This window comes from Lynx canadensis, chromosome B1 (genome assembly GCF_007474595.2).
Source record: "Lynx canadensis isolate LIC74 chromosome B1, mLynCan4.pri.v2, whole genome shotgun sequence".
NCBI classification, from domain to species: domain Eukaryota; kingdom Metazoa; phylum Chordata; class Mammalia; order Carnivora; family Felidae; genus Lynx; species Lynx canadensis.
Window position 1 is genome coordinate 149,552,501 of NC_044306.2, and position 72,089 is coordinate 149,624,589.

A 72,089-nucleotide genomic window follows, 5' to 3' on the forward strand; every position below is an offset into this window, starting at 1 on the left:
AGGAAATTTTAATTATGTTGGATTTTAATCTGGGAGTGACAGGAAATCAATGGAAGAATGTATGGTAATAAAGTGAAATACTATGAATTGCATTTAAGAGCATCACCCTGACTTCTCATTTGAAAATAGCAGAAGGGAAGAAGCAGTGAGACCAGTTGGAAGGTTACTCCTATAAAGCAAGTTATAATGCTGGGTTGAACCATAGTGGTAACAATGAAGGTCATGAGAGTGTCAGATTCTGGATACCATTTGAAAATAGAGCCCAAGGGATCTGCTAATGGATCAAATGTAGGTGTGAAAAAAAAAGAGAGATGAGCAAAAGATGACTAGCAATTTTTGGACCGAGGAATGGCAGAGAAACATTTGGAATGGGAAGCTTTTAAGAGCAGAAAATTTTTTGGAAGGTCAATAACTCAGTTTTAGATATGTTGTTTAACATTTCCTATTAAGACATTCAGGGAGATGGGTGATTAATCCATTGCATATACAAGTATGAATTTAAGGGAGAGGTTGGGCTTGCAGCTAAATTTGGGAGCTTAATAAGCTTAATAATGGGAGCCTGGATAAGTTCAAAAGAGAAGTGAGTACAGACAATAGAGAAGTCCAAGAATTGATTCCTAGAGCCTTTGTCCATCATGTGTCCTGTAAATGAGAAGGAACCATCAGTAAATCTGAAAAAGGGTTGCCAAAAGTTAGAAGAATAAGAGTGTAGTGACCCAGGATCCAAATGAAGGAAGTGTCACAAATGTCAAATGCTGTTGATAGCACATGTAAGAGGAAGCCCTAGAAATGGCCATGGGGTTTAGAAAAACAAATGTCAATTCTGACCTCGCTAAGAGTCTTTGTGGACTGGTAGATGTGAAAGTCTGATTATAAGGAAACAAAAAAGATGAAGGAGAAGAGCAACTGGAGATACCAAGTACGGACAAATTAAAAAAAAAATTACACCCCGAACCCCTGAAAAGAAGCGGGAAAGAAACGGGTAGCGTTACCAAGGAATGGGGTCAAGAGAAGGAGTGTGTTCTTTTTTAAGATGAAAAAAATGGCAGAAGGTTGGCAAGGATGTATCAAAGAGTGGAGAATGGGAATGCAATGCTATTTCCTTGAGTTAGTAGGAGGGGTTGGTCTACTGAGCAAGTGTAGTGTTTGGCTTTGCTAAGAGCAAGAATAACTACTCAAGAGTAACAGACAAACAGGGGAGCCCCGGTAGCTCAGTAGGTTAAGCATCTGACTTGAATTTCGGCTCAGGTCATGCATGATATCATAGTTCCTGAGATCCAGCCCCAACGTCAGGCTCCAGCTGATAAGGCGGAGCCTGTTTAGGCTCCTCTCTCTCCCTTTCACTCCGCCCCTCCTCTCTCTCTCAAAAATAAATAAATAGGGGCGCCTGGGTGGCGCAGTCGGTTAAGCGTCCGACTTCAGCCAGGTCACGATCTCGCGCTCCGTGAGTTCGAGCCCCGCGTCAGGCTCTGGGCTGATGGCTCAGAGCCTGGAGCCTGTTTCCGATTCTGTGTCTCCCTCTCTCTCTGCCCCTCGCCCGTTCATGCTCTGTCTCTCTCTGTCCCAAAAATAAATAAACGTTGAAAAAAAAAATTAAAAATAAATAAATAAACTTAAGGAAAAAAAAAAAAAAGAGTTATTCTGCCCAGAATGTAAAGTTAAGAGTGATTAGAATTAAGAATATGTTTCGTAAAAAAAAAAAGATATGTTTTGTGAATCAGCACCTTGGGATTTATGCTTCCATGATGTCTGCCAGCTTAGAGAACATTGTTCTTATTTTATGATTCTTGAGTAACTTTTTAAAATACATTTTAATAACTATATTTCAATTAAATATGTTTTTTGTTATATTCGAATAATCTCATGGAGAGAATTAAAATACTCCATCTAAATAAATAATGCTAAGATATCTATTTTTACCTAATAAATTGTCAGGGTTAATCAATTATATGTTATATTGTGCATAAACCTGGATCATTATACAAATCTGCACTATTTATTTTATTTCCTTCCCCCATCCCCTGACCGTGTTTTGGAAGTTATTAAACAGTTTCTCAAATATTACTCAGGAAAAAGTTTTTTAGTACCAGCTCTATCTCTAAATAGCTGTAGTATCCTCAGCAAATAATGCAAATTCCCAGATCCTAAGTATCCTTGTTTGTAAAATATATTTAAAATATCATATGAATGATATCTAGAGTCTCTCCCAGTTCTTACTTTCTGAACATTTTTGGTCCCTTTACTGTACTCTTTATCCTCTTGTCATTGTTGTTGTTGTTGATCTGCTTTCTTTCTTGAGGATGTTATTTACATGGCTTCAGCTATCGACTTTTGTGCCTCACCCAGATCTCATGCTTGCATATTTCAGATTCATTGCCCAATATAGGAAAGAACTTTAGCTGAACAAATTCTGTTTATAACAAATAGTCCTAGAACATCTTGTTTTTATTATAGCTTGCTCTTCACTCACGGTTGCTACATAAGATTTCAGTGGATGAAATTCTCATTTTACTTTAAGTAACTGGCAATTGTTAAATTATGCATTGGGAAGGCTTGGATCGCCCACATGATACTTGGCTCCTTACTTGTCCTTGTGTTCTGATGCTTACTGGCTAGTGGCATCAGGTGTTATCTTAAATCTCTGGCTTTTCAATTTTCCCTTGGGCAAGCCTCTTTCTCTATTGTTAGTGATTTCCTTCATCACTTGCCTACTTTTCTGGTCCATCTGAGTCCATAACTATACTGACTAAAGTAATTCAAAATTGGTGAGGAAGAGTTATAAGAAAATGCTGTATTTATTGCATAATTCTTATATATAAGAAAATGCTGTATTATTGTACAGCATATTGCTGAGAAAATAAAAAGGAAATGTTTAGTGGGTATGGCATGCTTGCTTTTTTATTCCTTTTCTTAGAAATTACACATTTTTGCCTATGGCCTTGGCAACCAAGGACTAACACATAAGGGCACCCTGGGCAGCCAAGGCCTTTTTCACTTGGACCTATGACAGTGGGGACATTTCATTATTTCTTTCCACACCTTCATCCTGGTTCAATATGAACATAATCTTAGAATGAATATTAGCTAAATAATTCCAATACACAGTAGATGTTGACTTAAGTTTTCCAAGCAATATAAAACATATATGACAATCAGGAGTATTTCCCTCCCTCGTACATGTAGCATGATATGAATGCATGTAGAGTTATGCTTATATTCTACTTGTTCACTTTAAAAAGCATCTATCTGTGCTTAAGTCCTGATTATATCTATTGTTGGCAATGATAAGAAAACAACACTGTAAAAATAAGTAGCGTTAAATACAATTAGACAATTACATTATGAACATCAACCACTAAAGAGGCAAAGAAATCTGAAGACTGCTCTTGTAAGTAGGTACACATTAAATACTTTTGTGGTGTGCCTCAGACTATTGCAGTGCAAACCCTGCTCCTCTCTGTGCTTCACTTTCCTTTCTGCCTTCTATCTTCTGTTCTTCCACAAACATTAGCTGACAAACATTGGCCTACTGCCAAAAATATGAACCCAAAACCTGAGCAGTCCTATTTGAATAAATGTGTGCTGTTAGTGTTTGAACTCTGGGAGTAGTTACTCTCTAAATGTTACTCTCCACTCCCTTGTCTACAGAATAAAATTCATAATCCTTAGGAGCCCAGGATGTTTTGTCCTTCTTTATCTGACCTCTTCCTCTTTTTCTGTTTCATCTCCATTTATTGCCTTCCTTGGCAACACATGTACTTATGACTATACCTATGACTTCTCTGAGCATCATATTTAACTGACAATACCTTCTGGACACCTTCAAGCTTCATGTACAAGATTTAACCCTCTAATTTCAGCTTGGTTTCTTATCTTGGTTTACAACGGAGCTAACTTTTCAATCACCAGGCATATTCTATTCATTTCCCTGATTTCTCACATTTCTCATATTTTAACAACACTTTTGTCTTCTCATTGCCTAAGATACCCAGTACCATCTTTCTAGTTGACATCGTCATACTGTCTGTCTTAGACTACTGTAATAACATGTTACTGTAATAACCTCCTTTACTGGTTACTGGAGATATTGTTATAAAGTTATAAAATTCAAGAAATTTTACAATTCTTCCTTGTTTCAAATATCTAGTGTCTTCCCTCATTTCTAGTGAATTGTGTCACACTGCATGATTGAAATTCAAAGACATTGTGATCTGACTCCATCAAACCCCTTCAATGGTAACTTATATTCTATACCTTCTGTGTAACCTGAAGTACAGAACCTATCAAAATTGGTATTTTTCTCTTCAAACTCCTGTCTTTCCTTCAGCCAAAATACTTTATTCCCATTTAATCATTCTTAAAATTCTACTTATTCTTTTAAGGTCTAACTAAAATAGCAGCTCTTTAGTAACCAGATCCTCCTGTCCACACTCAGCTCCAGTGCCCCATTTCTCCAATTCAGGCATAAATAAATTCTACACATTTAACCACATATGCTACATTCATAGCTAAATTTTATTTATTTATTCAAATTTTTATGTTTATTTATTTTTGAGAGAGAGAGAGAGAGCACAAGCAGGGGAGGGGCAAAGAGAGAGGGAGACACAGAATCTGAAGCAGGCTCCAGGCTCTGAACCATCAGCACAGAGCCCTATGCTGGTCTCAAACCCACAAACCGCAAGATCATAATTGAGCCAAAGTCCGACTTTTAACAGACTGAGCCACCCAGGAACCCCGATAGCTAAATTTTATAACAGAATTTATAAAGGGGGTTAAAACATGGGCACTACATATGATCAAATAGAAATAAATATAGTCAGACAGATCTAGTAGTTTTAAATTATACCTTTGCCATTAACAAGCAATATTATTTTGAGAAAGTTACTCAATCTTTTGTTGTCTCCATTTCTTTAATCAAAATGTGAAGAGGAGAACTACCCCATGAAGCTTTTGTAGAGATTAAACAAGATAATGTCTGCAAAATGCACAGTGCCTGGACTAGGGGTGATACTAAGTATAAAAATAAAGGCTATTATTATGCCTGAAATAGAAAAAGGTAATCAATATTTATCAGGTAAATAAGTCTCCATGACATTTTGTAATATTTTTGTTAACAGATTTGCCAAGGATTTTGACTATACCAGCTGTTCAAATAGATTCTTTTTCTGAGATGTTTCATTACAGAGGAAATTTTATTCCTCTTGTGTATGGAATATTGGTTTGAAGTGAATGATTGTTTTTCCCAAATCAAGTAGTCCTGGAGTTTGCCTTACATGACCAAGCTATCATCACGGACTTGTATCTTGTCAGTTTCTCCACTGCAGCGTAAAACACTAATAACTGTTCAGGTTAGCATGAAATTATGGCCTTTGTGAAGACCCTGAATATCTCTGATGTTCATATAGAATTCCCCTACAATTGAGATCATGAGGACCCACCAAGGGCTAAGTAGATTTAATTGCATCCACAATGACTTGTGAATTGGGCCAGAAACTCACTGTCTTCCAGTTATTGTTTCAGTTATTAGACAATTACATTTCCTGGACAGATTTCCTTTATTGAATTGTGAATTGCTCCCTTGTTAAGATGATCCCCCAAATTTCTGGGTATAGATAATAGGCAGAAATCATTTTCCAATCATGTGGACTACTTGGAATTGAAGCTCACTATTGATTTTATCTCAAACCACAAAATTAGCATACCACTAAATACAGTATATAAGCCACCACAGAAGCAGACAGACCATCATCCACTGAGCTTCCCCTTCACTTCCTGTCCTCCACCTTGGAAAAAGGTAAGAATTTCAGATATAAATTTGATATATCCTCTTTTCACCTTTATTTCAAAGTAGGCTGAGATATATGAAGAAAATAATTGCTTAAAATTTAGTCTTTCAAATAAGCATATTTAAAGTAGTACTGGCACTATTTCCAACACTTAAGTTAAAAAGATAGAAATGTCTATAACGATTTGGTAAAAATTATGACTGCATAAGCTCTATGAGTCTAAAAAAATGTAGTAATGACGATTACTATTTTTTTGGTACAAAGTCAGTTCACAGGCTACATTAAAAAATCTATTTCTTGAATTAATAAATCTTCTAACCACAACAATAAAAGAAAATATATTTAAATTATTTTAGGGGGATCTGAATAATTAATGGGTAACCTTTATCCAACAGCAATTTTAGAGGTGGCACATTGAGTCAAGAAACTTCAGGAGTTGTTTCGGGATGTGCACTACTTGAGATGTTTATAAATCTTTTTAGGAAGTGGGTGTTCCTCAAACTTATGTAGAGTAGTCAACTTGCCCGTTGATCATTTAGTCTATAATAGTTCAAAATATTATTAAAATAGGCGTATGAAATACAGAATTAAGTAAAGAAAGAAAATGTTTTATTTTGTAAGAAAATTCTAAAAGGGGCAGAGATGACTTGGAAACAAAAACAAAGAGAAGATTTGAATAAGATTGGTCAAAATGAAGTTCTGGCTAAAAAACTGGTATATAAAATGTTAATTATAAATTACAGAAAATGAAATGAGATCCTTCCTATACATAATGATCTCTAATGGAGTACCATATTCTTTTTTTTTGAGTCCTGAAAATTAAAAAAAAAAATATTTGGAAACTTATGGTGCTCTTAGGCAAAGTAAAATTATGAAGATTTATATAGACCCATGAGCAATATCTAGAAAAAAATATTTTTCCTGAATAAAGAGAATAATTTTCAGCCTTCAAATGTTGGAAAGGATATTTTGCAGATAAATTAGGGAATTTTTTCGTGAAATGTTTTTAGTTCAGAAGTTTAGTTTAAATAACTGAGATTGAAGATTGTATGTCAAGCTATCTTAGTAGCACAAACATTGTTTTGTACAAGAAATTACAGAAATGCAACAAAATCAGGCATTTAGTACATTTTGGTTAAAAGTGTTAACATATATGTTGTACTATAAGAAGAGGTAGCCTGGAGTGGGGATTGGGCAAGAGGATCTGATACTTTGGTAAATCATCAAGAAATCAGGGAGAAAAAAAGCATAGTGTATTGTCTCTAAAGTTGTGTGTCACAAAGGAGAGGAGGCATTATTGGATATGTAGGGATGAAGACTGAGTAGTGGGTATAAATCGAGAAGAAACAAACCAATCAATGGAGCATCTGGATGAGTGGAGGAAATAAAGGAAATGCTCAAATGAAATCTCAGTCTTATTGGAAATGAGATATGATTAAAACAAATATTCATGGAAATGGTTTGGTTCACTAAAAAAAAGTAAAAACTAAAATACGATCTTTGCATATATTTTCTTTGATCAGTTTCCTCCCAATGGAACTGAGGATCTATCAGGGTTGAGATCTTAATATTTTGATCACTGATACAATCCCAGCACTTAGACAGTATCTGGCAATAAAAGGTGTTAAATAAATATCTTTGAACAAATGAATCAATTAATAAATGTTTCTGTAATTACTTATAACTTTTTTCTAGTACTTATAACTTTTTTCTGTCTTTCGAAAAAACACAAGAAAACCATAGTACTGTGAATGAGATGAAAATGAGTGAGGAAGGGTGGGGTGATACCTGAGAAAATCTGAACAGTTAGCCATGAAGTATAAAAATAATATGTAAGAGTAAGGAGCCATGGGAGATTTTGACCTTGATAAAGTTTTTATTAGTATTTTTCCCTAAAATGCAGATATTTTTATTACATATTATCTTTAGTTTCATTAACAGAAAAGTAACCCTAGCTAAATAAGAAAGTAGATTGACCAATCTATTACCATTCCTTCATTTCCCCATTGACAGGACTTGATAACCATGAAGGTCCTCATCCTCGCCTGCCTGGTGGCTCTTGCTCTTGCAAGAGAGGTAAGAAAGTGTCTAAATAATTAAGATTGCAATGGACTATCTGCCTATGTGTAGAGAATAACATCAACAACATTTTTAAAATACAAATAAAGCAGAATTCCAACAGATTTGTTTTGACATTCACCCAGTATTTCAGCAGTGTGCAGTAGGGGCACAATTCTGGGCCAAATGCTTTCTTTATCACTGTGCCACCGCTTCCTTAGGGAAAAGCAAGTGAACTTATTAGCAAAGAGACAAAATGAAAAGAACCAGATATAAAAATGACAATAATAATATTGCACAAATATGATGGCGTGCATGTACAACCTAGATAAATATATCTTATTCCAGTGATAAAATACGTGTAGCTCTTATCTTAGGGCACTGGGTCCACTTCTACCTGTATCTATCCAAAGACAATGATAGGATGGACTATCAGGCAATAATCATAATCGTAAATGTATTTGTAATTATAATAAAGTGTTTAAAACAAATGAAAATAACTTTTTTCTGTTGCCCATCAAAAACTGTTGATTCATGTAAAAAAAAATATGTTAACAAAGTTACTAAACATAAAAGACAAAAACAATGGCCTTCTAAGTCTCTCAATATAGCATTTTTTATTTCTCAAATTTGTGAAATAGCTGCATAAAGAAGATAAAAATTAGATAGGAAAAATGTTTAGCGATGAGTTACATATGGAAACCAAAGTAGTGTTTTATTTTTCCTTTACAGAAGGAAGAACTCACTGTATCCACTGAGGTAAGATATTTTTATTCAGAAAAAAATTTCCAACCATAAATTATTAACATTCTGCAATAGTTATTGATTGTTTTATTTTTTGCTTTTCCTTTACAGACTGTGGAAAGTCTTTCAAGCAGTGAGGTAAGACAATGTTTTCAGAGGCAATTTCCCAGTCTTGGAACAGTAAAATGCTGTGTTATCTTTCTATTTGGTACATTAGGACAGTTAGGTTAATAATGCAGCTATGTTCTGACATAAGTTTTGAAGTAAATTTCCATTGTAAATGTTTATGGACAGAATAAACATCTGGAAAATTCAGTATCCTACTAGCACTTTCTAAGTTGGCTGACTACTTGAAATTATGTCATTGTGACCCCCTCTTTTTTTTTCAATGAACTGTACAGGTTTTTTTTTCTGTCTTGAGCTCTTTTTACACTGACCTGATTCACTGTTCTGATATTTATTGAGCGCCTTATTCACTGTTCTGATATTTATTGATATTTGTTGACTAGGAGCTGTGGTCCAAATTGAAAACAGGGATGTCCATAAAAAAGAGCTTGCAACATAGTGTGTGAGCAGACATGCAAATGGACATATTTTGTAATGCAATAGTCACTATATTAAGTAAAAGGCAGTGACAGGTAGTGTAGTCCTAAATCTGCGTGGAGAGTCAGGTAGGTATTTACCCTGATGTGTCATTACCTATTAGTTAGATAGTATACGTGGTCTCTCTACAAGGTTAACGGACCCCTTAAGGGGGGATATTTATTTCTTATGATCAATTTGAAGTGTAAACATAATAAGTCAACTAAGAATGATTAAAACAATTAAAAGATAAAATTCATATTATCAATGAATCTGATTCTTTTAGACTCAGATAGAGTGACAGAGATCATTTGTTGTCCTAGGAAGGGAGTGTGGTGATAGAGAGAAATTAGCATCTATTAAATACCTCTTTTTGCACTATGTTCACTAATTTTCTTTTCTTATTTAACTGCATTCATACGTCTTTTATACAACAAGCTTATGCAGAACAGCAAAACATACAAGTTTCAGCAATTATCCTGAGTTTTTACTACTATCAAACAAGGTGTACATGTTAACCTATTACATGTTATCATTTTCTGATTTGTATTGACAAATAAGAAGCATTCATGAAACTAAACCTAATTTTATTTTTATCTTTCTGAAGGAATCTATTACACACATCAACAAGGTAACACCTTCATATTTAAGTGTACTTATTTTCAAAATTTCCTACATTTAATTTTTATAGGTGGTAACATTTCTTTATTTTTTTTTTTTTTAGTTTTAGTCTTTTTTTTTTATATGAAATTTATTGACAAATTGGTTTCCATACAACACCCAGTGCTCATCCCAATAGGTGGTAACATTTCTTTATATGTGATTTGGTTTCTAGCAGAAACTTGAGAATCTTAAACGTGAGGAGCAGCAGCAGAGACAGGTAATTTTTTTGTGATAAGTATATTTCTAAAGTTATTATGGAATCTAATACACACAAAATATGTATGTGTTCACTCTAAAGACTGATAATAAAATAAATGCCAATGAGGAAGTTAAATTCCGACAGTCAATATATTTTTAAGACATAAATGGCTTTTTTCAAACTCAGAGTTAATATGCAGAGTATAGAATCAAAACCTAAGGGTAATTATTGATTTACTCATATTTTCAAGTGGGGAACTAGGTTCCCCTTAGTCTCAAGATGGATATTCGGATGAAAGAGAACAAGAAGGCAATATGACACATTTATTAGTTGTATACCCTTGGCCTCAAGTTTCTCTGTACTTAATTTTCTTATTTGTAAACCAAGAACATTCATAACCCCACAGTTTTGATGAGCTGACACACAGTGAATATTCAGTGATTTTATATAACATTTTGTATGTTTTATATTAACATTTATGAATGGTGAAGTTCTTCAAAGAATTTCCATTACACAGATGAAAGGAGTGAGGTACAGAACAATTGAGTACACAATTATCTGACAATATCACACAGTTATTAAGTAGTAGAGCTTGCTTAAAATTAAAGATTTTCTTAGACAACATAAAATTCTTCATTTAATTAAATTACATATGGTAACATATTTGGTAACATATTTATCTAATAATAATATTTCATCTTCTCTATTTTATCAGTGAAGTTGTATTGTTTGGAACTTACACCAAATATTTTTAAATCGGAATGAATTCACAAATTGATGCCTCTTGAAAGTCTCAAAATAACTACCTTCTACCAAGGGAAGTAGTGCTAGAAGGTGACTAGTGTAAGAAACTCCTTGAATTAAGCCATAAATTAAGATTTCATTTTCATTAAAACAACAACAGCAAATAAACGTTGGAGTTATCCCTCTAAGTCTTTTAAATAGATCTTTCATATGTGAAAACAATTTGCTGTATTTTGAACACATTATGTTGAAAAGTCCATACTTATGAAGACCAAAGTGGATAGCTATCTAGGCAATTCAGAAAAAGGTGAAACAGGTCTTGAAATCTCCAAAACTTGATTTCAGTTTGATCTGTGGATTCACCTATGAAAGGGAGTAAATGAGAAATACCTCAATGAGCGTTTTACTCAGTAGTCTTCACCTGACTGAAAATAATTTCTTAACCAAGATCAGTAAAAGATTTTCTTTCTCTTTTCACTCAGTTATGAGTGTTCAAAAGACAGGAGGTTAATTCATCATAAATGACAGTTATAGCTGAATCATGGACTCAAACAAAGATTCTTTTCCTTCTTTCCAGGAGGAACGCCAGAATAAAATCCACCCCGTTTTCCAGCCACAGCCTCTAGTCTATCCTTATGCTGAGCCCATTCCTTACCCTGTTCTTCCACAGAACATCCTTCCCCTTGCTCAGCCTGCTATGGTGCTGCCTTTCCTTCAGCCTGAAATAATGGAAATCCCCAAAGTTAAGGAGACCATCTTTCCCAGACGCAAAGTGATGCCCATTCTGAAATCTCCAGCAGTGCCCTCTTTGGACAGCCAAATCGTGAATCTCCCTGATCTTGAAAGTCTGCACTTGCCTCTGCCTCTGCCTCTGCCTCTGTCTCTACTCCAGCCCCTGATGCACCAGATCCCCCAGCCTCTTCCTCAGACTACCATGCTTCCTCCTCAGCCACTGCTGTCCATCCCACAGCCCAAAGTCATGCCTTTTCCCCAGCAAATTGTGCCCTACCTCCAGAGAGACATGCCCGTGCAAACCCTACTGCTGTACCAGGATGCCACCCGTGAGGCCCAACCTGTGACTGCCCCAGCTTACAATCCCGTTATTGTAAGTCCAAACTTAATAATTCTGCTGTCTCACTTATGACCTGAATATGGTGATAGAGGAAATGAGAGCTCTACAATGAAAGAATAAATGAATAATGAATAGATCTAAACTGCACATTGTTTAGATCAATGATTCTCAACCCTAGCAACACAATAGTACTATCTGTAGGACTGTTTCTTTCCAAAATCCCAATGTCTAGGCCTACCCACAGAGATTCTGATATAATTGTTCTGATCTTCGATGTAGAAGATACCATCGGGAACAAATTATTTTGGAGATTCTGATTTAATCGATCTGTTGAGAATTTAGGTAGAGGATTAAGGTTTATTAAAGCTGGAATTAAATCTGATAATCTGATTGGGCTTGGAATAAAAAAGGCTTATTATTTTCTACAATTTTGAAGTTTTCCTTGTGCACATCTATTCTGCAGGTGCAGAATTTTTTCACATCTTGTTTTGATATATGTACATATGAGGGTAAACAATTGAGATGCTTATTTTATCACTCAGAATTCTTAGGAAAAGAATCTGTTTCTTTGCATAAATGTGAATTTTTTATTTAATTATTTTGCTTTCTTTATTTTTTTTTTTTTTAAATTTTTAAGGTCTAAGAGAATTTCAAAGTTAATGTCCCCTCCTTACTTTTGGTAAGTTTTGGGAGTTTGCAGATTAGACTAATTATTTTCATTAATATCTTTTTATATTTCATTCTACTTTATAAGTCCAAGATAGTGACAAACTTTATCAATATGCCTACTTATTTATTAATGATAAAAGCATCATGGATGTCTCAATGGTTGATCATTATCTACTGACTTGAAATTTTGTATCTTTTTTATTTCAAAGAATTTAAAAGTTTCATTATGTGCTATAGACAGATTTGACTGGTTTGTGTTCAAGTGCCTATATTCTGATGCTTGGTTATCAACATTTTTATAAAAACTGAAAACAATTTCTTCTACTTTTATGTGAATATATTTGAGATTTTTTTAAAGATCTCTTTCATTCTCATTTCTAACTTAAGCGTTGTAACTTCAATTGTTTTATCTCACTTAAAATTTACATATCATCCTTTAATTCATGAATCAAAATAAAATGAATTTTTCCAGGTGTGAGGTTTAAAAAAGGGAGAGAATATAGCTCTGGGATTCTTAAAATATGAATATTTCTGCGATCATGGTAGACTAGTCTAGTCTAGTCTAAGTATCAGTGAGCTGATATTTAATCATATCAGAATTTTATATGCCTCCTCGGTAGGCCTCAATATTTTGCATTTGTAACAAAATTTGTCTTACAAATTAATCACACCAAAATTACAAATGAGGAGGGATGAATAGTTATGTCATATAACATAACTAGTTCTATATTTGCTTTATATTCTACAGAATTGACTGCAACTGGAAATGTGACATCCTTTCAATCTTTACATCGTTACCAAAAGTGAATAATTTTGAATCTACATGGAAAAAATGAAAATTTATTCTTTTATTTATTTATGTATTATATGTTATTCATCTTAATTTGAATTTGCTCATAAACTCTACATTTTCCAAATTTTAATTCACTAATACCATAGAAGTTTAATTTTGAGTTGGAAATACCATAAGTATGTGAAAAATATGTGTAAAAATAGTTTCTGGAATTGTGCTTGTTATTTGAGACTCTATTTCCTAACCAGTCATTTCAATAAATTAATCCTTTAGGCATATTTAAGTTTTCCTGTCTTTATTATAATTTTTCAAGCCTTAATTGCCCTTAAGATTGTTATTAATTTAAGATTTTGGTGTTAAGAGGCAAGTGGGTGGCTCAGTTGGTTAAGTGTCAGACTTGATTTCAGCTCAGGTCATGATCTCATGGTTTGTGAAATTGAGCCCCCTGTCAGGCTCTGCCCTGACAGTGGAGTCAATTTGGGATTCTCTCTCTCTCTCTCTCTCTCTCTCTCTCTGCTCCTTTCCTGCTCATGAGCACACATGCCCTCTCTCTCTTTCTCTCAAAACAAAATAAAACAGAACAAAACAAGGATTATTGGTGTTAAAAATAGCCATGGGAAAATTGAAATGAATAGAATGCTTTGAGTTGAATGGTAAAGAATATCAAAAAGTGGAGAAAAGGATAGGGTGATCATACCCTATTTTGGTTCTGGAAAGTCTTGGTTTACACCTAGTGTCCCAGTTAAACTAGTACACCTGTGACTTTCACTATCTAAAGTAACCAACATCGAATGTTAAATTTTATAGTCACTCTAAGCAAAAAAAACACTTCAAATGAGAAAGCTGATTCACAGCTCTGCTGTTAATGGTAGCTAAGTGGGGCTGTGAAAGTTAGTCCTTCAGAGCTTCAATTTCCACATCTGTAAAATAGGCAACTCAAAGGTTTTTAATGAAGTTTTAATCTGATCAGTGTACTGCACTGTTACAGGATAATTGTTCTGTATGGTTCCACATTACTGACTTCATTTACACCAGAGAAGCAAGAGCCAGTATCACAGTCAGAATGAGCTGGGTTACATGGTTTGGGCCAGTAATGCCCAAGAAAGTAAGACTTATATGAAGGTCTGATATCCACTTTCTCTGATTGCAGAGTAATTGTTTCATTGCAATGAATTTTTCCTTTACCAACAACTACACTTGTATGCTCAATTCCATCCCCTTTAGTTTACCCAGTGACTCATTAGCAATTGTTTTCCTTACCTAAGGATCAAATGTAAGTCAAACTTATGCTATATCTTTCATTTTTAAAGAAAATTCCATCTTGTAACAATATACCTCCAAACTCCTCTCAGTTCTTTAGACTACTCTGTGACAATTATGATAGCAGAACTATCCATACTGAATACGTTATGGTCTCATTAACCTGCCCCCGTCAAGGTTTTGTCCCTCTAGAAATCACTTTTTTCCTAGGTTGCCAACAGCTTTCTTCTTGCTACTCTTGTGTTCATTTTACCCAACCTCGCAGAGCTGTTTAGTAGAGTTGATCATTGCTTTTTTTTTAAATATCATACTTCTCTTCATTTGAAATCTTAAACTCATCAAACCCTTGCTTTCTTTCTTAACTCACTAGCCTTTATTTATTTATTTATTTTTTTGTAGTCTCCTTTCCGGCATTTCTTTTTCCAAACTTTAAGGGTTGGAGTACCCTAAGGGTTAGGCCTAGTCTGGCTGATAGTGTTTAGTTCCATGGCTTTAAGTCCATCCATAGGTTGAAATCTTCTAAATGTACATCTTCAAAAGCATTGTTTGCTGAGCTCCAAATTCATGCACTCAACTTGCCTTTTTGGTCTCCACACCTAATTATATAATTAATATCTCAAATCTGGCATGGACAAGCATAACTCTTCATCTGGATCCAGTCTCTGACTTGCTCAAATTTCACTGGGCATATTTCAGTAAGAGAAAAAAAGTGATACACTAGTACAAAGGAAACAGACTTACTTGAATAAGCACTTCACCAAAAGAAGGTTTCTTAATAGCCAATAAACATATTAATAGGTACTCAAAATCACCAGTTCTCAGGAAAATACAAATTAAAAGCTACCATGCAATATCACAATACAGCCACCAGAATGATTAAAATGAAAAAAGAAATTTGGCCATATCTAGTGTTGGCAAAAAACAAACTATAGGAATGCTAAGCAATGTTGATGTAAATGTAAACTGGCATGAGCATCTTGGAAACCTGTGTCAGTCTTTGTCAAAGATAAACATCTTTATATCTTATGACTAGAGATTTTATTCTTAAGTATATACCCAACAGAAATACATATATATGTATATGTATATGTACATGTATATGTATATACATATATATACACATATATGTGTGTGTGTGTGTATTTACACTAAAAATGCATATATATACATATGCACTAAAAATATGTACCCAATGTTCCTAGCACCTTGTTCTTAATATCCAAAATTCAAATCAACACTAATGGGAATCAACACTATTTTGTATAAATTGTGATATACAAAGAACGGAACATTGCAATTAACATGAATGAACTACTACTACATGGCACAACATGAATGAATTTTATATAAGGAAGACTGGATGATAGTAGATAGACACCCCATAAGTATTATATATTAGAATCTACAAAATATTGATTTCTAGTGCAACAAGTTAGGATAGTAGTTATCTGAGGGGAGGCAGAACTTGATAGGGAACATTAAGTGGTGCTCTCAGATGCTTAGTGATATTCTTTTCCTTAATCTGGATGTTGAGTTCTTTGTGACAATACATTTTGATGTGTGTGCTTTTCTATATGGCTGTTTGTTGCTTTAAAAATTTAAATGTATATTAAATGTAAAATCATGTATTTCTTTATTAGTGTCTTGCCTACCTTCTTTTTCCCTAAAAGTGGGGATTTCTCTGGTGCAGAATCACCTCTTTGCCTCTGGACTTAAATACCATTTCATTCTATGGCAATAGACCTGGTTTCCTCCAAAGCTATGGAGTGGCTGCATAATGATACTGTAAAATGTGTTTTAGACCCTACTGTGGTGAAATTTGAAAAATGGAATGCAGGAGATGGGAGAGAACTTGCAGATTAATTCCTGTTTTTTTTCCCTCTGTATATTATTCAGTGGTGTGGTTCTTTGCAGCCTCTGTTAATTACATAATAATCATGTGAAGTTTTTTATTGCTGAAAGGATTTAGAGGACTCAGTTTCCACTGTAATAAAAACAGATTTATTACAGGGAAAAACAGAAGACAGCAACACAGGGAAAGGATGTGCAGTGAAAAAGTGCCAAGATCTGGGGAGCAACTTATTTGTCCTTCCACTGCTTGATACAGGATATGCTTTATCTCCAGATCTTAAACCACTAATGGAGGCTGTGCAAAGCATCTCAGTACCAGGAAGCTCAAAACCACTTGTCGTGAGGGTCTTTTACAAAAAACTTGTCCTGCAGGCACATTTTGGCTACATGACTAGTCATACCTGTTGAAAACCAGCCCCATTTTACTCCCCAACTCCTAGATTCCACTGAAACCTGGTGTAAACCATATGCAATTATTATTAAACAATCCTGACAGGCTGATGTATCCTGCCCAAAGCAACTCACAGACATATTTCTATGGTATCATTTGCCTTTCGTTATTAAATACCATAGTGTTGGCCAACAGTCAGTGACTCTAGAGATAAGCATACAGTCATCCAGACCAACTGGGATTAATCAGTGTTATACACAGTATTTCTGGAGAAAACTTTTGTGCTGATGAAGCATACCTGCTGAATAGCCTTCAACTTGTAGTGAAGTGGTGCTTGAATTGCTTTGCATCTTTATTCACATCCATTTACTTAAGGTGCATATATTTACATAATGTATAATTGCTTCCAAGCAAACTCTTCTTATAAGAAAAGGCAAACTTGGTCACAGACATACACAGAGGAAATATAGCTGTGTGAAGATGAACACAGAAATTGGGGTTAAATAGTTACAAGATGCAGCCACAAGTTAAGGAATGCCAAGGATTGCCAACAGCCACCAGAAGCTGGAAAGAGACAAGGAAGGATCTCCAGGGCCTTCAGAGGAAGCATGGCCATACCAACACGCATTGATTTCAGACCTCTAGACTCCAGACTAGGAGAGGATAAGTTTCTGCTATTTTAAGGCACCTAGTTTGTGTTCCATTGTTATATAGCAGGAAACTAATATAATGAGGCATACAGATTTTGGTTACTGCTGTTCAGAAATTATTTGAAAAGCTTTGACAGAATTATTTCAAAAATGGAGAACCGAAAAATTTCTGCATTACTGAAATTATGGAAAGCAAAGTTTGCAAATGGGAAGACATTGGAATCGAGCCCCCCCCAGGGAAGAAAAAAGTTTTTAAACGATGAAAGCCCGAAGAATGTTCGAGACTTAATTCTCAACTTCTACAATTGCAATTTGGTGTATCTTAGTGTGTAGGAAGAAGATTTTAGTGAAAAAAAAAGTGAGCATAGGGGTGTCTTGGTGTCTCAGTCAGTTGAGCATCCAACTTTGGCTTAGGTCGTGATCTCATGGGCCCCACATCAGGCTTGCTGCTGTCACTGCGGAGCCCACTTTGGATCCTCCCTCCCCTTCTCTCTGCATTTCCCCTGCTCGCGCTCACTCAAAAGTAAATAAACATTAAAAAAAAGTGAGGATATATTCCAAGCCAGGAATGTCATAACACCCAAAGGGAGAGGTCCTTGTTCCAAGCAGAGCCAATTAACATTCTTCTGCTGATGTGTGAATACTCAGGGAAGCTACAGTGTAGTCATTTCCAGATGTAGGACCTGAACAACCATGAAGCTCTGAGATGTGAGCAAACCGTCTTTTTTGTCTCCTGCAAACTAAATCAGTCCAAAGAAGAGTGAAAGTGAAGGATGAACAAAATGGTGAGTGACCACCTTCAAGTTCCTAAATACAACTATACTTCCCTCTTGGAATTTTTAGTTACGTGAGCTAATAAATTCCTTTTTTTTTCATTAATTTGAGGTAATGTTTACCTATGTCACTGGCACCATGATATTCCTGACCAAACAGAACAAAATTCCTGTATGTCATGGTTCTATGATAGTGGGTCTTTTATAGTTCAGGTCTTCATAACAAAATACCATATACTGAATGGCTTAAAAAATAAAAAAAAAAATTGCTCACAGTTCTGGAGGCTGGGAGTTCAAGTTCAAGGTGCTAGCAGATCCTGAATCTGGTGAAGGATGTCTTTCTGGCTTGCAGATAGCCACCTTCTTGCCATATCCTCATATGGCAGAGAGAGAGATAGCTCATCTCTCTCACATCTTTTCTTATAAGGGCATTAGTCTCACTCATGAAGTTTCCACCCTCATGACCCAGTTGCCTCCAAAGACCCCTCCTCCAACTACCATCACATTGGAGATTAGGGTTTCAACATATGGATTTAGGGTAAACACAAACATTCAGTCTATAGTAATTAAAATAACACAAATTCACAAGCTTGTAGGTCTCATGTGAAATTTAGGAAAGTGAAATACCAATTATTAGGAAAAAATGAAATGTACTGGGAGATATGAAAGATTTAGACCCCTAACTCCTAAATGATCCTGAAGATCTCACTGTGTTTCTTTTTCATGATAAAATCATGATTTCTTTGTTTACCATAGCTGATGGTGGCCTTAATTTTCTGCTTCTCACTGTTGCTTCATCCTTCATATGGCCTGTCAGTAAGAATAAAAAAAACTTAGCAAGTTCTTTCCTTAATGTGGTCAACAAAGAAAAGGGGACCGTGTGTTTTGCATTTAAAAAAACTAAGGGAGCTTAGGTGTCTCAGTTGGTTGAACATCCAACTCTGAGGTTTTGGCTCAGGTTATGATCCCAGGGTCATGGGATCAAGACCCACATCAGGCTTCACACTGAACATGGAGTCTGCTTAAGATTTTCTCTTTCACTCTCTCTCTGACCCCCTCCCCAACTTGTGCTCTCTCTCTCTCTCTCTCCAAAAAGAAAAAGAAAAAAACTAGGCCATATTAAAAATCAGAAAATTTTACACAAAATTTATATCTCTAGTTTCTCTTATGAGTCTCAATATCTGGTCACACTTGATATATGCCTGTGTGACATATATCACACAATGGATTTGAAGGAGTGGCAAAAGAAGACATATACTCAGTTCACAATTAGCATCATTTTTCCCCTAACCTTTTTTTCTCACTTATTTGTGTTATCTGCAGTGTTCTAAAAGGTTTGGTAACCATGTTACAAAGGGAAACATTAAAAAAATATCTATAGATAGATATGCTTAATTCTAAGGACCTACCACTTACCCATTTCTACAGACAATGCATAGATGACTGTTTTTTAACCTTTTTCTTAAAGAATGGACTTTTATGGGGTGCCTGGGTGGCTCAGTTAGTTGAGTGTCTGACTTTTGATTTTGGCTCAGGTCGTGATCTCACAGTTGTGGGATCAAGTCCCACGTTGGGCTCAGCACTGAGACTGGAGTCCACTTAAGATTCTCTCTCCCTATCTCTCTGCCCTCTGCCCCTCTCCTCCGCTTGTGTGTGCTCTCTCTTTCTAAAATAAATTTAAAATAATAAAGAAAGAATGGACTTTCATAAGTTTTTTTTCCCTAACTATAGTGGACCGAGCATTCTATTAGGAGCCTCACAGTAATTAAAATTGGATTTCTGACCTTAAGGTAGATGAAAGGAGCCCAGTCACAAAACAAAGTGATAGTAGGTAAATTCCTGAAGCAAGGAGATAATTAACATTTTTAGAGATTTAGTCAGGAAGTGGTGGTGGTGATAATTATTGTATGAAAAATGGTCAAACCAGAAGTGATGGCTGTGTGAAGCTAATCAATATATCCCTAGGAAAAATTTAATAGCAATTTCATCAGGGTTATTTTTGATATATAAATATAAAAATTTTGGTGAACAGAATATGTCTGGTAAACAGATTTTTGGATAAGCTACCAACAGAAAGTGATGATCCACCCCAATTTCTGAATAAGAATTAACATGGATCTGTAACACTTGAAGTAAGAAAAGTCAAAGTTCTGTAGGGACTTTACTATAATATCATATTTCCAATCCTAGTCCTTGTCTTTGATCTATGAGTTTTGGGCACTTACATAAAAAAAGGGAAATAGTTGATCTTCTTCCAGACTCTGAGATCCATTCTGTGTCTTACCACTCATTGTTTACAATGGAGAATCTCCTGATGATCCGTGATTCATATTGAAATTTATTTGAGTCAAGTAATACTTGATGTTGCCCGCACAGTTTGTCTCCCTTCAAACCTAGTCCAAACCATTAATGGTAAGTCCTCTGCTCAGAGTGTATATTTAGAATAGATATACTTAGAAACTGGTTTAATCCCTATATTACCTCCCTGATGTATGGAGTAGTAAGGTAAAAAAAGTACTGAATAGAAACCATTCTAACTTCTTCTATAATAAAATAATGATTTTGCATCTCTGGGGAAATTGCAGCAACTATTAAAGAGTAAAAAATGTGGATGGGGCACCTGGGTGGCTCAGTTGGTTAAGCGTCTGACTTGATTTTGGCTCAGGTCATGATCTCATGGTTTGTGAGATGGAGTCCTGCATCTGGCTCTGCGCTGATGGTACAGAGCCTGTTTGGGATTTTCTCTCTCTCCCTCTCTCTCTGCCCCTGCCCCACTTGCTCTCTCTCTCTCTCTCTCTCTCTCAAAATAAATAGATGAACTTAAAAAAAAAAACTAAAAGATGTTAGGAGAGTGGATTGTTTCATTATTTGATTTCCCATTTGGCCTTTTCAATAGCTTCTTGGAAAGTAACAATGGATTATAGCAAATTTAATAAGATGGTGACAATTCATTTTTAAATTATTATTATTTTTTATTGAAGTACACAACATAGTGTATTTTATTCAGGTGTACAACATAGTGATTGGGCAACTTTATATGTTATGCTATGCTCACCGCAAGTATAGCTACCTCCTGTCACCATACAACACTATTACAATACCAGTTATTATATTCTCTGTGTTGCACCCTTCGATTTATTCATTCCATAACTGGAAGCCTATATCTCCCACTCCCTTTCACCCATTTTCCTATCCTCTCCACCTTCCTCATAGGTGGTATTTTAAATATGGTGTCACATAAATCCTTGATATTCACATTTTCCCCTTCATTTTGCCTTTAAAACCAAAGAAGAAAACAATACCAGCAACAGTTTGCTTTAATCTTATAGAACAGAGGCTTCTACCTCATAGGACAATTTTAAGGACAAGTCTGCTCTAGCTTTGTACTACAATTTAGCTTGCAGGAAACAAGATTGTCTTATTCCATGGCTCACTGGGCATTCATTAAATTGATGACTTTATTTCTATAGGATTCATGACATGAGAAATATCAAGTATCCTTGAAGCCTTGGGAAATAACATGACGAACGAAGTTGGGAGACACATTTTATGAAAACACAAGGGCCTGTACTCTCCACTAATTTCTTGCAGGTTCAGTAGTTGGAGTAGGTTGGCAAACCATGACGTGTTGGGTTGGCTGCAAACCTGGAATATACCCTGAAAAGTAAATCTCACCTGGGGCTTTTAGGATATCAGAGCAAGTAACAATTGTCATTTCAAGAAATAACTCCTCATTGGGCTCTGAAGGATATTGAACAGGTCACCATGGCTACTAGGTGACCGTGTGTACTAAGGTGACCTCTTAAATGGTCTAATCTACCTACATATAAACTCAGCTATAATCAAGTGGGTTGAGTACAAACAGGTCCTGGTGGCATAAATTAATTGCATCACCAGGTTGTTCAAGTACCCAGTTGACACACAAATGCCACACTGCTGTTCCTCTCTGCAGCCACATCTCATGGGAAATATTCTATAAACAACTGACTTCAAGTGAAAGATTTTGGACCTCATTTATAATTTGCCAGAATCAGAAGTGACATTTTAACCTTTTTCATTAAAATGTGATTGAAAGTATCATAGAAAAATTTAGTGAAAACAAAATATTATATACATACTCTGAAAAGGATTATGTAAATGTTGCTGAATGGAATAATGACAGAAAGTATGGACTGTGCCTTAAAAGTATAATTTATTGAAAAGAAAAAGAAAAATCTCAGTCACTGCACACAATTACATGAAGTGATGGCACTTACAGAAGAACCAATTCAAAGACTTTTTAAACAAAATTTCCATCACAGAAACTTAGTAAAGACTTCAATACCCTCTGATTCAGTGGCCTTCACACCAGCATGATGTAACTGAAATTGAGACAATAAACTGTTAGGAAAACTTAGCTTAATGAAAATGATGATATTCTATCTAATGCACAGTAGAGAACTCAAGAAGAAAAGACTGCCTTCAATTTGGGATTGTCCTATTCTAAAATAACAGTTGAATCCTTTGGCTAGGATGGTTCTACACGATAGAGGCGAAATTTAGAGAATGGAATTTTCAGTCACATCTGTAAAGAGAAAAGGAAATGTGTGGTTAGCCATACTACATATTTTGAGTTGAAGACACACTATTATGGTATGCACATTTTAATTTCCATTTTTTCCATTTTAAGATAAAGCTTACAATGTTATTTGTGCTTTCCTGTGGCTGACATATATATCCATTTTTCCTGATTTTTAAGTTTTGAAAATAATTTATTACCAGATAGTATTTTCTTTTGAAGTAATATAAAAGATATGGCAAGGCAACTGGAATAAAAAGTTTTCATGTGGGTCAGAGTTTTATCATTTTCTTTAGTTTGATCTTTTGGAAAGAAAGTTGCCACCATTGTGAAGGGAAGTGCACACACACACATACACACACACATTTAAAAGCTCCAATCAAGTGGGAGAAGGTAATTAAAACAAATCTGTTGACTTTTCAGTCTGTTTGCCTATTGACAAGCAATCATTTGGTTTCACTAGGTGACTTGCTAAGGATTTCTTCTGTAGTGAGCACAAGGAATAGGATACAACTGTTTGGTTCACCTGAGTCTCAATGTCACATCTTCATAGAATGTTACTAACATACAAACTCCTATACTTGTATAGGATTCCCAATATTATAAATTATATTAGTTAAAGTTAGGTAACTTTTTAAGTTGCTGTTTAAATATAGTATGAGCAGGAAACAAAAATTTGCACATTACTAAGCCAATTTAATTCTGTAAGTGCTAATGTGTTCTGAAGGAACCAGACTTCAGCGGAAAAAAAAAAAAACAACTTACAGCCTACAATCATATCTTTTTACCTTGTCTTCAAATGAAAATAGGATTAATGGTTAGACAGGTAATTTGCAAACTTACCAAGTACCATAATTGTGGAGTTTCTGAGAATTTTTAATTTTTCTGGAAGAATAAAAATTGTTAAAATTATGTGATCAAGGTTGTCAGCAATAAAATTTTCTTAGCCCCGCCCCCAAAATGACCACTACTTATTTGCTGTGTCTATTTTCCCAGCACTATACTTTGCAAAGATGATTATATTTAATCACATTCAGAGTTATTAAAATAAGCATTGTTATACTTATTTCAAGTAATCAAAAGTCAGAATTTGAATTTAGAACTATTGGATACCAAAATCTGTGCTCTATTGTTATGTGTATCATGGGTATAACCCAAAGGAAAGCATTTGAAGATTAGTAAAAGTGCAAAAAGAAAAAAACTGAGTTCTATATCAGAACCCTTTATAGTTTTAATTTGGAGAAAAGTTTTTTTCTACCCTTATCAAGAATGAGTTTCACTTATAGAATAGATGACGCTGCTCCAAATGTTCCTGACTGTTGTACTGTTAGCCATAGATACCAGGAAGTATTGTCAATTTTCCAATTCAGAAAACTCTCACATAAGTCACTGAACACTGATTTGCCATGAATATTCTAAGCCTGTTTCTATGGTAGGTTCTGTAAGTGAATTTCTTTTATTTCCTTTGGTAGAACATCAATATTTAGGTAAATGAACTTACCTACCACTCTGGCACAACACCAACGTTTTCAGTGTTCTCAGGGGCCGTAAGTTTAGTGACGTCATAGAATGGTGTGTAAGCAATATACTGCATGACTTGTGGAGGGTAATACCACACAGCATAGGGATAAGCATCAAGTTGGTAGAATTGTTGGAAAGGCTAGAAGTAAAGACCATTGAGAAGCAACAATGTATGAACAATTGCTGTTTTGAATCTCTGAAAATGAATCATTCCAATCATTTCAGACATGGCTGTTAGCAACACAAGAGATAATTACTCGGTGAGATCTTTGAAAGAAAAAGAGAATATGAATTACAGATTCTGAATAAAACTTCAAAGGTGGAAGAAGCAACCTATTTGAAATACTTTTCATGTAAGAGAGTTGGGAACTGACACTAATTTTGTCCATTGTATTTCCTAGAGGCAATTTCTTCTAAGACATATGGAACATCCTCAACGATCTTTATTAAGAATCGCTAAATGGCAAGTAGTGACTGGGGGGCTTCGTGACTGATATGGAACTGACCTTATTGTTCACAAGAATCAGAATTGTTATGGCAGCACATAGTTCATAGTATCTGGTTATTGCCTTAAAAATGAAATCAGAATCCCTAGGAAAACTGTGGAACAATGGAATTTAGGGCAGGGGAAAGGTTGGTATTTGCTATGTATTACTAACAACTTCATTTCACAGATGAGAAAACAGGATCAGAGAGTATTTTTACAGAGACATTCAGTATCCCTCCAGATGGTTTATTCAAAAGAAAAGTGTGTCAACTAGTTTGAGAGTTTGAGATTTCTAAATATAAATTGAATTTTAGAATCGGACTATGGGCATAAAGATATAAAATTAAGAAATATGTTAAAAGAGAAATTAATGTAACCATGGAGATTAACACTTCATAGTGTTTATGATTATAAATACAATGCCCACATCAGCTGAGACAAAAAAGCAGAAAGCAGCTCCTTTTCCAAAGACTAGTGACAAGTAGTGTTAATCTCCCCTGTCAATTAATATAAATTGTCCCAGAAGTTGGGAGTGAGAAATAACTTCTGAAGAAGAAAACAACCCCTTCAAAGTATGAGGCTATTCAAAAGCACACATATTTAAACTTCACAGTATATCATTACTCTGTAATTTATTAATCAAAATATTACCAATTGGATGTGGTTGCTTTCAGTCACTCTGCGCAGTTGTTGCTGTATAAAAGGAAATATAGTACATTCTAAATTACTTAGACATCTTCTGGTACAACACGTTCATTTTTCAATGTACCAAGAATATATCATCATCCATGAAATTTAGGATAAACTGCATTATATGCCAGAATTATGAAAAAGTATAAAAACACTTTTTAATTTGTAACTTTAGAAAAATAATATTCAAATGGTGCATGGGTGGCTCAGTCAGTTAAGCATCCAACTCGATTTTGGCTCAAGTCATGATCTCACAGTCATGAGATTGAGCCCTGTGTAGGGCTCAGCACAGAGCTCAAAGCCTGCTTGAGATTCTCTCTTCCCTCTCTCTTTGCCCCTTCCCAGTGTGCACGTGCAAACAAGCAAGTGTATTGTCTCTCTCAAAATAAATAAACTTTAAAAAAATTAAAATATTCTAGATTTAATAAATAATCTTACCTGGTCACGGAGAGCTTCCTAGGAAAGAGAAAATATTTTGTTTTAGTATATTGACTTTATTAATTTATGAATAACAAACATTTATTAGGTACTTTCACTCATTCAGGGATAACTATGCTAGCCACTGAGGACACAATGAACATTATGAAATACAATGAACATTATGAGCAAGACCAATATAGTAATAATATTTGTGGAGGTAACAGCTTAGTCATATACATAAAATAATAAAACATGTTATTCCTGTAATTTCTCAGATCAGTAATGGTGAATTCGGGGGGGGGGGTGGTTAGTGATATATTTAAATTTATTTGGACTTTCTTTTAAACATAAGCAACTTAGACACCAAATAAGAGTAACAATTGGGCCCAAATTAAATTCATTATTGGCTATCCTCTTCCTACACCGATAACAGAAGAAAACGAAAAATATAATTTTACTAACTTACGACAGGGCCTTTTCCCTAAAGTCTTAAGTTGATTTGTTGCAACTAAAAGTAAAGGTTTTTGGTTTTTTTTTCCTCCCAAGCGAATGACTTTATAAAAATCAAAAGGATCAAAACTAAATAGTATTAAGAAGGTTGTGCTGATGGGTATATTTTTGATCTATTGATATGCTTTAGCATAAAAGCAATTTATGGCATTATGGTTCAAATGTACATCTTGATAAGAGACCTTCATAATGTTGTTAGAAGTGTCATGAGCAAAGCAAATTTTATAGAGTCTGAAGGGTCAGGGCAGGAATTGGACTTGCTACAAGCCAGATTTAGGGCTCTCTGAGTAGGAGATTGATAATCCAATATTCAAAATAACACCAGGAAGAATGTTTCCATTTCACACATAAGGAAACAGGTCCAGGGACAGTAAGTACAACTTGACAATTCTTAGAGAGATTTGACAAAAACAATTTGAATGTTTAGGACTCCTGATTCCTCCTACAGAGTCTATACTGTTTCCTTAAATGGAAAGTTTATTTGGCATATCTGTGCTTTCATGAGCAGGAATAGGAATGTTTCTGGAATCTCCATACAGCACTGAATTTGGGAAAATAAATACATGATAAAGTCCTAAATATAATGTATCATCAGAGACTATAAGAGGATTTGATGTAGAATTTACTCAAAGTAAATTTCTCCTTGGTTAGTAATTATGGATAAAATAGACAGCATTAGTATAGGCATAAATAGAAAGAAATGGCTTTAACAGTAAATATACAGGCAGTCATATGAATAATTTTTCAATTATTGTTAACTACCAAGGCTAGAATAGTTTCCTGAGAAAAAAATGAATACATCTTTAGAAGTGCACCCAACATAAAATTTAATGTATTTTAATTCTGCTGAATACAATATTGTATTATAATATATAAACTATTACCAGTTGCAGTTGGTTGTATTTGCTCAGTCTATGAAGCTGTTCCTATTCAAAAGAAAAAATATTCTCAGTTGCTTGGATACCATTCAGTCCAACCCCATCATTCTTAAGTAATGAAGCTAGAATCCTAAAATGCTTTTTCTAGAAGTAAAGAATGAGGAACTATTAATCTTACTTTAGTGTTATTTCTACAACAGATAATTTGGACTAATTGAATTATTTCTTTTTAAAATATTAGAAAACTGCTTTTTTAACTTTATTTTTTTTAATTTTTAATTTAATTAATTAATTAATTATTATTTTTGAGATCCCACGACCTGGGATCGTGACCCGAGCTGATATCAAAAGTCAGGTACTTAACTGACTGAGACACCCAAGTGCCTCTTAAGTTATTTTTAAGTTAAAATAAATTAAAATACAATCAGATATGAGTATTCAGGCAATTTTACTTATATAATATCTTGTGTCAGAATACTAAGAAAATTAAAAATGATTTCTGTTTTCTGACCAAAGCTTTTAAACTTGGTCAAATGAAATCAAAATATTAGATGAAGTGGGGGAAAAAATGATGATGCTTCTGACATTAGCCACATTTAGTGATCATTTACTTTGAACTATGGATTATATTAACTGCTTTTATATCATTTAATATTTATTATCATTGTCATTTTAGAAATTAGATTATAGACTTATAGCAGATAAATAAACTAACATCACATGCTGGTAAAAGGCAAAGCTTAGGGGCAAACTCAAGTCTGGCCAACTCTATGGACTGTCATTTAAATACTAGGCTATTCAGATCCAAAGCAGACTATACAGTACAAATATTCAACTTAAAGCATGTATTAAAAACCTGGAATTAAAAAACTCATTAATTTTATTTTCAGAGAGGAAGCAGTCATTATCTAGAATCCATCAGACTACTTACTATGGATTACATTTTAGCAGATAATGAGAAAGAGAACAATTTATCAATATAACATTCTTACTCATTTCTTGGTACATTTGCCTTTGATAAGCTCATAATGAAATTTTACCAGATAGCGTTGAGAGAGTATATCTTCCTTTGAAATGTGCTTCTGCTAAAAAACAAAAACAATAACAAACATATATATGTGTGTGTGTGTATATATGTGTGTATACATACACATATATGTATATGCATATTGTAGCATATCTTGGGTAATATTACTATATTTTAAATTTGACGAATAACTCTTACCTGAGTGTTATTGGGAACAACTTCCTTCAAAAAAATAGAAACAAGCACACTTTTAATTTTATGACATTAATTTACATTTAAGGTAAGAATGCTAATTAACCAAACACTATTACTAAATAACTGTGGTTAACTGATTTTAACAACAAATTTTTGCATAACTGAGACAAGGTGAATAATTTGAGGTATATACTGTATTCAAGATTCCCTTTCTTCTAACTGCTTTCAGCAGGGAGATTATTCAGAATGTTGAAGGTGGATATAAAATATTCACCTTTAGTGAATTCACAGAAACTTGGGTTGGTCTTACTTTGTAGTTTGGATGAAGGTCTCCCAAAGTTAAGAGAAAGACCTTCTCACCTTCTATGCCTGCTATTTTTTCTTTCTTTAGGTTAACAAGGGGCAAAGAATGTGTAATTCATTAACCCCGAATGGGTTGATTTCTACACAGAATATGACATGTTAACATAATCGATTTAGAAACATAGCCACCATTGTAATTTTTAATGACAAGATTGAGTTCTACTAATATGGATAGATTTCAATAAATATGAAATCTGGGAAGGGCAAAATAACTAGGGAAAAAATGTTTGGGCACCACAGATAGCCAGATACCATTGTTTGCCAACAACAATCTTGTCATTTTGTCTCTGACAAAGAGTTGTTTTCTTACATCTGTTGGGGTGATATTCACATCTTAAAATTGGAATAGAGTTACATATATGGCACCCTGTACAATGAGACCTTATGAAATATGTAACCTTCATGGTTCAACAAGCTTTCATAAATGTTTTCTAACTAATTGGGATATTGAATTAACATCAAAGTCACTTACCTCGCTTGATGAACTGCTGCTAGTTTCCCTTTGCTAAGAGAAAGGAAACCAGTGTCATTGACCCTGGTATTTTTAGAGTTGTAAGGAAACTAGGTCTACATTTTCCTCTTGGGTTGCTAACTCCTGGTTTCAGATTTGAAATGAGTGATATGAAAAGCGTCAGGGCCAATATAATGTATTTTCTGAAGTGTCAATTTTATTTAAAATATATGGAGAGAAGAGGATAATAACTTACCCAATAACTTAAAAAAAAACATTTTTTAGTAAAACAAACACAGGTGTATGATTGAGTAGAATGCAAAATGTATATGGATATTTTTTGTGTGTGATAAATATGAAATTTGAAGAAAAAGCCCCATTGAGCTGACCTACCCAGAGTTAAGCATTTATTCTCTTGTACCTTTGGGGCTATTTTGAAGTGAATAAACTGGAAACACTAAAATACAACGACCAATTGGGGCGCATAGGTGGCTCAGTCGGTTGGGTGTCTGACTTCGGCTCAGGTCATGATCTCACAGCTTGTGAGTTCATGCCCCATGATGGGCTCTGTGCTGACAGCTCGGAGCCTGGAGCCTGCTTCAATTCTGTGTCTCCCTCTCTCTCTCTGCCCCTACCCTGCTTGTGCTCTCTGTCTCTCATAAATGAACAAATGTTAAAAAAATTTTTAAATAAAAAAAAATGCAACAACCAATTTCAGCATGGACCTAAAATTATATTAGCTTTTAAAACATCTACCCTTTGAAATATGTAGTTTCCTTTTAAGGCATGTATGTTTATATTTATATATGGATATAACTTTTGTATCGAAGTGCAAATTTTAAAAGACTGATTCTGATATTCAAAAGACTATTCATCTCTTCAGAGAGTTGATTAACTATATATTAGGGACTTACATGTTTTTCCCACATTTTTAGATTGGGTAGCAGAGCCAATCCTCGGTGATCCCCGGTGATTGCTGCAATTAATTCTTTCTGCCCAAGGACTGCCCTCAACATTGAGAGAGTTCATACCCCAAGATGGCAGAGGTAAGACTTTTGTTGGAGCCTCATGTTCCATTTGTTAACAGTCATGCACATTTTGCTTTTTACTCTTTATTTTAATAAATAAGCAATGTTTTCACTGATCATCATACAAATGACCTATTCCCTCTTCCAATGTTAACTTTATCTGGCACGACATTGTACATTCTTGGACTTGAGAAGTTTAACCTTGCTCACTTTGAGCAGATAGTTTTGCATGAAACAAAGCATATACTGTGTACTACGTGTGATATAAAAGTGTAGAATGTCTTACCTCAGGGTCTTCCATAACATGTCCCTTAGGAAAAGAAAAAAGAATTAATTTTATGTTTCAAATGTAAAATAACAATTGCTGAATAAAAATAGACAGCAAAGAAAATAGAAAATTGAGGCAATAGCCAAGTTATAAGGAAAATAAAAAGGCCTGCCTACCCTGGCCTGAGCTAACCAAAGGATTTACCTCCCTAATCTGCATTTCAGAGTTTAATAAAAATTATTTTGGATTCTTATATGTTGTGATAAACCAATGTAAATAATTCTACATTTTACTTTAACCAGTATACGTTCTTTTTTCTTTAATTTGGCTTTTTCAAGGTAAAGAGCAGCACCGGATTAAAGATCATGTGGTAAATAAAAGTGCACAAACCATTGGCTTAATGACACCTACATACTTAAGCAAAATGGAATTTCTCCCTCTATATTCCATAGCAATATAGTGACATTATCAATAAAATTTAAGCTGAAAATATGAGTGCTGGTGTAATTATCCAGCTAATTCTGGCCAATGTGTGCTATATCTTTTTTTTTTCTTGAATTAGAAATATCTGTCTTTGTTTTGACTTAGAATTATTTACTTTGTGTGGGTATGTAAAAGGAATGTTTTTACTTCTTCATTTTCCTTATATTAGCTTTAACAGCTTTAAAACAAAAGATCATACATCAGTTGATTTATTCTGCCAAGAAAGGATAATCATTCAGGTATGAAGGATAGTTAGATATATTTATCTCATAAATTTTGAGCACCTGTGTGGTCTCTTTATACCAAATCTATTAAAAATCTAGTAGACAACTCATATTTTAAAAATCATGTTTAAATAAAGCAAATCATCAACTGTGACTATGTAAAACATCCTTGGAGCAGATATATTGCTATATATAGTACTCTGAATGAAGCATTTCTTCAGCTTTGGTGATAAGTTCAAACAATTGGCCAGTCCACAATCACACCCATGCAAGCACACATTCCTTCCTTCCTTCCTTCATCCATCCATTCATTCATACTAATGTTTCATCTCCCCATAGGTGTAAAGTAACATCAATAAAATCAGTATTCTTTAGAATTCTCAGCAGAAGTCACATTTTGAATATCTGAAAAGTTCTAAGAAACTATAAATGCCATAGAAAAACTTCTTTTTTCTAAACTTAAATAATTTTCCCACTGCAAGAATACATTTTTTTTTTTTTGGCCACACTATTGAAGGAAAAATTTTGGTACCTTGGGTTCATCATTCTGCGTTTCTCTCAGAAGTTCTCTTTGCTGAAATCAATAAAGGGTAGCATGTAAAATATATTTTTGAAAGGACAAACTTTTAAAATAATTTAAATACCATTGGTGTTCCTTACCCTGCTCAGTTCACTGAGGTGTTCCTTAGGGATAGAAAAGAAAAGAGAAACAACATTAGTGAATAGGGATGTAAGTGAGTGAACATCTGTAAGAAAGTGCACCTTGCATTGTGCTGCTGCAAATTAAAAAATAAATATGTTTCTCATGAATGCACTAATATTTCTTGATATATCATTTTTAACATCAGTTTCTTTTTGCTAAGCTTTCTTTGCTTAAGCTGTATGGCAATATGCACTTAAAATAATAAAAAATGAGTCACCTCTTGATTTCAGCTCAGGTCATGATCTCGCATTTGGTGAGATCAAGCCCTGCCTCGGGCTCTGTGCTGACAGTGTGGGGTCTGCTTGGGATTTTTTCTCTCCCTCTCTCTCTCCCCCTTGCCCCTACTTGCACTCATGGGTGCGCTTTCCCTCTCTCTCTTTCTCCTCTCAAAATAAATAAATAAAAATTAAAAAAAAAAATAAAAAGTTGTCCCACTATATTTTATTGTTATCTTTTATCTTATTTCAGTCATAGTTCTGAATTCTCTTGATCTCACTTGTCTGGTTCAATAAACCTAGTGTCTATTTCCATAAGAGGCAATAAAGAAGTGGACAGCACAACACTTGCATCCGTTTGTAAACTTTATGGTGTATCTTGTGGAGATCTCCTTACCTGTCTTAATTCTCTTGGTGTAAGCTACAAAAGAAAGGAAGGAAGGAAGGGAGGGAGGGAAGGAGGGATGGAGGAAGAGAGGAAGAAGAAAAGTCATGTTAAAAACCATTCAGGCAAAGTTGGGTTGCCTATCAACTTTTTAAATAGTGGTCATGAAGTCAAATTTCTATTTGTGTTTTATTTGACAAGTAAGTCACTAAATTATAGAAAATACAATACATAAAGGAGTATTGTTTAGAGACAAAATGTTCCATCCATAATACGTATGGAAATTGTATATTCTACCTAGGTTATGCAAAGGAAAGCTTAAGTGTTTTACAAAGAGGCAAATGCATAGGAACAAATTAAAATTTAATTTAGCTTTTTAATATTTGAACATCTGGCTTTAATATTCTTTGTGGGTGCCTGGGTGACTGAATGAAGGGAATAATTGGTCAAGCTAAGTGAAAAAAACATTTATCAACTAAAATTAAAATACATTTCCCAGAAAAATGTGTTTGTCTTTTAAGAAAAATAAATGGATAACACTTACGAGAGCAAACCTGAGAGCCTGTCTTTCTTTGAGAAGCTCCTATAGAATTAAAGTGTGAATGATTAAAAAAAATGAAAAACATACCAAAAAAAGGAGCATGTTTGTCAATTTGAACACAAGTTCTCAATTTTAATTAGGTAAGCCAGCATATTTCTTAGGTAGAAGAAAAGATAATTAGTTTTAATTTTATAATCTAATTTTTAAAACTAAAGGAGACACCCTATTGGGTTGTTTCTTTTTACTAGGCTTAGAGACTTAGTAAGTCTGTGCTTAACAAAATGTCGAAGGAAGAATTGAATAAGGATTTAGTCAAAACAGAGATTTGAGAGAGTAATCCAAGTAGCTGAGTACTTGGATACATTTGAAGGCAAATTAAAAGTGGAGCAGGAAGACATTCATCATTCATCATAGCTAACAGAAAAAGTTGGGAGCGGGGGGTAGAGAAAGAGCCTTACCTCTCTGCTGTCTGGTTCATTCTGCAAAGAATAAAAAAATAAATTAAAAGGTATTATTAGTTCAATTAGTGGGCAGAGTGGAGGTGTAATGACTCTTGCAAAAACGTGAGGTACAGGTATCTAATTGAAGATCCAGTGTGTAAATGAGACCAAATTATAAATCACATGTTGGAGTTCAAGTAGAAGAGAAAGAAGCAGGAATACATTAAAATAGATCATGTTAACATATTCTGTTTAATTATTTCTCTTGAATATTAAGATTTTTATTAACCATAAATATTTATGTAAGTTCATGTGCCCACCTCTCTAAGAAAGTTTGTGAAAACAAATAAAAATTTCTCAGCACTTGAACTGAGTTTATTATATCACAGTGAATGTGAAACTGTTTTATAGAGAAGAGAACAGGTGTAGAGTCTGTGTGTTATCAAGACATCATCACTTACATTATATAATTAGAGGGAGTTCTTGGAATACGGAATAGAATACTCACTCGAACGAGTTCTAGCTGTCTATGAGGATGTTTCTGTGAAAAACAATAGTGAATTGTAAACAAAACAAAAGAAAAAGTAATCAAAATACAATAATAATTTCACACTAAATATGTACTATGAATTTAAACATTACTACTTAAGCAAGGCTTTTATTTTAATAGCTAAATTTATCTGAAACCACGTTTCCCTGGTAGCAAAATGGGGGAAAAAAGTAACTATAACTATTTAATTAACAAATATCAAAACAAAATAGGTTAATTATGTTCTCAATACGACACAAAATTGGGAAAAGTATGTAAAAAGACTAAAAAAAAAAGTTCTTAGTTTAAATTAATCCAGAATGATAAATAAGTTATTTAGTTTTCTAAACTACTATTACATGATCGTTCTAAAGGTGATTTTAAAGCATTACAAATTTGTGGAGCAAAATGTATGCTTTCCTAATTAAATGTTGTTTGTCTGGATTTTATTTTTATCATCAATTTAATTATACAAAAGATTTTCTCAATCTGAACCTTGACTCTGGAGACAAGGCTAAGTTTGATTAAATGATAGCATAAACATTTCTGATGTTTTCTTGGGAATAGAGATGTAGAATCTGTTTTCTGAGGAACTTGCATTCATTTCATTTGTAAGGACAAGATAAGAACTACTCCCACGACACATTCCTGGGGACTTGGATCTTTTTTTGTAACTCAAAGTCAGAGATTTCTTTCTGTTGGTGCTTAGAGTGTAGCATAAACAAAATTCTCTTGGTTAAGAAGTTGAGTTACTGGTGATTACTCATTATCCTTATAAGGATTTAGAGAATAAGAGTCTCATCAATAGAATAATGTGCCAGCACTTCAGAAACTTTTGCTTCCATATTTATTTGATGGTTGTGATGTCCAAATATCTCAAATCATTACTTGATGAGTTTCCCTCGAGGTCATCCTTGTTTATTCCTCCCTCCTTCATTAGCTACACATCACAAGAAAACAGAATAACATTTGCTTCACGTAACTAACAGAATAGCATTTCTTTTTATTTTTGAGAAGAAAAATAATTTACATTATCTAGTTTCATGGTCTACAGTGACCACAGTAATTTGATTTCTGAATCAGAAGAATCAGCCTTGTTTTCTATACCTTGGGCAAATATTTGTTGCCACAGCTATCTCAAATGAAGGTTGACTTCATTTCCAAAAGTAAAATACACTGGAATATGTGACTTTATGTTATATTTGATAAGGAAATACAGCACCTATTATATGTCTAAAAATACGCTAATTCTATAATGGACCAAGGGAAAGAGCCTAATTACATTCTTTGATGTTATTTATCATGTTGTACAATAACTAATTTTTTTGTTCTTTTTTTTTTACTTTTTATTAAATTTTTTTTTTATTGAGTAGTGCTTATATTTCAAGTCAGACATTGATTTGGACTTAAGACTTGTGAAATATTACCATAGTTTTAATATCAAGACTTTACTAATTAGAGATCATCCCATGCTTTAAGATTATTATTCTCCATATTTCATGTTTGATAAGATATAAGATCCTTTCTGACAAGAATCTTCAACTTTCTAAATTCTCTACTGTACTCACAGGTCTGGCAAGAGCAATAGCCACAAGGCAGGTAAGGATGAGGAGCTTCATGGTGGTCAAGGCCTAGGTAAGAGAACAAAATAAAAACGAGTTAGGTCTTATAATAAAATTTATTTCATGAAAAAGAAATCCTTGATTTTCCAAAAAAGGAAAATTTATGATAAAATAGGTCCATTTGAGGAGTGGTATTTTAATTAACATTATCTTTAATTTTTCTATTTAACATAAATTTAGTTTATGATTCTAGTTATCTTGCTCAGTGCTTATTTTAAGAAATATCAATTTCTGACCAATATTTTCATCTACTAGCATTCTAAAAGAAAAAATTTGATTTTGGGGTATGGTATATGGTTTTGTCTGAGGAATAAAGGATTATCAATATTTACATACAATTTTTAAAAAACCCAAACTTTTCCTCTTAGATCATCAGATTTGCTAAATGAGTAATAAACTAATTTAATTTTATCCGAATTTTTTTGAAAATCTCTCCTTTAAGTCTATTTTAGAGCATTCTGTTCTTTTGGAATCTTTGTGAAAAATGAAATCAGTGCATTTGTAGAAATTATTAATCTCCATCAGTTATTAAAAAAAATCTAGCTATCACTTCATGTTTGACTACACTGATCTATCCATGACATGACTGTACGAAGATGATTGGACAGATTCATAAGATTCAGATGTCTTGTTATGTTTGATTTCCAGAGTTCTATCAAACTGCAAGAATCTGTAACTACTGACATTTATATGTAGTAGAAAAATGGTTTCTGGGGAAATTATTTTTAAAAATGATGTTATACATGTTATGCCTTAGTCAACAAACTAATACTGACATTTTTATATATACTGCTTCGGTTGAATCTAAAAACAAACTGTTGAATCTAAACACATTAGTAAAGAAGGCATATTTATAAGCCCAAAATGAGTTTACTATCTTTACCCATTTGTATCCTTCCGAATAGCCAAATTTAAATATCTTTACAAAAGTAGTCATTTATGTGTCTAACATTGATGTACTCTTTATATAATTAGTTTTATTAGCCACGTGACATGAAATAAAGATGGTCGTGAAACATTCTACCAGAAATGTTATAGTAATTAAAAAGATCAGAAATTATTTTGCATAGCAACTTTCCACAGAATTGGACAAAATAATTCAAACTGCGTCATCAAAAGTGTCTATTGAAATTATGTATCTACTTTTTCAATATAACAGATTTTAGTTACCAAGTCTTTAAAAAATGATTTGATCTTTATAAAGCTATAGTAAGTTTTCACCAAAATCTCTGAGATCAATGTTGTCAAAATTTGCAAATGCATTCTAAACTACCAGTAAATCATAAGAAGGTATCAATATTTGCAAACACATAGAAGTTACAAATGCATCTTAATGAAGAATGAAAGAAAGAAAGATTAGACAGTGTGAAATCATAGTAAGTTTGTGATATGTAAACACAATACCTTGAACTCAAGCCTGGGAAGAAGAAGCAACCTGGGTTGATGATCAAGGTGATGACAGATGACTTTGCTCCACAGCTATTTAAACGAAGTGATTAGTAAAATGCTAATTTTGTGGTTTAAGTTCAACCAATAGGTTATTTAAATTCTAAGAATTCTCTCAAATAGGAAATTCATTTTCAGTTCAATTTCTCTCCCAAGAAATTCTGTGGAGAGCGTCCAACAAAGGAGTGATTCATGCTCTGATAACAGATTATAGAGGAAATGGAATATCATTACTCAAAATTAAAATACAAACATATCCAACTTTATGGTTATTATAGGAACATGATTGTCTGTTAAGTGAATAATTGGAAAGACTAATGTATAAGTAAAACTCTCTTTTTATCTTTTGAAAAATCCAATGCCTATAAAGAAAATTCTCGGGATGAATTAGAGTCTTCAAAATTTTTCAACTTTTGTTAACATGCTAGGTCATGGTAAGAATTCATGATTTACTTCACCTTTTAAAATTCAATTTGTCATACATTAGTTATTTTAATTATTCACTTTGTGGGGTAACTTACATTGTATATGCTCTGATTTTTTTTTCCAAAAAGGAAATGTAATTATCCTATAAATTTTGGTGGCATGTTAACTTCATCACATCATTTTTTATTTGCTTTGCTTTGGAAGTTCTAGTTGTGATATCATACATTAATTTAGTTACTAGATTGTTTAACTAAAAGTAGTAATTATTGAAGAATTAAATTTTTAAATGTTGAAAAAATAAATCATACCTCTGATTTTCCATCTTTTAAAGTAAATAAAACTAAAAAAAAAAAAATAAAGTCCCTCTCTCCAATCCCCAATTTTACTCCTAGAATGAACTTGCATCACACATTTTAGAAAGAAATATTATATGTTGAAAAAAATTTCCATACATAGAGAAGGTTTTTTAAAAATACTGTTAATTACAACTGCATTTTTATAAGGAAAAAACATACCATATATTTAAAATTTTTTTAAATACTATAATGATATTTACATCTTATTCACAACCATGTGACAGGAACATTATTCTGTATTAAAAAGAAATTCCAGAGTGGGTCAGGCTTTCTACAATGGGAATCAGAGAGATTGGTTTTCCATATTGAACCTCTCTACATAGTATCTTCCTTGCTGACTACATTATATCAATTTTAACAGCTTACTAGTGTTTTCTATTCACAGGCATACCTTGGAGATATTATAGGTTGGATTCCAAACCACCCCAATTAACTGAGTATTGTAAAAAAGTGAATCAAATGAATTTTTGATTTTACAGTATATATAGAAGTTATGGTCTTTTAAGTGTGTAATAGCATTATGTCTAAAAACCAATGTACACACCTTAATTTAAAAAAAATACTTAATTGCTAAAAAATACTAACCATCACCTGACCTTTCAGTGAATCATCATCCTTTCACTGGGGGAGGGTCTTGCCTGGATAGTGATGGTTGCTGATGTATTAAGGTGGTGATTGCCAAAGGTTCGAGTGGCTGTAGCAGTTTCTCAAAATAAGAAAACAATGACATTTGCCACTTCGATTGACTCTTGCTTTCATATGTGATTTCTCTATAGTGTGTAGTGCTGTTTGATAGCATTTTATCCACAGTAGAACTTCTTTCAAAATTGGAATCAATATTCTCAAACCCTGCTGTTGTTTCACCAGCTAAGTTTATTAATATTCTAAATCCTTTGTTTTCATTTCAACAATCTTCATAGTATCTTCCCCATGAGCAGATCCCATCTCAAGAAACCACTCTCTTTGCTTATCCATAAGAAGCGACTCTTCATCTGTTTTATCTCTAAATTGCAGCAATTAAATATAATAATAATGAAAAAGTTTGACATATTGCAAGAATTACCAAAATGTGACACAGAGACATGAAGTGAGCAAATGCTGTTTGAAAAATGGCGCTGATAGACTTGCTCAAGTCAGGGGTGCCACAAACCTTCAATATGTAAAAAAAAAATGCAATATCTTCAACATACAGTAAGGTGAAATGCAATAAAATGGGCTATGCCTCTACTCCGATTCATGCAAGCATCTTTAACTGCATTATAGTGCCTTGTTTTTGTCTTTTCTAGATAGCATATCCAGAATAATTGACTTATTTTACCCCTTAGAATTACACTATATAAAAATCTACTGTAATTTATAAAAAACTACTGTATCTTCATTTGTTTATTTATTTTTTGTTCACTTATTTATTCACAGAGATGAAGGAACTGGCAAGGTACTGTGGATATAAAAGTTGAGCAAGATAAGGGACTCTTAGGTGGCTCAGTTGGTTGAGCGTCCAACTCTTAATTTTGGCTCAGCTCATGATCTCATGGTTTGTGAGATAAAGCCCCACCTTGGGCTGTGTTCTGAGATCATGGAGCCTGACTGAAATCCTCCCTTCCCCTCTCTCTCTGCCCCTTCCCTGCCCCTGCTTGTTCTCTCTCTCTCTCTCTTTCTCAAAATAATTAAAAAAATTTTTTTTTTTTAAGTGTTGAGGAAGACAAAATCCCTGGCCTAGTTACTATGGTGGGTACTCAACACACAAAAAGCAAATAATTTTAATAGTTTTGATAGTCCAAAAATAGAGATTTGAACAGGATCTCCAGAGTACCTATGAACAGTTGAGACTGGGAACATACTTTTTAGAAATGTTTGATAATAATAAGACTTGTCATCAAAAGGAGACAATCAAGCTTTTAGAAGTGTCTAATCTGCATCATTAAACAAGCCATCTCTTAGTGAACTTGTGTATCTATCATGAGATTTCTCAAAAACTCAAAATCCCAATTTTTCTATCTATAATCCTCTATAGATAAGGATTAATCTCCACTTTGTCTGAATTAGGTATTGAAGAAAGTTACTAGGTTGTAGTTTTTATTTTTTATTTTTTAAATGTGTATTTATTTTGAGAGAGAGAGCATGAGTTGCAGAGGGGCAGAGAGAGGGGCAGAAGAGAATCCCAAGCAAGTTCCATGCTCAGTGCAGAGCCCAAGACTGAGCTTGATCTCATGACCCTGAGATCATGACCTGAGCCAAAATCAAGAGTTGGACACTCAGTTGACTGAGCCACCCTTCCTCAGTGCCCTGGTTGTAATTTTTAATAAATCATTCTTATCATTGTAAAATATAACTGTTTCCTATAATGAGAAAAGATGGTTTCATGTTTTGTACATTTGTGCAATGCCAAGTCCTACAAAATTTTAGCCTAAGTTCATTTGCTTTATATTGATATTTTTCATTTGCTTTACCAGTTAAATTTGTTCAGTTCCAGCCATTAAAACAAAGCTCAAATTTGAAACACATATTTAGGTCATTTATAGTCAGATAAGCCTTTGCCCCATGAGTAAAGAAATGAGATTATTACCTGGTTATCAATTTTCTATTGCAATAGAGTCACATGGACGGTGAACATATAATTGATCATTCAACAAGAAACATTCATAATAATGAAAAGTTATGCTCTCAGTAATTATAATAGAAAAGAGACATAAACTAGGACTATTTTAGGCACACCGTGGCATGACCACTCTAACGATATCACACAACTGGTTTTGAAATTCCAACAGAATCCCTAAACAAAAGAAAATGGAAATAGGTAGATGAGGGGCAACTAAATAGAAAGCTTTCTTGTTTTCTAGTTTTTTGATAATGGAAAAATTATTTCCTTCTTGAATTCATACTTATTAGAATCACTAATTAGCATAAAAATGAAGAGAAATGCCAGTAGCCATTAAATGACACAGATTTTGAAAAATTAAAGTTAAGTGGTAAACTTTACTATGCAAGGCTTTGTATATTGTTGCAGCATGTCGTGGTCCAGACTCACACCTTCTTTGAAGGACTCACTTTGTATGAGACTGTCAATAATTCAGAACATAAAGTTTCAAAATTAGTTTGTCATAATTCTTTCAGGAACGTTTGGTTTTATGGCTGGTGACTCTTCTAGGAAAGTGTCCTTTAATTATGTGACTAACAGCTAACCTTCCAGAAGGAAACCTACCGAGAAATGTGAAAGATACTTTTTTTTTCCTCTGGAAACCCACACGTCATTTGGAACCTAACAGAAGATTCACAATGGATGCTTGGTAACTACTGTCAGGTATTGTATGAATAGAATCTTGGAATTCAGAAATAAAATAAGAGTCCTTTTCAGGGAGTTGTTGTCTATTATGAATATATGACATTACTGGAAATATGGAATCTATGTTTACTTCTGTGTTCGTATCTAGAAAAAATCTCCTTTTTAATTCTTTAGTATGTTCTGAAATAAAACACACAACTGGAGTAAAGTGCTTTAATGCAGTGGTTGCAAACAAGGCCCTGGGGTCACACTGTCAATTTAAATCCTGGCACTCATTAATCTGCTACTATCTTGGGTATATCATTGTGCCTCAATGTTCTCATCTGTTTAAAAACATCCACTTCCTACGTGAGAAAAAAATGAGATTACATACCTGCAGTACCTGAAGCAAGGTACTCATTTAAAATTATCATTATTAGAATATGATTTTATAAAAGCCTCAACTATTTTGTGCCCAAATTATCCTCTTACTTCATAGATTTGTAAACTTTGTGAATTTATGAATGACATCTTTATGTTTATATGTGCATAGAAAATGTATGAAAAGGTAAAGACAAAACTTCTAATAGTGACCACAACTAAAGAACTTTTGGGATGGGATATGAAAAGGGAATAGAGAAGAGAGCTTAGAATTTTTATTAATGAAATGCTGTACTATTGTATATTTTCACAGAACACAGTGAATTAGAAGGTGCTTCTCAACTTTTAATGTACTTATGAATCACTAGGGTATCTTGTTAAATTTCAAATTCATGCTCAGTAGATCTGAAATGGATCCTGAGATCCTGTATTCTTAACAAATTTTCGGGTAGTGTTCTTGCTGGTGATCCATGGGATACACTTTGACCAGCAAGGAACTAGGAGGTTTGAAAATGTAATATATAGTCTCCTCCTTTAAACTTACCAACGATGAAATTTTGCATATAAAAAAATAAAAAAGTACCTAACATCATGTAAAGGCATGTAACATATATAGCAAAAACAGATGGTAAATAATTCTGAATCGTATTTCCATGAGATTTTTACCTTCATAACAATGTGTAGAATAAAGAATTTTCTCACCTCACCCTAGATTCTTTGTGTAGGTAGGATGTTCTATTAGCAACAGTTTGTCTGTGTAATGCCAATTCTACCACCTTCTGGATACCTCAAACCGAAATTCATTCATTTTGCCACTAATGACACTTTTACTTACTCAAGACATATGGGAAAATTAAGCTAACATTTAACTAAATGCTACCTAGTGAGTTCTTTCTAAAAGACTGTGAAATCTGATGGGTAAAGGGAGTTTTGCCTATCAGAAATATACCTTCCTCTGACTTGACAGAACATAGTTTTCATAATTGATACACCTTCCTGGGTCTAATCATTGTATGTCCTTGTCTAACAATGTTTTTATGGGGATATATAATGTATTTAACAGACATTGTCACCTAGCAGAACCATAATTTCCCAAACAGATTAGTAAGCCATCCATCAGTAAAATGGAATATATTCATAGAATTGAAAAATTTTAAAGATAAAGAAGCTCTTGCTAATGACAATAAGAAGCTAATGAGTGAAGTGAGGTAAAGTCATTTTTTATCATTTATTATTAAAATATAGTTGACATATAATGTGATAGCAGTTTCAGGTGTACAACATCGTGTTTTGACACATCTACACCTTACTCAGTGCTCACCACCATAAGCATAGTCGCCATCTGCCATCATACAATCTTATTATGATATTATTGACTATATTTCCTATGCTGTACTTTTCATCTCCATCACTTCATCTTATAACTAAAAGTTTGTGCTTCTTAATCCCCTTCATCTATTTCATCCATCTCTCTACTTCCCTCCCCTCTGGCAACCACCAGTTTGTTCTCTGTTAAGAGTATAGGTAAATCATATGGTATTCGTCTTTCTCTGTCAGACCTATTTTTAGGTAAAGTCTTTTAAAGAGGTCAGGAGTTTGATTGGACAATTTGTGTGGGCACTAATATAGGCCACCCAGGATCATGACAGGTTTAAAGATGGAAAAAAGAACCCTCTGCACAAGGATAGCATTAGGGACTCTGATGGACGGTAGATGGCAGCAGTGAGATGAAGAAGAGGTCCAAATGGAGACTAACAGGACTTCCAGGTAACAAGGCCCCTAGAATACAGTCCCTGCAGAAAGTCCTCAGGAAATGGAAGTGGTAGTGGAATTCCTTCTCCTCTTGTGGACCTCCAGATACAGGTGGCAACAGGGAAGGGACACCTTCCCCAACTTGCAGGAGTTAGAGGGTATTTTTATGTGAGAAGATTCAGGTTCAAATTTCTGTATTTTTTGGAAGTAAAGGAGATGAAGGGGTTTCTAGTAATATTACTGAATTTTTGTAGACACAGTGAAAGAGACTATGAGGAGGCTGTGGAGCTGGAGCGTTTCCAAGAGAGAGAACTCTGAGGGAAGTGAAGAAGAAGAGATAGCAAGCTGGGGTTTGTTGACATGGCCAGTGATTAAATTACAACAATGAAGGATGTACTATAGTGGAAAAGATCCACGGAGGCACATGGAAAGTCATAAAAATTTAAGAAGTAGAAATTATTTTAGGAATTAACCTCTAGACGGCTGATACAATAAGTACAATAGACAGATGAGCCGAGGAAGTGGGGAAGTGAGAAAAGAGGGGAAGTGAATTACAGATGAAGGTGGGGAGGTGTGTTGAACTGTCTGTGCCGCAAGCACAACATGGAAGGCTATGTAGTACAAAGAGAAATTTGGATTTGATATGGAGAACTGGAAATTCTTCTTCTGATGAGGAAGGCAGAAGCCTGAAGGGCTGGCACTCTCTCCCTGGGCCTGGCGATGAAGCTCTGTAATGTTCTTCACCTTTGCCCGCCCCACCCACCCCAGATCTTTCCTGGATGTCATCACCTCCTCTTGTTTCAGATCAGGATGGTTATGGATTGTTCCAGCCCAAGTGCCTCTGGGGCCTTCCTCTTCCTCTGCCTACAAGCTCTCTGAGGACACAGGAGTTGGGTGCCTCCCTGTTCCAACAATTCACATGCCCTGTTTCTGGCCTTTAGGTTCTTTCCTTTCCAAGCACGTTGCTGAGGAGACAAGGAAGAACATTCACTACTGTGTACTGTTAATTGTAGTGTCAGTCTTCTAATGCAGTTAGATCCTTCCAACAGTAATACAGCCTGACATTTGTTGAGCACTTTTAATAAGCCAGGGTTCAGGCACTGTGTAGCACTTTAAAAAAAAAAATTAAATCTTTTATTTAAATTCCAGTTAGTTAACATACAGTGTGTGTTAGCACTTTTTAAAGATTTCCTCCTTATAAAGATTTTTTCATGACAACCCAAAGAAGTAATTATTTTTATTTCAATTTTAGAGATGGAGGAACTAGGGATAACAATAGTTACACAACTTACTTGGGCTAAGACAAAAATGGTGTATCTGGCTTGAACCAGGCTATCTTATTCCAAAGTGCCCCCTCCTATTTATTTTTTTTAAATATAGCCCCCAAAGACTTTCTGTGCTCTAGATAAGAATCCAACAAAGAGCTTTATGGTTATTCTGTGTTTTGTTTTTTAAATTCTCATAAGCAAGTAGATTAATGAAACCCTGAAGTCAGTTTTACAGGTTTCTGATATTCAGCTTGTAAGCTGAGATACAGAGTTTGAGTTAGAGCCTTCATTTATTATAGGACAGTTGCAGATTTGAGTTTAGTGGCTATTTGAGTTTAGTGGCTATATTTACAAAATTTTATTTTGTTTTTTAAAGTTTATTTACTTTGAGAGAGGCAGACAGCACTTATTTCACAAGTGGGAGAGGGGCAGAGAGGAAGTGTGAGAGAGAATCCCAAGCAGGTTCCATGCTGCCAGCGCAGAGCCTGATGCAGGGCACGAACCCAGGAAGTTGTGAGATTATGACCTGAACCAAAACCAAGAGTCAGATGTTTAACTGACTGAGCCACCCAGGTGACCCTATATTTACAAAATTTTTAAGAAATCAATAAGAGAGAAAAGAAAAAGATAAACAATTCATTAACCCACATGCCAAAGATACCTAATCATTGGCAAAAAATGTGAAGCGTGTTTTTAGCTATATATATATATATATATATATATATATATATATATATATATAGTTGGTTGGAATTGTTCTCTACATGATAGAATATTTTCCTTTTCTTTCCTTAGGACTCTTTTAAGGCTCTATGGACCACAGATGGAAAAACCATGTTCTATGTAATCTTCTATAATGACTCCACAATATTCAATCTTATTAATACATTACAATTTATTTAGCTACCCTTAAAGGGGCATTTATATTTTCAAAGTTTGTTTTCTGCTATTATACATATGGTTGTGACATGTATACATGTACATGAATTTTACTGCACATTCTCTAACAATGTTTTTAGCATATATTTCTAGAAGACTTGAAAATTCCTGAATCAAAGAGTATAAACATTTCTGATCTTTGATTCACATTTCCAAATACTCTTCAGAAACACTTTTCAGTTTATAAAAGCAGAATTCATGTTGGAAAGTGCCTGTTTGGCCAGGAGTTTTTTATTTTATTTTATTTATTTATTTTATTTATTTTATTATTTATTACTTTATTTATTTATTCATTCATTCATTCATTCATTCATTTGAGAGAAAGAGAGAGAGAGCAAGGTGGGGAGAGGGGCAGAGAGAGAGAATCTTAAACAGGCTCCATGCTCAGCGTGGAGCCCTATACTGGGCTTGATCCCATAACCTTGGGATCATGACCTGAGACAATATCAAGAGTCAGATGCTCAACTAACTGAACCACCCAAGCGCCCCAAGGCCAGGAGTTTATATCAAATATTTTTAATTTAATTTTGGGGTTAATGACTTTGCTAATTTATTAAATTGATGGGCAAGAGTTGTATATTAATATTAATTTGAATTTCTTTTATTATAAGGAAGGTTGGCTATTTCCAAATGCATATTGTCCATGTCTACTCATTTGAATTATTTCATGTCCTTTGTCTTTCCCTTGGGGAATACTTTTATATTTTTGTAGGTTTTTATTTAATCATAACTATATCTTTTATCATCAATTTTGTGGACATGTTTTCACAAATACAATTTGCCTTTTAATGTTACAATAGGTTTAGGGGCGCCTGGGTGGCGCAGTCGGTTAAGCGTCCGACTTCAGCCAGGTCACGATCTCGCAGTCCGGGAGTTCGAGCCCCGCGTCAGGCTCTGGGCTGATGGCTCAGAGCCTGGAGCCTGTTTCCGATTCTGTGTCTCCCTCTCTCTCTGCCCCTCCCCCGTTCATGCTCTGTCTCTCTCTGTCCCAAAAATAAATAAACGTTGAAAAAAAAAAATTAAAAAAAAAAATTTTTTTTTTTTAATGTTACAATAGGTTTAATGTTGAGATGTTTTCAGTGCTTAATCAAACAAATCAAAATTTTGTTGAATGGTGCTTCTTTTTTCTAATTTTGTTGTCTTTAAAATTAAAAAAATATGTATTTTTTATTTCATATTGTTATATTTACTGAGTTATATAATAAATGTAGATTATTGTAATGGATTTAAAAAAACTCACGTTTTTGTGGTTGAAAACTCATACCTTTTCTTGAATCCAAGGGGAAAAATCCTAAGCACCTAAACCTTCAGAGGCAGTGGGTTTGGCCTCACACCCAGTTCTAATCCTAGCTTTCTTATTTTTAAATTTATGCTTGTAATATCAGTTTCTTTTCCATGTTTTCCTTCTTTACATTTAATTCTGTGTTACTAATTTTGAGGACAAAACCGGAAGTCAAAATAGTCAGCTCTATTTTTGTTTAAGTTAACACTAAAGACATAGGTCAAGGACATTTCATTTGCCCTGAAATTATTGTGTCATCCTGGAGAGTATTAAGATATGTCACTGAAAATAAGAGAAACATCCATCATCCACAAAACAATGGCTTTTCTGATGAACAGTGAGAAATGTCTAGAATGGTTGAATCATTATATTGTATACCTGAAGCTAATAAAACACTGTATGTTAATCATACTTCGGTTAAAAAACAAAAACCATGGCTCTTCTTTGGTACATCCAATATGAGTCTTAAAAATGCCTTCATCTCAGATAGGTTGCGTAGTTTGCCAGAGTTCTTCAAAACAATGAAATATCTGTTTTATGATATAAAATTAGAATAGTGTCTTTTTTTTTTAACTCAGAAAAGCAGTAACTACCAAAGTTCTCTAGCACAACATATAAATTTGATAAAAAACATCAAACAATTTTGGGCAATTTTTACCTAAATTATCATTCATATACATGTGACATATGAATCTTTGTCTTAAAATTAGAACTGTATATATTATTTAAACTTATTAAATATTAATTTTTTAAGCATAATAGTTGTTTCCAAAGGCTTATTTTAATGTCATGTTCACATTTTAGGGAGAGGGCAATATAGGATGTAATCTTTACTTTGTGGAAAAATGAAAAACCATCGGCCCATGATGGGGTGATGGGGTTACTTAAGTTAAGGCACCACGTCCACAAACCAAAACTTATATGTAACGTAACTGCAGTTTCAACCGTCAACCAGGAATGTAACCACTAACCAGTCAACATGGAATTTCCTGGTCAGTACTAAGAAATTTACTGATAGACTCCTTCCTGTCACTGCCAATGCCAATCAATTTATTTTTCTTTCTCTTTCTTCTTCTTTCTTTTTCTTTCTTTCTTTCTTTCTTTCTTTCGCCCTCTCTTTACCTTTAAAAACCTCTCTTTTGTTTAGTTCAGCAGAGGTCCTCTCTGCTTGCTAGAAGGAATACTGCCCATTGACAAATCACCTCATTAAGTCAATTAGATTTTCAAATCTATTCGGTTGAATTTTGTTTTTTAACAACTTATACAAATATAAGGGCAATGATTTTTCCATGCTTTCATTTCTTTGCTCTTAAAAAAAAAAGCAACACTCTTTATTTCTTTACATTATCTTTTTATTTTTATTTTTTTTACCCTTCTTATATAATAGAAGAAAGGTTGAGAGTAAGGGCTATATGTATAACAAAATAATTCCCTTTAAATATTTGTCGCCAATCAGTATTAAAATTTAGATTTCATTTTGGAAAGAAGATATAAAGTTAAAAATAAAGACTAATTAAAAAATGAGGAAAAATCAGAATGAGTATCTTCCCAGAAGCATTTGATCACTCCCTGTGGGTATTTATCAAATACTGAGAGACAGTACCCCCTGGATCTCTGGCTTTTCTGAATGTCTTGCAAATAGAGACACTGGCTGCCTTTATTCTGAACTATCTTTTCAAGAATGTTTTTATAGCAAACATCTTAGGAAGTCTTCTTTCAGAATAAAGGGCAGGCTTGTATACTGTCCAGTTATAATAAATATAATGGCTCTTTCCAGGGTAAATATCAGGCTCATTATAAAAAAAAAAAAAATTGAGTTCCTAAAATTTGGAATTCCTCCCCTGTAACACACCTACTGTGTATGCAGATATCACTCGCCCCTCTTCACAAAGCACTGTAAAAACTGGGGAAGTCCCAGTGTAGATATTTAGACTCTATTGTGATTGTTGTGTGTACAGGAGTCTAGTCTTCTGCCAGTATCTCTGTAGCTGGCTGTCTTCTTATTTTACAAGTAAGATAAAATCATAAGACCCTTCAAAATTTCTGAAAAATTTTGAAGTACTTAAGAGTCCACTCAGGGAAACTTTTTAAGCAAGCTAACTTTGTAAATCTTGTTTCGGGCTCTTGATTTTGGGAAAGAAGAAAACAAGGAAGGAGATGAATATCAGAAAAACCATCAGAAATGAGATCAATCTTTTCCCTGATGAACCACTCTGGAAAAAAAAAATAAAGGAAAAATAATGAGAGAAGTAGCAAAACACAAGACTGAAGGCACCACCTGACTAGAATGCCAAAGCTCGTTTTCACTGACTAAAGGAAATTTACCTTGGAAAATGATTAATTGTCATGTAAATAATTTTCTATGGTGTTTTGAAATATTATTGATATTACACCACCAAATCAATAATGGAGTAAAGAGGTTTTACTGTTTCTTTTTTTTTTCTTTCTTAGTTCCTTTTTTTTTTTTTTTTTTTTTTAAGTAGGTTTCATGCCCAGCACAGGGCTTGAACTCATGACCCTGAAATCAAGACCTGAGCTGAGATCAAGAGTCAAACACTTAACCAACTAAAGCCACCCAGGTACCCTTTAAGGGGTTTTTCAATACAATTCAAGAAATTGTCAATCTCTTGGCATGTAGAAATCAACATGGCAAGTTGACAATTTGATGATATTTAATAAAATGTTTAAATAGGAAATCATTCAAAAAAGTCATCAAAATTCTTAAAAAGTTGTGAATCAAGGCCTTCAGTTTTATTGATAATTTATCACATTTGGTCAGTTAGAAGTCAGTTTTGGGGGACCACATGGCCTTTGGATTACATTAATTGTTTTGTACATTAATATGAATAAAATGAGATAGGAAAATTCCCAAAATGAAGAAAGAAGCGATAAAAGAAAATAGGGATAGAAATAAACAAAGGAGATTTTTTAAAAGGATTAAATGGGCAATGAACTTATATTTGTGAAAAGGATCTCCTTTATTTTTTTTGCCTTCTTTAGTTCTGGTTTTTTTTCCCCTCTTATTCTATCATCACATTTGGTTAGCCTATAGTCCTTTTTGTTCTTTTTTTTTTTTTTTGCATTATTTTCAGTTGTTTTAATTTTGTGACTTAACTCTCTTCCATCCAAAATTCTGAATGGAGGAATCTATAATATAGAAATGTTAAGATTAATACTGAAAATACATAAAAATCTCAAATTTATGATACAAACAAAAGATGTATAATAAATAAGCAAGTCCTATGTTACTATGATTTTGTGGCATAATAATGGACTCCCTCCTCCCCCATCACAACTTTACCTGTTTTTTTTAAATTTAATTTAATTTTATTATTTTTTTAGAGAGAGAGAGCATGCGAACAGGGGAGAGACAGAGAAAGAGTCTTTTTCAAATTTTTAAAAAATTTATGTATTTATTTATTCATAGAGAGAGAGAGAGAGAGAGAGAGAGAGAGAGAGAGAAAGACAGCAGTGGAGGGGCAGAGAGAGAGGGAGAGAGAGAATCCCAAGCAGACTTGGAGCTGTCAGTGCATGGAGACTGACATGGGGCTTAAAGTCACAAACTGTGAGATCATGACCTGAGCTGAAACCAAAAGTCAGACACTTAACCAACTGAGCCACCCAGGTGCCTCACAACTTTACCTGTTTTAAATTCTGAATCTTGGTAAAGATAGTATGTTTCAACTAATCACTCCTATCAAGATATAGATTAATTGTCTGTATGCAGTTAACTTTGTTTTGTTTTTTACAATAAGCAATTTAGAAAAGATTAGAATTATGCCAATGAGAGCCTTAGGGCACCTAGAATGTGGTGGGCAGGGAAAGGTTTGACAGGTTAGTAGCAGAAGGAAGTGGTTGGATTGTGTGGGTTTGTAGGGGGGTATACTGTTATGGACATCCTGGCATAGTGAAGTTAGTCAGTGTTTGGTGGTATTGACAAAATAATGCCACCTATGTGATCAGAGAAAGACTAGAAATGTGTCTAACTTGAAGTTTCATCATTTTGTCTAATTCCAGGACCATAGTCATGGTCTCTGCATCTAACTTTCCCTGTGTTGTTTATAGAACTAGGGAGCCAGAAAATTTTCAAACACCAGAAGATTTGATTCTTGGTTACAAATCCCTGAAACTGACTCTGGCTACATTGAAAATAAGGTTATTGAAGAGGAGGATTCAGAATTAAAGGATAATTTAATGTTAAGTGATCAAGTAGCTCTAAGGTGGAAGATAGTACAGCAAGGCCATCTAGTGGAATAGTCTGACCCCTGTACAGCAGTTGGACCAAAATGTATAAACTTATCACTTTTGGGTTATTCAATCAAGATTCACAATTCCAGGTAAGAAGTTCTGATTATCCAGCTTGGGTCATGTTGGCTATAACAAAGCATGAAGAATTAGGATCTGTTCTTTGAGCTTCCATAGTGAGAAAATCAAGTATGTGCACATGCTTTCACACTAAGACTACACACAATAGAGGAAAGAAAATATCTCCAAAAGGAATTCAGAGAGCTATTTAAAACTGGAAGTTTGATGGTTTACACAATATAAGCCCTACTCAAACATAGAAGGAGATTATCTCAACTGTACTAAGAAATAAAATAATTAGTAGTTTATATTTGTAATCTATAAATCAAGCCTGGATTCAGGGCTTGATCCCATCATCCTGGGATCACGATCTGAGCCTCAGAAGAGTAACCGACTGAGACATTCAGGTGTCCTATGGCTTTTGATTTCAAAAGAAACATTGCTCAGGAAGTGCTTTGATTTGAATAAATGTGGCTCCTTTTCAAATCTATGAAAAGAAATCACTTAAAACAGTATTTATATATTACATTTATTATGGAAAGTTGTTCTTATCCTTGTAACTGTGAGAGTAATTTTGTAACATGGGGTTTTTTTCAAATTCCGTGAAGATTAAATGAGAAACTAAATATAATCTTTAAGAAACTTATAAGTTTTGCCACAAGAAGGGCCTTCTTCCCTGGTAGTCAGGGTTATTTCATTCTAAAAATCCTGCTTAAAAAAGTTAAAATTGTGGAACAATCAGTGGTTTCTAACCATCTTGAAGAAGTTACTTTTATTTTTCTCTGCAGAATTCAATTGATAACTCTGAATATACCTTTTTATAAAGTTAAAAATAAATCTGTGATCAAATATGTTTGGTAAGTGTTGGTTAAAGATGACTATCAAAGTCTTTTTTTTTTAACTGAAAAAGTTTTCAGATCCTTTAATTCACTAATCTGCTTTACAAATCTCAAAGAGAAAAGCTATACAATGTAGTATTTCCAAAACATATTTGAGAAAGGAACTCTTTTTTTTATTTTGACCTACCAATTATAAGTTCTTGAAAATTTGGGGAAATACCAGTACAAATAGTTAGAAAGAGACCTTGTTGATGCATCATAGTTTGTAAAATAAATTATTTACTTTGATTATTACATCATTTCATCTGTTGTTACAAGTTCTGCACAGACTTGTGTTTTTATACTGATTTCCCAGCTCCTCAGTGGTTTACACTGTCCATTCCCCTGTGGTCAAATACATTTTCACTGACTATTCTGAAATAAAATGATGAATCCCCCAGTGGGCTAAAAAAAGTTTTAGTTAGCAAGTTGAGGGTTTCCAAGACATAGAGTATTCTTTGGCCATGCTATAATCCAAATGTAGTATAGACTACAGAGAATTTGAGAATTTGTAAGATATGGCCTAGAACTTTACTTTTCCAGGATCTGTTTAGTCTATAGACTGTATTATCTCATAGCTGAGAGAAATTGTAATTCTGATGGTAATAAAAACAAATCAGTAATTGGTCAACAAATGTCAATGACTATACAAGTAGATTCAACTAATATGTTACTGTTGACTGAATGAACAAACACCTGAATATACGACTAGTTAAAATACTCAGATCATAGTCCCTGAGAACAGAAGGTCAAAAGACTATATCTGATAAAATTGACTGCTTATAGAAATTAAATGTCCTAAGACTCATATTTTGTCCCTTAAATTTAGTATTCAGAAGACCATTCCAGCTGTAATATTCTAACAGTAATAGAATTTTATATGATATTATCATAGTAGTATAATTATTCTGCATTATATTTATATAATATAGCAATAAAATTATGTTACATAGACAAAAATTGTAGATTAGAAGTTATGAATCCCTTTTATGGAAATTTTTTTAACTTGTAAAACAAAGTTTTCTGGCAAATATTATAGAGATAATGCTGATCTTCCTTGTGAAAGTAATACCTGCAAACTTACACAATACAAAAAACATTGTATAGTGATCATATTTTTCTTAGAAAAAAATTTGTGATCTACCAAATGTATCTGGGTTGCCAAAATACTAAATTTTGCACCATTAGAAAATTCAGACTCCACAAATTTTGAATTAGTTAATTTTTTTAATTTGGAATTTAGTTAATAATTTTTGATATCTTGAAATTGGGAAATCTTATGAAAACCAAGGACCAAAAGCATACATGTCTAGGCTGGATAGTACGGTCCTAATACTTCCCTTTTCACAAAGAACACTGAGGAAAAAAAAAATATATATATATACACATATACACATATATTCTCATATATACATTAGAAAGATATATTGTCATATATACATTAGAAAGGTAATTTAACAATTCCTGAATCTAATATGGATTTTTTTATATTATCGGTGTTTTCTTTTTTCTTAAAGCAGCCTACTCCTGAAACCATATACACTGTATGTTAACTATCTTGAATTTAATAAATAATTTTTTTAGTTTAACAAAAAAAAATAGGCAGCAATGGCAGAGGCTTCATTGAAGTTTTGAGTATTTAAGACAAAGACCACATTGTTGGCATATACTTGGGAAGGGTAAAGTATAAAAGTTAAATCTGACTTTTTGTGTTCTTGTGTACAGTATGCTGAATTAAAAGAATACAATTTCATCTCCAAATCTTGGTGTTATAAGTAAGGAGAGAGAGAGAGAGAGAGAGAGAGAGAGAGAGAGAATGGAGCCCAACAAATGGCTCAATTCCACAATCCTGGGATTATGAGCTGAGCTGATATCAAGAGTAGGGCGCTCAACCGACTGAGCCACCCAGGTGCCCTGAAAAGTTGTCTTTAATATAAATTAAGTGCAGACATTTCTTCTTTTTTTTTGTCATTCCTAAAAACATGTTTAGTTTTGTTTAGTTTTGTAAAATCTTAGCAAAATCTTGAATAATAGAGTTTAGGTTAAAGAGGTGTTTAATTGTTTTGTAAAATGATGTAAAAGAATATCTGTTACTGGTGAAAAACATAGGTCCCTTAGGACCTTGAATCTAGCTAGATATGATAGGATATCAGCAATTCTGGTTTCGAAAGAGGCAAACTATAACATATGACAGACAGTTGGGGTCAGGAAGAATGAAGTCTTGTGAAAGACTTTCCATTGGCATTTACCAATGGATGTCGGGTTCATTTATGATGATTTACTTTCAAAGTTTTTTTGTTTGTTTTTCTTTCTCCTGTACTGTAGTCCCCTCTGATATTATTAAGTGGTGAGGAAATTCTGACTAAATCAACAGCCTTGTGTAATTTACATCTTGGGGAGCAGAGGAAGCATGTGTTTGTGCTTGGACAAAAATAACATAGTAAGAAGAATCCAACGTAAAGAAGTTTTGATGCAATCAGCAGGGTTGATGCCAGGAGCAGCAGTTCAGAATGAGGATTTAAAAAGGTTTAGAAAAACCATTAGCAATATTCTGGAGGGGTCTCAATTTCCTATGGTGACACAGGTTGTGATTTTATGGTGTCTTCTTAAGATACTTTGAGAAAATAATAGACTCTGAAAGGAGAAAACTTACTATGTGACTTTGGAGACTTAGATATCATGAATCTCCACTGAGAAGTAGAGATCAAGGATAAAGACTCCTAGCGTTGTTATAAAGATGAAGGGAAATAAATTAAAATGAAAGATCTGGAAATATATCACCAATTCAGAGGTGCTCAGTGACTTTTAATTCATTATTCCTCACTCCTCCTTTCCTCTTGAAGAATGCAGTGTTCTCATTTACAAAACCGTCCCTGATTACTTCAGTAGGAAGTAGCTTATTCTTACTTCCAACTTTTATAGTACAATGGACTTCTATTAAGGTATTTAAGGAATTGTGGCATCTGTAATGATATACTTTACGTAGCCCCACTTCATAATACCCCTTGTCTTTCCTCCCTCCCTCCCTCCCTCTCTTCCTCCTCCTCCTTCTTTCTCTTCTCTCTTTCTTTCCCTGAAAGGTTAAACATTATTTATGCTTGTAACCCTCAAAGTATGTTACATCTAACAGAGACGCAATATTTCTAAAAAATATATGGAAATAAATATATTAAAACTTCGAAGTATTACATTTCTTGGATTGAGATATACCATGATTTTTGTGTATCAGAGACAGCAACTTCTAATCTATAATTATGGGTTTGAGCTTGTAGGTGTAAAGCAAATATATTACTGTGCAAACAATAGCTATTCACGTCTTTTTCCTCCTCTAGGGCATATCATTCTTATCAACCAGAATTATTCAATGATTCAATCATTTAATGAAGTCTGAAACTTGGTATGTGTATTAGTCAATGAAGAGACAGAGTAGGAAAATAAGATGAGAAGAGATACAACAAATAATAAGAAGATAAGAGAAGTAATCCCTGATAATCTTTAAAAGTTCTAGGCAGCTTTCTATAAAAACTATTTAACTACTTTGTTATAAAAAGGGGAACCACAGGCATGAACCCAACTGATGATATCATAATTAAAATTTTAATTGAGCTATTGGCCAAAAAATTTGCCACTCAGAATTAGGTTTCAGATTTTGTTAGGGTGGTTTACAAACAGGAATAACCCACTAGGATTTATCTAAAACCAAACAAATACTATTTCAAATACGTGTACTTAATTCTAGAACTCAGAAATAAAATAAAAGCGATAACCTTTGAAGTATGTGTTCATGTGATCAAATCTATTCTTTCAGAAAACGTTGTTTATGCTGGTGTTAGACCTAATTTTACAGAAACACTTTATTACCTGAAGTAATGAATAAATTGGTAGCAAAGAGAATTACATTTGCCATTTGACAAATGCTTCCCCTGTGGCAGCCACCTTAATCTCACAACGAGGCCTTCGCCATACTGGTCCCCATCAGCCTGCTGTGCTCTTCCCTTCCCCTTCCCCTTCCCCTTCCCTTTCCTTTCCTTTCCTTTCCTTTCCTTTCCTTTCCTTTCCTTTCCTTTCCTTTCCTTTCCTTTCCTTTCTTTTCTTTTCTCTTTCCCTTTCTTTTCAGCAGCCTGTACCATATTCTAATGTAATATATAAGTTTTGTTTTGTGTATTAAAAGTTTATGTTCTGCTACATTCTTATAAGTGAAATATCACAAGATAGGCATCTTTGCCAGCGCTGTTCACTAATGCAACCTAAGTTCCAAAAAAAATGCCTGACCTACAGTATGTCGCCAAAAAATAGAATATCAATAGTTAAAAGAAAAAAAACATGTTGACCAAATGTTAATTTAGAGATTCTTAAATAATATAGAGGTTATACTGCATTATATTGATACACCATACCTTACAAGACTATTCTTATCCTAAGAAATCAAATTTAGCTTTCTCTTTCTTACGCTATTGATTTAAATAGTGTTTAGCACTGTGTGATGTGTGGATGTGTTGAATCACTATATTGTACACCTGAAACTAGTATTACCCTGTATGTTAACTAACTGGAATTTAAAGGAAAACTTAAGAAATTAAAGTTAGTGTTTAATATGTACAATTTCAGGAGTACATTAATTACTTTATGATCTCAAAATATGTTGTTTGTGGATATTTGTTTATAAACTATATGTTTTATTTAAAAACATTAAAATATAGATATGATGAAAAGAGTTTATTTTTTTTTAGCATATAACCATTCATGAGTTATATAAACTAATATAACTAATAAAAAAGGTTAAAACGAGGCATTAGGAAATGTAGATGTCACAGATAAAGTGCCTGGAAAATAAATACAATGCATTTCCTAGAAATGTTCTTAATTAACTGGCAATTATTTAAATAAAGGTAGACTTAGAACCAGGAAATTCTTTGCTAAGCACATTTCAGTGGCATGAGGTCTACAGTGTCAATATCTATTTTCAGCCAAGATTAATGTGTAAATCTGAATAAGAACATGCCACTCTTTGAAACTAAAATATAGATGAACTAAACTGTAATCTAAAGGCAGAGTAATCACTTCACATGGGCTCTTTAATTTGGAATCAAAATATTGGAGAGGAAAGGGCTAGAAAATTATTATCTAATTGAATTATATAGTGCAATAGAATTCAATTTTGATACTCATCAGCTAATACTGATATATCAGTTCTGACAGTTAAAAATATAATTTGGCAAACCTTATTAATACTTATCCTTCTCAGGATCTTGAGGCAAATTAAGCTCAGAAAAAAAATTATGTTTAATTACTTAATATTTGAAAAAGAAATAGAGGCACAGAAAAATGTTGATCATGATAGATAATTAATAATGCTATGATGTCTCATGATATGAATGTGTGCACTGATCAATTGCTTACATGAGAAAAAAACACTCCCATTCTGAAAACATAATTCTAAAAGTGATATTTTTTATATTTAATATTTATTAAACAAATGGGATTGTTAAATATGGTTGAAATTTCTAATTAGCAACCATTGATCATACCTTACCAGTAAGTATGTGACAAGTAAATGGCTAGCATGGCACAAAGCAGCTACTGAGGCCCCTGGCAGTCTCAATCAGAAACCAGTTTCACCTGGGGCACCTGAGTGGCTCAGCTGGTTAAGTGTCCCACTTCATTTAAATTTTTTTTCCAACGTTTTTATTTTTAAGACAGAGCATGAACGGGGGAGGGGCAGAGAGAGAGGGAGACACAGAATCAGAAACAGGCTCCAGGCTCTGAGCCATCAGCCCAGAGCCTGACGCGGGGCTCGAACTCCCGGACCGCGAGATCGTGACCTGGCTGAAGTCGGACGCTTAACCGACTGCGCCACCCAGGCGCCCCAAGTGTCCCACTTCAGCTCAGGTTATGATCTCACGGTTTGTGAGTTCAAGCCCCAAGTCAGGCTCTGTGCTAACAGCTCAGAGCCTGGAACCTGCTTTGGATTCTATGTCTCCCGCTCTCTGCCCCTCCCCCATTCACACTCTGTCTCTCTCTCTCAAAAATAAATAAACATTAAAAGATTAAAAAAAAAACCCCAAGAAATCAGTTTCACCAAGTTTTTGCTTTTGGACCCAATTCTTCTATCTTAAAATGTATTTTTTTTCTGATCTCATTGGCCCTTTCCCCTTACTATCCAGATGAAATTTGTACTATGCTTCATCCCCCCGCCCCCCCCCCCAATTCAGCTGATGATCCCAAATCTTCCTTGATCTCTTGAGGCTTCATCCTCAAATTCCCCCTTTGTAACCACTTGTTTAAAGATCGGGTGTTTGATTTTGTGAATAGCTAAATGGTGATGACATTCCTAAATACGCTTACATATGCCTTTTGGACTCAGACTCAAAAATCTCAAAGATGTGAATAGAGGGGAATTTAATATGTGAAAGGATTTGGGAATTTAGAAGAAAAGAACCTCAGAAATAAGATTTATAGGAGGAAAAGCAGGAGAGGAAATAAGGAAGATAAATTTTTGAGACTGGCTTATTTGGCACACTTTACAGTATCTGAGATGTCCAACTAGTATCCCAAAGGCAGAATATTTTATTTTGCTTGAAACATTTAAATGTTTGCAACATTAAAAAAAAACTTTCATACATAGTTCAGTAATTGTAGCCTTTCTTGATATATCAGATAACTTGACAAAACTGGTCTTCATTTTTACTGGGCTATATTGACAGAAATTGGGTTATATGTGCTTTATACAGGATATGCACTTTGATTTAACACACTTACCATTACACCCTTTTAAAGTATATGTAGCCTGCTTCATTCTTCCTTTGCTGTTAACTGCCTAGCACCATAGAAATTAGAGTCTGCACAAAGCCCAACCACTAAAGTGTTATTTACTTAATATCTATTCAAAATACTTGTTAATGATCCAGCGTGTGCAAAATATTATACTAGCTAATACAGCTAATACAGAGTAGGCAAAGATACTTTAAAATATGAGCTTTATCTTTATAAAGACCAGAGTGTAGGAAGGGAGGTAGATGAGCACAACATCAGCTAAAATAAAAGTAGAAAAAGATAAGCATTACAAGAGATGTTATCACTTCATAGAAGAGAGAAAATATATTTCCAGTTAGAATATCCAGGAAATCTTGATGAACAGAGTACAGTCAGAACAGACACTTGATTGACAAATCAGTAGGTAGTATTTATATTGTGTTGAGAAGGTAAATCTTATGTCTCTATAAGACTGTTAGTATTAGGCATTAAGTAATTTAGGTTTATTTATATGTATATATATATATATGCATATAATTGTATGTCTGTGTTATATTTATATAACATTTGTATGGTCTTTATAGATATAGAGATTATATTGATAATAATCACTTGGTGTGTGTGTGTATCAGAAGTTTATTAGCAAAATCCCTGAGATTTTTATTTTTATTTATTTTTGTTGTTTTTCTTATTTAAATTCTAGTTAGTTAACATATAGTGTAATTGGTTTCAGGAGTAGAATTTTGTGGTTCATCACTTACAACACCCAGTACTCATTGCAAGTGCCCTCCTTAAACCATCAACCATTTAGCCCAACCCCCCACCCACATCTCCTCCATCGACCCTCACTTTGTTCTCTATAGTTAAGATCTCTTATACTTTGCTCCCTCTCTTTTTCCCCTTCCCTTATGTTCATATGTTTTGTTCCTTAAATTTCACACATGGTGAAATCATATGGTATTTGCCTTTCTCTGGTTGACTTATTTCATATAGCATAATACACTCTAGCTCCATTCACATCAGTGTAAATGGCAAGATTTCATTCTTTTGATGGCTGAGTAATACTCAATTATTGTGTGTGTGTGTGTGTGTGTGTGTGTGTGTGTGTATGTATATATGCCTATACATATATATACACACACATACCTTCTTATTTATCCACTCTTCAGTCAATGAACATTTGGGCTCTTTCCATAATTTCACTGTTGTTGATAATGCTGTATAAACACTGGGGTGCATGTGCCCCTTCAAATCTGTATTTTTGTATCCTTTGGGTAAATGCCCAGTTGTGCAATTCTGGGTCATAGGGTAGTTCTCTTTTTAACTTTTTTGAGGAACTTCCATACTGTTCTCCAGAGTGGCTGCACCAGTTTGCATTCCCACCAACAGCGTAAGAGGAATCCCCTTCTCTGCATCCTCATCAACATCTCTTGTTCCCTGTGTTGTTAATTTTAGCTATTCTGTCAGGTGTGAGGAGGTATCCCAGTGTGGTTTTGATTGGTATTTCCCTGATGATGAGTGGTGTTGAGCGTCTTTTCACATGTCTGTTAGCCATCTGGATGACCTCTTTGGAAAAAGGCCTATTCATGTCTTCTGCCCATTTCTTCACTGAATTATTTGTTTTGGGGTGTTCAGTTTGATAAGTTCTTTATAGATTTTGGACACTAATCTTTTATCATATATGTCATTTGCAAATATCCTCCCATTCCGAAGTTTGCTTTTTAGTTTTGTTGACTGTTTCCTTTACTGTGCAGAAGCTTTTATCGTGATGAGGTCTCTATAGTTCATTTTTGCTTTTGTCTTCCTTGCCTCCGGCGACATGTCTAGTAAAAAGTCGCTCTGGTTAAGGTCAAAGACATTGCTGCCTGTGTTCTCCTGTAGGATTCTGATGGTTTCCTGTCTCACATTGAGGTCTTTAATCCATTTGGAATTAATTTTTGTGTATGGTGTTAGAAAGTGGTCGTTTCCTTCTTTTGCATGTTGTTGTGCAGTTTTCCCAACATTGTTGAGACTGTCTTTTTTCCATTGGATATTCTTTCCTGCTTTGTCGAAGATTAGTTGACCAAAAAGTTGTGGGTCCATTTCTGACTTCTCTATTCTGAGAACCCATTTCTGGGTTCTCTATTCTGCGGCAAAAGGTCTGAGTCCAGGTAGCTGCCCTCAGCAGCTGCCTCTGCTCCTATGCTAATGAATGGGGCAGCTCAATGGTACCCACCATCTCTTTGGTCCCTTTTCTAATAGCATCTTTTCCCAACTGCACTCTAGAAAGGGGAATAGTCTCTCCCAGTGTGAACCAGGGGATCCTCAGACCATGCTATATGCTCCCAGGCCTCTGCCCTCCTTCTCCCCAGGAGCACTCTATGACCACCAGGCTGTGAGCTCCGCTGCATGTAAAAACTTGTGATAGTCAGCTCCTCCATCGACAATTTGGGGAGATGTTTTCTTGTGCAACGCCCTGCACCCTGCTTTCTCTCTCTTTCCCTTTCTTTCTGTCTCTGTCTCTCTCTTCTCTCTCCCTTATCCAGTCTCCCTCCCCTCTGCAACACTGGCAATTCTTTTCTCCCCAAATCACATCTGTGCACCTCCTACCTTCCACTATGTGGCCTTTTCTCCCACTAGTTGTGCAGTTTGTCTCTCAGTCCTCAGATAGATTTCCTGGGTGTTCAGAGTGATTTTATTTATCTAGCTGTGTTCAAGGGAAAAAGCAAGCATAACCACTCCTACTACTCCAGCATCTTAACTCCCAGAAAGAACTCCAAGATTTTTAATAATTATACTCTCTTCCATGCACCTAAAAAAAAACTTAGATGCTTACTATAATTATAGATATTTGTTGAATAATTAAATTCCAAGTACTGTACCTAAATTATGTCTTTAAAAATTTTTTTTAAATGTTTACGTATTTATTTTTGAGAGAGAGAGAAAGAGCATAAGCAGGGGAGGAGCAGAGAAAGAAGGAGACACAGTATCTAAAACAGGCTCCAAGCTGTCAGCACAGAGCCCGAAGTGAGGCTCCAATTCACAAACCATGAGATCATGACCTGAGCCGAAGCAGGAAGCTCAACTGACTGAGCCACTCAGGTGCCCCTAAATTATGCCTTTTAATCCTTATAAGGACCTTATGAAATTATGTCTAGTGTATAGATGTAGAGTTTGAGTCTGAGAGAGGTTTAACAATTTGCCCATGACAAAATAGAAAGTGGCAGATCCAGGATTTGGACCCAGATACACAGTCTCAGAGCTAACACTACCATGGTATTTAATGACTGTATTTTCAGTAGCAACTTTTTTTCATCAGAAGGAGAAATATTCAAACACAAAGCTATTACAACTGAACTACTCAAGGACACATACTTTTCTTATCTAGTTTGTTAATAGACATTGACCCTTCTTCTTAGAAATGAATAGTACTCCCCCCAACCCCCCTGAATTATTGGGTGACTGTGCTAAAAAACATACCAGACTTTGAAACATTCTGGGAACTATTTTGCCAAATATTAAATTATTCACTTGAAATAAAGGAATTGCATCTTAATACAACTATATGGAGTGTTAAATAAATGGGAATTTAAGGAAGAAATAATGTATTATATTTATCAACTGGGTTAGCAAAACTGTATTATTTACTATTATTAAAATTTATTTATTTATTTAAGTAGTCTCTATACCCAATGGGGTTTGAATTCATGTCCCTGAGATCAAGAGTCACATGTTACTCCCACTGAGCCAGTCAGGCGCCCCTTTATGATACTCTTCTTAACAATGAATGTTCCCAGGGGTCTAGGCCAAGGTGTTTGATTCATCATGTTTTGGTAACCCTTACATTCCATTAAGTGCAAGTTACATCAGAGCTACTTTTTTAGTCTTGCAAATCAGTCTCCCTCTTCTCTTCAATGTAATCTTCACACCCATTCCATCTCCTCCATTTGCTGGACTAACCTTGACTTTTTCATACTGCAGCTACAGTGAAGTTTCTAATCTTAAATATGAAACTGTCACTCTCCTGCCTAAACCCCTAAACCATCCATAATCCCTAAGGCTATTTAGGTGCCTCTCCTCTGTATTCTTAACTCTCATGCCTTCCTTATCACAACACTTACCTCACTACATTGGCCATTACTTTTTTCCAGAACCGTAAATTCTTTGGAAGAAACAATAAAAACAAAGGTTTCTTTATTCCATATTCTACTGCTAGGCCTTCAACAGTTTATTGAAATAATGTCCTACACTTACTCTGTTTACATTCTTACCTCCCACTCAGTTTTTTATGTACCATAATTTGCACTTTGCCTCATTATCCCCAAAACTGCCTTCTCCAGGGTCACTAATGACCTCCTTCTGGCCAATTCCCAGTGGATACTCCTAGTCTATCCTGCTACTTTTCTGTGCAACATTTGATGCCACTAATTCTCTTATTTTCAAAGAGCACTCTCTTCATATGTTATCCTTAAGAAAACATCCTTTTGATTTTCCTCTTCTCTCGCTGGTTTCTTTTGCTAGCTCTATTTCCTTAACCGTCCCTTATATATTGATATTTTCAGGGTTTTTTTCTGAGCCATTATAGTAGATACTTCATGTGTGAGTGGTACTCAACTTCTTTGGAATGCTACCTCTGTATTTTGCTGATTTCTCATATTATGACTCCTCATCTTCTGAAGATAGAAACCTAAACCTAAAAATTTACTCTGTGAGCCTCCCTTGCTACTACAGTGAAGCGTGTGACCTAGTTTCTGCCCATCACATCCACTCTCAAGGTACTATAATTGGAAATTCAGTGAACATGAAGAAGCAGGTATCTGAGGGAATTAACTTCTTAATATGATGGCTGAGGGCTCTAGCTCTTTGCTGGCAGACCTTCTGGTGTTTATTCTCCAGCATCATGTATACAAACTACCAGTCCTCAGGGGACTGGCATGATCTGTGTAAGCTTCAGTATTTCCTTACAAATACCTTGATTGTAGGTTTTAGCACTGCTCTGTCTAGTGCCAGGCCTGGATCTCTAAACCAAATTCTGTAAATTACTAAAAATCTTTCAGGGTGCTTGGGTGGCTCAGTCGGTTAAGCATCTGACTTCAGCTCAGGTCATGATCTCATAGTTTGTGGGTTCAAGCCCTGCATCGGGCCCTATGCTGAGAGCTCAGAACCTGGAACCTGCTTCAGAGTCTGCGTCTCCTTCTCTCTCTGCCCCTCCCCCACTCACACTCTGTCTCTTTCTCTCTCTCTCTCTCTCTCTCTTAGAAATGAATAAACATTAAAAAGTCAAAAAAAATCTTTCGGTGTATGTATCCCTTTCCTGCTTAAACACAGAATAGGTTTTTATGTCAGCAACTGAGAATAGTGATCAATACAGTCTTGGTTTTCTTTCTTCCGTCTTTCCTCCCTTCCTATCTTTCTTTCTTTCTTTTCCACCCTGCAATTACTCTAAAATGATCCCATGACTGCAATTTTTATTTTTATGTTAAAGACACCTGAATCATATGACCATACAGACTTGTTTCATAAGCTCCATATATGTATCTAAATTATGTTCTGTACCTCTCTGCTTCATTTGTTCATTCCACAAGTAAGAAATATGTGTTCACCACATGCCAACATCAGCCTAGGCTCTAGAAACCGAAAGATGAGTTAAAATCAGACTCAGTCTTGTCCTCATGAAACCTGACACTTAGTGGATCAGGAGACATCATATACGTGGCAAAGTGCAATTTGGACAAGTGCCACAAAGGAGAAGTGCATTGTGCTCTGGGTGCTGTGAAAGAAGTGCTTGATGTAGACAGGCCAGTAAAAGCATCTTTCCTTGACGAACTCACTTTTAAAGCTGCAGTCAAGAGAATGGGAGAGCTGAATGAGTATCGAAGAGCATTTCTGGCAAAAACAGAGCATGACATGCAGAACCTGTTGAGGGAAGTTCAAGATGCAGTTGAGGACTGAAACAACCTGCTGTTTGTTGAAGTGGAGCAGAAGGGGAGATGGGAAACAGGAAGGTGATATGATATATGAACTTGGCCATTAAGGGATTTGTAGGCCAGTTTAAAGATCTGGACTTAACCCTGGGAACAGCAGGAAGCTACTGAAAGGTTTTAAGGAGGATTATGGTGGGAGGTGACAAGATCAGATGTATGTACTAAAAAGCTCACTCTGACTTCAGAGAAGAGAAGAGAATGCAGTAGCGGAAGAGTGAAAGCAGGTAGACTGGAAGTTACCCAAATAGGATATGATAATGTTAAATAAGAGGGTTGGTGGAGATGGAAAGAACTGGACAGATTAAAGAGACTTCATTATGTGTATTGAACTTTGCAGCAAGGATTTAGAGGGTAAGGAAAATAACACATGAATGGATGTTAGTGCCCTTCACTAACACGGTGAACTCTGTGGAAAAGATCAGGAAAGCCTTATAGGCATGTCAAACCCAGTAAGTCTAAAAAGAGCGTATCGCCTTCTGCCTGATACTAGCTCTTGTTTCTCTGGATCATTCCCTTGATTGCTCAGTTCAGACACACCTCTGTCTCTTTTCCAGCCACCAATCTAGCATTAAATGGTTTTGAGTCTACCTACCAAATGTTCCATTTCTAGGTGAGCTGCCATCATCTCACTAGAACAGTCATCTCTTCACTCTTGTCACCGCCTTGAATATTGTTTCTATCTGCTCTGTGTTCCACACATTAGCCCAACAAGTCTCAGAAATGCAAAGCTGATCATGGTATCTTATTAAAACCCTTCTTTCCAATGGCTCCCCATTGTTTATAGGAAAATCTAATCACCTAAACTCACTATAAATCCCTGCATGATATGAGTGTTGCTGCCTTCTTTAGCCCCACCTCTCACCAACCAGCATACTCATCATTTTCTGAAGAATACAACCACTGAAAACTTCTTTTGTTTTCAAGAATGCATGAAGCTCTTACCCCTTCATCCCTATGAATGTTATTTCTTTCACCTGGAATATTTCCATGTTATATACTTCAATACATCCCTGCTCTTCCTGGTCTACCCCTGCTTTGTCACCACTTCCCCTCCACTGTTTAAGCGACTTTTCTTTGAGGCCTTTTGGACAGTGTTTAATTTCCACATAATCAGCATTGTATTATATTGGCACCATGTTTTAAATTTCTACTTACACATCTTCCCTTCTCGATTATGAATTATTTGAGGACAAGGACAGACATCATTGTTTCATCAGCAATTTACAGCACTTAAAATATAAATGGAACTGCAATTGAATTAGCTATTCATCCCTAACTCCATAGCCTTGACATAAACTCAAGGAAACAAATAAGGACATGTATGTAGGTAATAAATTTATTTGAGTATTTTGAGGTCTAGTACCTAATCATTTTAAATATCTAGGATCTGATCCATTGATACAAATGTCTAGACAAATAAAATTAGTAATATTTTTTCAGCAAAGATAAAATAATTCTTATGATAAAGTCATATATTTGATTGTATGTATTCATGTATTTGATTATGTGTATTAAAGTATTTTGCTATGATCTTTATTTAGTGTTTGACAGGTTACTTTTCAGAAAATTTTAATAAGTCTGCTTATATTTCAGTCCAGATATCGAGTCCCTGCCTGCCAATTAAAGATAATTTATTGCAGGACCTATTTAGTTTTTCCCTTTTATTTTTTATCTAAGCATATTATGTTGCTCTTTGGTGCCACCTAACGATCAAAGGTGATATCCTTCTGAAAAGAAAGGAATCAAAATAAAAATAGATCTATTGTCCTTTCTCAAATCTATAGGGTAGAGAGGGGATTTAGTTTCCCTGGGTTGTGTGTGTGTGTGTGTGTGTGTGTGTGTGTGTGTGTGTATGTGACAGAGACAGAGAAAGAGAAGAGGAAGATAAGGAAGTGGAAGGGAGAAGTGGCAGTACTTTGTAGTTTCCCTAGTCCATTAATTTATTTTTTTAAGTTATTTATTTATTTATTTATTTAGAGCATGAGTGGAGGAGAGGCAGAGAGAGGAGAGCGAGAGAATCTCAAGCAGGCTCCGCACTATCAGTGCAGAGCTCCACGAGGAGCTCAAACTCACAAACCTTGAGATCATGACCTGAGTCAAAACCAAGAGTCAGACACTTAACTGATTAAACCACTCAGGTGCCCCAGTCCATTTATTTAACGTTGGTTTGCTACCACAACTCTTTCCCAGACACAAAATTTAAATATTTTCATTTAGAATGGTTGGAAAACACCTAACCTGAAAAGCAAAACTTGGAACCTCTTCAAGACTTGTAGCATCTTTCACAAAAGTGTGTGGAGTTAAAATAAATCTTGAGTCTGGGTTTCCTCTTAGCTTTCAATGTTTCTTCTCTGATGCTTCCATTAAGAATCCTTAAGTTTTACCTCCTCCTACTGGAACTAAAGAGAATATCACTTGTAACACCATCAGGAATTGAAACATCAGGGTGCCTGGTGGCCCAGTCAGGTAAGTCTTGAACTCTTAGTTTCAGCTCAGGTCATGATCTCAGAGGCATTGGATTGAGTCCTGCATTGAGATCTGTTTTGACAGCATGGAACTTGCTTAGGATTCTTTCTCTCTCTTTCTCTCTCTCTCTCTCTGCCCCTCCTCCACTTTCTCTCTCTCTTTCTCAAAAATAAATAAAGTTAAAAACAAAATTAAAACATTAGCAATTATTTTTTCTTTGAATATTTAATAGACCTCTGAAACTGTCAAATCTGATACTATTTTCTCTAAAGTACTAAATAGCTTAAGTTTAAAGACTATAGTCATATTTAATTGCTTATTAAATTATTACATTTCTTAATGTTATATTATAGCATTCAATAATCATTAATGAAATGTAGTCAAAATCATGTTATTGATGTTTTCTTTTTATTTCTTGCTGATTAGAATCATATTTGTCGGGGATGTCTCCATTTCATGTATTTTTTAATTTACTGGCAAAAACAAAGGTGTTTGTAGATGTCTTCATCACTTTCATTTTATAAATCAGTTGTTCTCATTTGCAATATGGTTTATATATGTGATACTTTTATCTTAGTTCATTTTGCTTTGATTTCTTCAATTTTAATCTTTATTTTTTTTTAATTTTTTTTTTCAACGTTTATTTATTTTTGGGACAGAGAGAGACAGAGCATGAACGGGGGAGGGGCAGAGAGAGAGGGAGACACAGAATCGGAAACAGGCTCCAGGCTCTGAGCCATCAGCCCAGAGCCTGACGCGGGGCTCGAACTCACGGACCGCGAGATCGTGACCTGGCTGAAGTCGGACGCTTAACCGACTGCGCCACCCAGGCGCCCCATAATCTTTTTTTTAAAAAAAAGTTGTTTGCTTTTGTTTTTCTGCTCTAACTACTCTTTCATTTTCTGCTTTTACTTGTATTTGAGTTCTGCATATGCAGAGTTATTCTGATATTATTCTTTTTCTAACTTTTAAGTTGAATTATTATGTCATTAATTGTCTAATAGCCTTTTAATCTTAGAACAGAAAATTCATATTTATGGAAAAATTGTGAACATAGATTTCTCATATATACACCCAATTTTTTCTTCTATTAACATCTTGTGTTCGTATCCATTTGTTACAGTGAATAAACTAATATTGATACATTATTATTAACTGAGGTCCACATTTGATTCAGATTTTCTTAGTTTTTGCTTAGTGTGTTTTTTTTCTGTTCCAGAATTCTATCTAAGGTACCAGATTACATTTAGTTCTTATGTCCTATGTCTATGGAAGAGCTGTTCTGACAGCTCTTCTTGGCTGTAACAGTTTTTTCCTTTTTGATGACCTTGATAATTTTGAGGAGTAACTCTCAAGCTATTGTAGAATGTCTCTCAATTGGCATTTGTCTGATGTTTCCTCATCATTGGAGTGGAGTCACGAGTTTTGGGAAGGAGCAGCACACAGGTCAAGTGCTATTTCATTTCAGCATTTCAAGGATGTACACTACTATCATGATTTATCACTGTTGATGTTAACGTTAGCAAATATGACAACATGCTTTGGATTTCATCCCCTCCTGAGTTTCTGATTCAGTAAGACTAGGGAAGACCAACAAGTTCCCAGGTGACACTGACACTGCCAGTCGGGGGATCCCACTTTGAGAAATTTGTAAAGGAAAAGAATGAATTAAGGGCTGCGCCTGGCCCATAAAAGATAGTGAATTTTACTCCCTATACATTATGCCTCAATAAGCCTGATTTAAGCAAACAAAATAAAAAGAATTTTAGAATATTATTTAGTAAAACAACTAGTATGAATTCTGAGACAATCATCATGGCTGTCTTACCTTCTAGGTGAAGGATGTTGCGTGCATTCCTATCATTACTGTGACTCTATTTCCTTACATACCAAATGTAGATGATAATTCTGTTTACTTTATAGAGTTTTCTGAGGGTTGAAATAGTACTTGGCATATGGTAACATTCAATCTATGTTAGCTAGTAGTATAAATCAGTGGTAATGTCTCATAAAAATGAGAGGGAAAACTATTAGGTGAGTATGTTTTCCTAGTAAACCTCAGAAAAAGAATAAATCTGATATCTTTTTATTTTTCAAAGACAATCAGGGCTAGCAAAATGATAGGCCAGATTATTAACAATGGTTCTATTCTTTTTTTTTTTTTTAATTTTTTTTTCAACGTTATTTATTTTGGGACAGAGAGAGACAGAGCATGAACGGGGGAGGGGCAGAGAGAGAGGGAGACACAGAATCAGAAACAGGCTCCAGGCTCTGAGCCATCAGCCCAGAGCCTGACGTGGGGCCGAACTCACGGACCGCGAGATCATGACCTGGCTGAAGTCGGGCGCTTAACCGACTGCGCCACCCAGGTGCCCCACAATGGTTCTATTCTTAATGGAATGAGAGATCGTGATCTGAGGCAAAGTCAGACGCTTAACCAACTGAGCCACCTAGGTGCTCCTATTCTACATATTTTATTATATAGAATAATTTTATTACATAGAGTACAAATATTTCCTTAAAAATACTGAGTTCTCTGTGTTTGATAACATGATTGAGATACTTATTTTTATATTCAAGTCTTCTTATGATCTGATAATATTTTTGTTTTAGTGGTATCCTGGAAATGAAAATAAACAAAACAGTTTTAGGAAACATGTATTTCCACCCACTAATAGAGCACTAATATATTTATAAATCATACAACATACATATCTTCAACGAAACCAGTTCATCACATTTTTACTAAGGTAATCCAAGAAATCTTTGATGGAAAAATAAAAAATGAATGGGAAAATTACGTTTAACTTATATTTCTAATGTCTTAAATATAACATCAACTCTACAAATCACACTGTTCCCTTTCTAATCAGTCATCTAATAATAAAACATAGAAATGGCTCTGAACTATAAACTGATTTATTGCATTTTAAACCATTTTCTTTTTTTTTTTTTTTTCAACGTTTATTTATTTTTGGGACAGAGAGAGACAGAGCATGAACGGGGGGAGGGGCAGAGACAGAGGGAGACACAGAATCGGAAACAGGCTCCAGGCTCTGAGCCATCAGGCCCAGAGCCCGATGCGGGGCTCCAACTCACAGACTGTGAGATCGTGACCTGGCTGAAGTTGGACGCTTAACCGACTGCGCCATCCAGGCGCCCCTAAACCATTTTCTTAAAGTGTAATTTAAATCCTATTTTACATCTTTACTTAAGATTATATTGCATTAAAATGAATTTACATGAAAGATTAGTTATATCATGGCAGAATGTCTAAGAAACATTCTTTTACATTCATATAACATGTTATGAGTATTTCAAAATTCAGTTACCTCTTCTAGTATATACCAAGCCTTCCAATAAGAAGGACAAATTTGGGGGAGGAGCCAAGATGGCGGAACAACATGGAAGCTTTTTGTGTGTCTCCCATCTGTGAAATACACCCACACCAACACTAAATCATCCTACACACCTAGAAAACCAATTGGAAGATTAACACAACAAACTGCACAACCTGAACCACAGAATTCAGCAGGTATGTGACACGAAGAGCTGAACTTGGAAGCAAGAAGCCCCAAAAGTTAGGGAACCGCTTTGCGGGAGGAGAGAGGACCGAGACTGAGGAGGGGGGGAGCATACGAGAAAAGCACCCCTCCCCAAAAGCAGCTGGAGAGAAAGTGGAAAATTGGAAACAGCCACAGGGACTAAACTAAAAAGGGAGAAAGGAGAAAGGACAGGGTTTAAATTCCATTAAGACTGTAAACAAAGGGAGCACAAAGGCTGCAACCCCGCAGCTCGATACCTGGTGGTGCTCTGGTAGGAAAGGTGAATCCCCAGGAACAGAGTGCGGTCCGGGAGGTTCTTGGGCCACACGGGGAAAAGCGGTTCCACTGCTGGAAGGACATTTGGTAGAGACTGTTGAAGCCACCTGGTCCCAGCAGACCCCGGAAGGCAGCCACATTCGCTGGTCCTGGGGCAAGGTTGTTGAGAGTGAAGCCTGGTGTCAGATGTGTGTTGCGATTTTCCATGGTCCCTGGAACGCTGAGGCTACACTGTCTCGCGATGTTTTTGGGGGGCGGGCTGGCACCTGGCTGCAGTCTCGGGGCACCCGCAAAAGCAGGATCCAGCAGGCGTTCCTGGGTGCAGCTGACATTCGGCCATTGCTCATTCAGCCATCGCTCGGTGAGACCCTCCCGCAGAGGAGCGTAGCAGGTCAAAGCCGCAGTCCTCCTGAAGTAAGCGGCCGGGGAAAACAGCCGCATCTGAGATAAAACTTGGGAGAGAGGTACTGTCAGGGCCTAGTCACCGAGAATGGAAAAGCAGGGAGTGGACAAGAGCTGAAGACGGAGGACCAGTGCACGACTGCTTTTCTGGGAGAACAGACTGGATGGCTGCATGGCACCATTTTTCACCGCTCCCACGCATGCGCATGCCACACGGACGAACACTGCAACAATCCACCCCAGTAGGCTAGGAGTGCCATCTAGGGGAGAGCGGAGCTGTTACACCGAGCCCTGCCCAACTAGGCCAACTTGCTCTTCAAGAACGAACCTCACCGCCGGCTTAATCTATGGACTATAAAGAGCTACAGGACTGACAAAGCAATTTCAGTCCTACTTCAATCTATTAGCAGGTCCATCTATTCAATTTTTTTTTCTTTCTTTCTCCTTTTCTCCTTTTAAAATTCTTTTCTTTTTCTTGAATACAGAAAGAGAAAAAACTCATTTTATTTTCAATTTTTATTAAAAATATGTCTTTAATTTTTATTACTGTATTTTTTACTTTGTGTAAATTTTTTCAAATTCTACTTTACTTCCATCATTTTATTTTAGTATGCTT

The 72,089-nt window shown here is 34.8% G+C and overlaps 2 protein-coding genes across 2 annotated transcripts; one reads left to right on the forward strand and one right to left on the reverse strand.

The window, feature by feature from the left end:
• Positions 1-7,811: 7,811 nt before the first annotated feature.
• On the forward strand, positions 7,812-16,829 carry CSN2 (casein beta). The gene is made up of 7 exons (XM_030314494.1): positions 7,812-7,862; positions 8,577-8,603; positions 8,700-8,726; positions 9,778-9,801; positions 10,006-10,050; positions 11,354-11,881; positions 16,533-16,829. Exons 1-7 carry the CDS (start codon positions 7,812-7,814, stop codon positions 16,827-16,829), a joined length of 999 nt encoding a protein of 332 aa, XP_030170354.1.
• Positions 16,830-22,419: 5,590 nt separating this feature from the next.
• Positions 22,420-37,248, reverse strand: CSN1S1 (casein alpha s1). Its single transcript, XM_030311944.1, has 18 exons — positions 37,178-37,248; positions 35,720-35,782; positions 34,131-34,163; positions 33,641-33,661; positions 33,186-33,224; positions 32,654-32,677; positions 31,999-32,022; positions 31,871-31,912; positions 30,650-30,673; positions 29,357-29,389; positions 28,525-28,548; positions 28,340-28,384; positions 27,306-27,347; positions 25,930-25,947; positions 25,453-25,494; positions 24,295-24,453; positions 23,637-23,678; positions 22,420-22,799 (listed from the first exon to the last, which is right to left on the reverse strand). Exons 2-16 carry the CDS (start codon positions 35,768-35,770, stop codon positions 24,295-24,297), a joined length of 621 nt encoding a protein of 206 aa, XP_030167804.1. The 5' UTR covers positions 35,771-35,782; positions 37,178-37,248; the 3' UTR covers positions 22,420-22,799; positions 23,637-23,678.
• Between the last annotated feature and the right edge of the window lie 34,841 nt (positions 37,249-72,089).

Bases quoted from the DNA above. Each gene is read 5' to 3' on its own strand.
- CSN2 (XM_030314494.1), top strand. From the start codon at position 7,812: ATGAAGGTCCTCATCCTCGCCTGCCTGGTGGCTCTTGCTCTTGCAAGA. The intron at 9,802-10,005 runs GTAACACCTTCA...TTTGGTTTCTAG, and splicing joins CTATTACACACATCAACAAG to CAGAAACTTGAGAATCTTAA. The intron at 11,882-16,532 runs GTAAGTCCAAAC...TATTGCTGAAAG, and splicing joins CAGCTTACAATCCCGTTATT to GATTTAGAGGACTCAGTTTC.
- CSN1S1 (XM_030311944.1), bottom strand. From the start codon at position 35,770: ATGAAGCTCCTCATCCTTACCTGCCTTGTGGCTATTGCTCTTGCCAGA. The intron at 32,678-33,185 runs GTAAGTGTTATC...TTTCTTTTGTAG, and splicing joins AGGCTCTCAGGTTTGCTCTC to CTTACACCAAGAGAATTAAG. The intron at 28,549-29,356 runs GTAAGTGACTTT...ATTTTTTTGAAG, and splicing joins GCAGCAGTTCATCAAGCGAG to GAAGTTGTTCCCAATAACAC.